The sequence below is a fragment of the Poeciliopsis prolifica genome, unplaced genomic scaffold (assembly GCF_027474105.1).
Source record: "Poeciliopsis prolifica strain line A6 unplaced genomic scaffold, Auburn_PproV2 SCAFFOLD026, whole genome shotgun sequence".
NCBI classification, from domain to species: domain Eukaryota; kingdom Metazoa; phylum Chordata; class Actinopteri; order Cyprinodontiformes; family Poeciliidae; genus Poeciliopsis; species Poeciliopsis prolifica.
This window is the reverse complement of record NW_026562401.1, coordinates 4,317,987-4,374,955: the sequence shown is the minus strand read 5'-3', so window position 1 is coordinate 4,374,955 and position 56,969 is coordinate 4,317,987. Positions and strand designations below refer to the sequence as shown.

General features: G+C 38.2%; 2 protein-coding genes and 1 long non-coding RNA gene across 5 annotated transcripts; 1 reads left to right on the top strand and 2 right to left on the bottom strand.

Moving 5' to 3' along the window:
• Positions 1–1,211: 1,211 nt before the first annotated feature.
• On the bottom strand, positions 1,212–19,709 carry LOC129371332 (ceramide synthase 2-like). Its single transcript, XM_055047892.1, has 11 exons — positions 19,596–19,709; positions 11,081–11,297; positions 9,670–9,787; positions 9,469–9,587; positions 7,533–7,590; positions 7,256–7,306; positions 6,418–6,510; positions 5,002–5,130; positions 4,258–4,364; positions 3,867–4,020; positions 1,212–2,581 (listed from the first exon to the last, which is right to left on the bottom strand). The coding sequence occupies exons 2-11, from the start codon at positions 11,251–11,253 to the stop codon at positions 2,429–2,431; spliced, it is 1,155 nt and encodes a 384-aa protein (XP_054903867.1). The 5' UTR covers positions 11,254–11,297; positions 19,596–19,709; the 3' UTR covers positions 1,212–2,428.
• Positions 19,306–20,504, top strand: LOC129371333 (uncharacterized). Its single transcript, XR_008607141.1, has 2 exons — positions 19,306–19,587; positions 19,679–20,504. It is a non-coding gene; the product is annotated as an uncharacterized LOC129371333 (long non-coding RNA).
• Positions 20,505–22,365: 1,861 nt separating this feature from the next.
• On the bottom strand, positions 22,366–53,347 carry LOC129371241 (CUGBP Elav-like family member 3). Of its 3 annotated transcripts, XR_008607134.1 has the most exons (15): positions 52,735–53,347; positions 51,805–52,063; positions 48,860–48,942; positions 31,994–32,042; positions 31,467–31,595; positions 31,291–31,370; positions 30,290–30,445; positions 29,768–29,912; positions 28,577–28,711; positions 28,423–28,488; positions 27,257–27,361; positions 26,992–27,135; positions 26,625–26,793; positions 26,250–26,348; positions 22,366–23,430 (listed from the first exon to the last, which is right to left on the bottom strand). XR_008607134.1 is itself a non-coding variant. In XM_055047737.1 (14 exons), exons 2-13 carry the CDS (start codon positions 51,947–51,949, stop codon positions 26,666–26,668), a joined length of 1,365 nt encoding a protein of 454 aa, XP_054903712.1. In that variant the 5' UTR covers positions 51,950–52,063; positions 52,735–53,347; the 3' UTR covers positions 22,366–23,430; positions 26,625–26,665. The 3 variants fall into 3 exon arrangements, 2 of the variants coding, with proteins under 2 accessions (XP_054903712.1, XP_054903713.1); XM_055047737.1 differs by lacking the exon at positions 26,250–26,348; XM_055047738.1 differs by lacking the exons at positions 26,250–26,348; positions 48,860–48,942; positions 52,735–53,347 and having other exon boundaries at positions 51,805–51,895.
• Positions 53,348–56,969: the final 3,622 nt, after the last annotated feature.

Genomic DNA, 56,969 nt, shown 5'->3' with positions numbered 1-56,969 from the left:
TTAAAATATCTTGAATTATGTTGTCATTCGAGATTTCTTTAGTTAGAATTATGACTAGTCAAAACTAAACATATCGAGATATGTTGAATTTACTTTTTGAATAGTCATAATTTAATTGTAGATATCTGAAATGTGTATTTCAGATAGTCAGTAATTCATTGCAGACATCTTGAATTGAAGTCTCCTACTTGATGGTAGATCTGATGTCATTTCGACTAGTCAGAATGTAATTAGATATCTCAAACAGGTATTTTGTCAAGTCAAAATATAACTAGAGAGATCTTAAATCGCTAGTCATAAAACAATTTGAGATATCTGGAATGTAAGGGCAGCAAAACCGAATTTATGTTGAAACGGCTTCAGGTTTGGCCTCAAGTTCTGCACGAGACAGTGACTCACGTTGATGTGTCAAGGTGTTAGGTAGTCTGATTTCTATAAAAGTGGGCAAAAATGACTTACCTGTACTGTGTTTTCAGTGATATGACTCAAGAGTTGCTCAGAAAATGTTCTAATGTAGCAGTAGAATTTACGAAAGATCTACAAGAGCAAGTAGAACAACATAATTAGCATGAAATAATTATTTACATTTTATTTATAGAGTAATGCAATCCAGTAATTTTTACCTGTAGGTGAAAATATACATGAAATTGCTGTCATGTAGTACTTTCCTTGAACTTTTTTTTTTATAGCAACTCCAAACTTTATTTATTTTGATTTTATGTGTCAAACCAAAGCAAAATATAACTATGGAGAGGAATAAAAATACAAAATAAAAAAAAACAATCCAGTGTAACATTTCCATTCAGGAGTTCAAACAAGAAGAATCTGTGTTGCAACATGACAAACGTTTAAAAAATAAAAGTGGCTTCAAGATTGAACCTTTCTGCAACAACTACTTTAAGATGGTCTGGTGTGATACAAAGAATGAATATGTTAAAAAGCACCTCAAGCCCACTGTAAGGTATGGTGGAGGATCTGTGATGCTCTGGGTCCAATTCTCTTCCAAAGGCACTGGGATATTGTTTGGGACTTGCCAAGAAATGCAGCTAGCACTGAACATCTCCACTCAATTTTAAATCACTGGATTGCCAAAAGTAAATTAAAGTGTAATGTTGCTAAAATGTTCCTTTAAATGTTATTACGATTTTGTGTCAGTGTGTTGTGTGTAGATTCTTTAAAGACACAATTTAGACACAGATGACTCCAGAACGTTTTCTTTGTGATTTTTTTTTAATCATTATTAACAATATTTAGGCGTCATTAAACAAAAGAAAAGTACAAAATAAAAAATATAACACTGTAATCAGGCCACAGATATGTTTTCCGCATCATGTTTGCTGGTTGGTCGTGGTTAGTAATAGTGGACTGAGAGTTGTGTTTGATGAAGGGAAGTGGTGGATGCAGCAGTGGGAGGATGTGTTTGGGGCTTAGATACGAAGGAGAGAACATGAAGACAGGAGAATTCCTCGTTCATTACAAATAAGGCACTTGACGTACAAATATATGAATGCGTGACGACACAAACGAGACACTTATTTCTAGAACTCTTCTAAAAAAACAAAAACAAATTTCTTTCTAAAAACATTGAAAAACATAATTGTAAACCTTTTCAAACAGAATCATAATCATTGATTTAGATAAACACTTTTCATTTCCTGCAGGTTGATGAATGTGACCTCAAACATCAGCTGTGATTGCTCAATCATGAGCTGAACTAAGCACTCATTTCGGTCTATTGTTTTAAGTTTTCTTAAGTCACTTAACTGTACAAACTGAGCTTTGACGGAACAGAAACCGAAGAACTTCATAAATATTACAAGGCTGCACTGACTGTAAAATATTCCTTCATATCTTTGTGCAAAGACATCATAATACCTAACAGAAATGTTGTTGCATAGACAAAGAAATGCCCCAGTAGCTCACTTTCCTAATAGTAGTTCTCACTTCGTTTTGATCTCTTTGTGATCGCAAAACAAAGCACACACACACACACAAAAAGACATATGTAATAAAGCAGCAGTTTTAAAGCAGAAAGCCATAAAATGGCTTTTTGGCAGCTACCAGCTGGCTCTAAGGCACACCATTAAAACATGAAAGCTAAAGTGGAAGCAGCAGCAGCACCTTCCTGTTTCTCCTCCACACGTGGAACCTCTTCATGTTCTCTCCTGTCTCACTGACAGGCTTGTTGGACAAACATCTAACAAAGATGATGATACGTGATTTCCTTTTTCCTTTGGTGACAAAGCAAAAGCAGTGCCACTTAGTGTAGTGTCAATCTTGATACTTGTGTTCACTAAAAGTTTGACTGCGAATGTGGATGTCTGTGTTAAAGTAACAGTGTTGAATCTCCTAGTTTTAGGGAATGCCACCTCGTCTTGTTTGTCATCCTTTTTTCATACGAGTCCTTTCTTTCCCGCTCTCACACGTTTCACTCTGTCTTGCTGTGGTTGTTGTTGTGGATTGTGTGGCCATTCTGCCTGGGCCCGTTTTTCTGTGCATGCTTTTTATTCCCTGCCTCTTCCTCCTCTTCCTCTGATTCGTCCGTTTCATCTTTGTCGCTTCGGTCATCGTCCACTTTTTCCTGGGAATAAGAAAAACACAGACATGAGGGACTGTTTAGGACAGTCTGAAAGCTGAACTTAGTCTCAAAAAAGAAAACAGTTCAGTCGCTTTAATGTTTGTATGTATTTAAAGGATATATTTGCAAATTACATCAGTAAAATCTTGACATTAAAACCCAGTCAGTTAGGATGTTTATTGACATGTCCTTGCAGTTTTGCAGGCTTCTTAGTCAGTTTCAAACAGTAGATGGTAAACAGAGTAAACATTTTGTGGTATTTAGAATATCTTTAGGCTTTAACAATACTAAATATGCCACAGGATCTGATTTTATTGTTTCTCTCTGCATACTTGGACATAAACTGCATTTGTTTGCATTGTAAAGTGCATTGAGATGGCATTTATTGTAAAACTGATTCTTGACATGCAGTAAATGAACAGCTGATGCATGATACATATCAGCTGTCTTTCCATCCTGAAAAGACATTAAATATGACTTTCAGATACTATTTATCAGCTCTAGATGTGTTTTTAGTCTTACATTTCTTATATTTTAATTTACTTGTCCACATTCCTTTTTTATTAGGAACAAATTCCGCAATAAATTCAAGAGGACAAGACAAATTTGTCTAAAATAAACTTTTAAAGACCGTCAGAAAGCTTGAAGAACAATTGATCAAGACAACTTACAAATAAAACAGCTCCTTAAAAAGTATAAAGAAATTGTGGTGGATTAAGACTTTTGCAGAGAGCTATATAGCATGAAATATGGAACATCACAGGTTAATAGGAAACCCCGCTTTGCAATGAACCAGAGCTGGTTATCCATCTGGGTTTGTCTACTGCATCCAAGTGCAAAAGGCTGCTCCTTTAACAGTGACAGGCCTTCTGCTATGTCACTGTGCACTTTTACTCAGTGCTGCAATAAGTGAGAAGTGACAGCAACACTCTGTGTTCAGCCTCTTCCTCTATGGTGGCTCTATCTTGTGATCCTAATCTGACCACCTCCATCTTAGAAGTGCATCAGCCTTGAAAGCAGCATTTGAACAGAACTGAAAGGCAAAACAGAGAAGTTGAATAAGTGATTTCTGCATATTCCAATCATACGGCAGCTTCACATAGAGCACAGTAAAGCAAGAAGCGGTTTTCTGAAAACGTTTCTCACGCTGATAGTGTGCACTCCAAATTTTAAAAATTATTTCACAATAATGACATCTTTCTTTTTCTCCCAGCAGAACAGGAAGTACAGTAAATCAGAATATTTTTACAAAATAAAAGCTGCGTATCTCTATATATGTTTTCCTTACGTTGTTGGTGAGGAAGCGGATTGCTATGCGGATGATGAGAACGGCCCAGAATATATGGAGACACTGCAGAATCATAAGCAGCCCGTTGAAAAAGTAGTAGCCGAAGAAAGGCGGGTAGACGGTCACTGGGTAAACCCAGGTCCAGTAAATGATCCTGAATCACACAGAGGATCAGGGAGGAGGCAATGAGGCACAGAGGAAAAAAACATTCAGCTCATTAAAATGTGTGAGAACAGTTTTAATCTTTTAGTCTTTTACTTTTCAGTCTTAATGTTGTCTCAATTTTATTTATTAAATACTGTTTTTAGATATAGCCAAAGTCTACATCAATCTAAAAGACATTCTTTGTACATATACTAAAGATAAAAAATGTGTGTGTGTGTGTTTGTACCAGAAGGGGAAAAAAATGAGGCGCGTGACGATAAAGACTGCAGCAAAAACGATGAAGATGTAGTTACAGGCATTTCTCCACCCAGCATAGTTGAACATCTTAGCAGACTGTCAAAGGAAAAAGAAAGATTTACAAACAAATGGATACATATGAGCCGAATGATTATTGCTAATCTCTTTAAAAGCAAAAAAAAAACAAACTTAAATGCACGTTTTCAAACACCAGGTGGCAGTATCGGCTTCTTTGCATCAAATAATCTTCTGTGTGGAAGTGGCACATAAATAAAATTAGCGCATATGATTTTAGTGTTCAGTTTGTCAAAAAATGCATCATCAATACCAAGAGTTTTGTTTACAAGCTTTGTGTTTGTACAACATTATGGGCAGTTAGGTAGAAAACATTTACTAAAGTCATGTTTTACTACTTCTTTGTTCACAAAGTAACAACACGATGCTGTGGTTCACTTCTAATCTGATATTACGGACTATCCTCAATCTTGAAAAAGAAAATCTCATAAACTTCTAGATTCTAGTATCCATCACTATGAAATGATGCTTTAAAGCAAACAGGTAATTTTTTTTTATTTTCATTGTTAAAATTCAAGAAAATGATCAAATCAATCTATGTGTTTCCAGTCAGTGCAGAGCTTTGTCATATATTGAAAATGAAGCCATGGAGTAGTGATGAAACACTGGAGGTAAAATGTTGTTTGACATTCAAAATGATCCAGTGAGGGACATTTACCTCGAGGAAGTAATCGGAGGAGTCGTGAACCAGCATGATTAGAGTTCCAGCACGGATGTAGTTCACACACCAGGAGAAGCTGATGAGGAGGATGGTCGCTACATGATGAACTATCTGCTCTTTAAAGTCCTAACGGGAAAGCAGGAAAATGATTTGCTCAGGCCATGAGAGGAGGAAACATTTTAAAACGTTGTTGGGTTTAGAGCTAAATCCTGTTTAAGATTATCTCAGACTAGACCAGGGATCTGCAGCCTTTACAATACAAAGCACTATTGACTAAAACTCTCTCAGAGTCGCAAATTTTACATTACCTTATGAAAAAGGACAAACGATTCATTTTATTGAAAGAGTAATATTACTAAAAATGATTGTTTTAGTAAAATAAAATAACTTTATATTTTAATTAATAAGCTCATTAATTGAAATACAATAAATACATCAAAATAATAATAAATTAGATGAATCTATTTAATCTAATAGATTACATTTGCAGCCATTTTTAATCCACCATTTTATATCTATTTTTTAATCTAAAATAAATAAAAGTATTAAAGTTCAGCAAAAATCTTAATGCTATGGGATATTAATAGTTGTGAAAAATGATGTAAACAAAAAAAGCACACAGTTTCCAACCTAAAGTGAATAATAATAGATCTAAATATATATTGCTGGTGCTATTGCTGTCGGTCTGTTGTGTAAATCCGATGAAATTATTCCATGCAAAAACAAAACAAAAAACAACAAAAAACACTGCTAAAACCTGAATTTGTATTATATCTACATTTAACAACATGAATTGGTTCTTTGTTGTTTTTAACCAGATTTATTAAAAGTCTCTATGGAGGGTTTAATTAGCCACTGTAATGTCAGAGCCGCAGGTTTCAGAGCCCCGGTTAGACTTGTGGGGTTACAGGAACACGCTGTGCCTCTTTTGCAACACTTTTTTCTCTGCTCTGCCCAGCTGAGCAGGCAGAGCATAGTCCAGTAAAAACACAGAAAAACACACGTGTAACAACAGTCTAATGTCCACCCACAGTCCACAGATGTGTCACAGCTCAGATCATTCAAAGGTTACTGAGGTTTTCTCTGAACATAATGTAATAGCGGCACACAAAAAGAAAACAAATATTACAAGTTATGCTACAAGAACATAGGACATTAATTCTAACTTTAAATGTTTGTGGGACTCCACAGAGGGTTGCAAATCACCAAAAGCAGGATCTTGAGATCATCTCCAGATTTCAAATTGAAATCTTGTTTATTTGAAAAATAGTTCAGGTTGCATGTTTGTGCCACTCTTACATTATGGATCCAGTGCTGAAATGTTTGGGAAATCCTGTGCAAGTAGACAGTTTCTTGCAACGTATTTCATTTGTTCTCAGAAGAGAAAACTGCTGCTGAAATAAATTCACTTACTTTACGTTTGACGTCAGAAGCCACGCTGAACAGCAGAGAGCCGTAGAACCCCAACTCGATCATGTAGTACCAATACTGAGATGGCAGCAGAGTCTGAACAAGAGAGAAGTCTTTAATACCTGAGATCTATGGGCTAATATAAATTCAGACTGTAGGAATTAGATGTTGCTAATAAGGAGGCATTAGCCATTTTTTTCCTGACAGATAACTACTTCATAATTCAAATGTATATTTTTTCTAAGGATTTCAATAGATTAAGGAAAAAAATGTGCTTTCAGGTCCTTTAACAGAGGCAGAAATTTCATCTGAATTTAAATGTAATAATAATTATCCCAATGATGAATCAAAAAATGTGTTCTCCAGCCATCTGTGTTTTTAAATGCTTAAATAGTGAATGAAAATACATGAAAGTAGGACAAAATATCTTCAGAATGATCTAATAAACTTTTCCTCGTTATTGCAAGCAGCTCCTGGAAAGTTATTAGATTAAAGACGCATTTACCGTTTAACATGGTTACAGGTTTGTTTCGATTGTTTTATTCCCTTAATAAATCAAATCATCAATTGAAAATACCTTCTGTGATTTTTTTCAGGCTATTTTGGTGTGACATTGACATTTGTTTAATGATCAAAAATATATAAGTGTCACAAAAAAACAACAAAAACTACAGAAGAAATCTATAAGGAGCAACATAATCTCAATATTTTACCTTTATTCCCAGTTTATGACAATAATTCATCACTACACAACCATTTAATTCCTATTTTGCATTTATGCTGGATAGTTTGAGACAGTAATCTGATGCCTTTGTTATTCTCATCCCTCCCAGAGACGTACCAGCACAGGAAAGCCTTGCCACATCTCCTTCGTGTCGTACAACCAAGGTTTCTGGAAGGAGAAACGGGACGGGGTAATGAGACAGCAGAAATCCGCAGGTGTATTTATATCCACTGACTCAGCACCGGGATGAGTCAGGGCTTCGTCTCTACAGAGAGGCAAAGTTATCAGAGCAAAAAGAGCAGGCAGCTACAGAAATATACAAGTTGCAGCAACGGGAGCATATGATGGAGGAGACTGTGTGTGGGTTTATATGAAGAGAAGAGGCAGTACTCACATCGATGAGGGAGGCCAGGCCAGCAATGAAAGCAAGAAGGTAAAAGGTAAATCTCCAACTGCAAGAGAACAAACACATACACACTTTCTCTTCAGTCAGTCAGGGAGAAAATGTTTAGTAACTCATCACACCAAAACTGCAACTTTTGTCACATTCTCATCTGGTGCGATTTGTTTTCCCAAACCAAACCGTTTGGAAAACCTGTTCACCTGCTCGCCTGTGGGGGGGCTGCACAAAGAACCACTGAAGAGAACAACACAAAAAATTTTGCTTCTCATGTCAAAGAAGACATGAGAGCAACATTCTTTGCAAAAATGTAAAACTAAAATAAAGTGGTATCAGATTGTGTAGGATTTATTGTGTAGGATTTAACTTTTGTTTTAGTAAAAAGACCCCCAAAAAACACAAGTCATTTCTCCTACTGGAGCAAGCTGGCATTTGTTTTAGACTGTATTTACCCAGAATGCCCTGCGCTATAGTTTGAGTACTGCTTTTGAAGTGGACTCCAGGAACATATGCTTTCAAAACCTCACCAGAGTTCATTTTCTTCGAGCCAAAACCTGTTTGCATCAGAGTTTGATTGTGCATTCACCCCTTCCCCAAACATATCAGACTAAGTAGACAAATGAACTGGAGTTTGATTAAAACAGACTAAACAGGTCTGTGTGATTTCATTCTTTGTTTCCACACATGGGAAAAAATATGATGAAATAAATAATTAATGTTCAACAATGACACGCAAACAAACAAAGCTGGACAAATGTTGATCAAACAGCAGAAACACCAGACAAAAGAGGGAGCTGTCAATATCCTGCTTCAGAGATGGAGCGAGGTCACAGCTCCCTTCGCTGAATCACACAGGTGTGGTGAAAAGGCTTCAGACAGAAAGCTGGAGCAGCAAGAGAGCAGCCGAAGCACAGCGAGAAAAGGACAGTGAGAGAGCGAGGGGACACATCAGCGGAGGGGAAGCAGGAAAGACAGAAACCCTGTTGTCCGCACGCACACAATGGGTTGATTGAAAAGAAATAATGTCCTTATGTTGCAAGTAACACAGTGAAAGACACACCATAACCAGGCAGGGACAAACATCCAGTCACGTGCACCCGCCTGCACAAAACCAGACGAATCGTCCGCAGCTTGAATACAGTATAACTCACATGCAAACACAAATACAGCTAAAGCGATGACAGAGTCCCTGACACAGCTGAGGCCGTGTAGTAGATAAGTTTACAGCTGGAAATGCTTGTGGAGAACCGGGCCAGAAAGGCAGACTGGCACGGTTCTGAGTTAAAAATAGGGGACTCGGTCTGTACATGCAGTACGTCAGCTTAAAGTCAATGGTTGTTTTAACCTGCTTCGTGTCACACAGCTGGGCTCCAAAGTTAACCTACTGTTATTAAGGTCATAAAAACTCTCATCAATGACCTCTGACTATCCTCCACCTTTAATATTACAAATACTAAGAGCAATTAGAATATTTAACAAATAAAAAGCTCAAGAACCTAGCGTCCTGAAACAAATTATTTGTTTTCGCACTTTGTCATTTGAAAACAGGATTCAGTTTTCTTTGCCAGGAGGTTATCAGTCAATCACATCATGACATAAAAATGTGGCATCATTAAATAAAAAGAAAAAGTGAACTTTTATGTCGACAGATACCTTTGTACAAATTTGTTCCTGCAAATACAAATAAGAGCTTTACTTCCTCAACTTGTGAATTTTAGTATGTTGAATGCTGGATACGAATCAAAAGTTGCTTCAATATAGTGTTGGTTTGAGGTTGAACACACCTCTGCAACCAGGTTACGCACCTGAATCGCATAAGAGACATGTCACGTCAGATGTGAAAAATGTCGAGGACTAAGGCCTCCATACGTGGGGTTGTGCTAACTTTCTACGCCACCACAGCACGCCCCCCGCATGTTTGTGTTTTTACCTGGCTTCTCGGAACTTCTTGAGCAAACTCGGTCGGTCCTGGTTCCTCCGCCGTCTGAACCATCGCTGCACTTGTCTTTCTGAATAGCCCGTCTGTTTGCAAAGGCTCGCTACTGAAGACTGAACCAACAAGAAGAGGTTTGATTTTTGGCTTTTTCCGGTACTTCACATCCAACAGCGCTCTCAGCGTCATGAGAGTTACCTGTGTTGGGTTTTTGGTCACTCTACAGTAGTAGGACTCGAGGGAGGGAATGTGAGGCGCTTTGAGCCGAACTGTCTCTTTCACACCGAGTAGAAAGGCCAGAGGTGTCGCCACTGTCCTGGGAATAAACCAGGGATTAAAAAAGAAGCACGTCTTTAGAAGAAATAGGTCAAATGAATGGAAATCAAACTAAAATGTAACCCACAGATGATAAATGAAAGTATAATACAGGATGTGTACTGGAGGTTCAGGATGTTTACACAGTATATCTGGAAGCTAATTAATTACATTCAATAAATATCTGGCAACATAACAAAAGATGGAAGTAGAAAAGATTATCTTCCACACCTCACAGATAAAAGTTAATGCTTTATCTAACAATGAGGATTTTTTTTTACCCTTTTCTAAGCAACTGGACAAACATTTCTGCAATAAAATGCTCAAGTTAGAGAAGCCTAAAGATCAAAAATCAAAAGTTAAAAATATATAGAGTAGCTTTTCCAAAGAAGAATTAAAAAAGAAAACTGTTTCCTTTGAGACACATGTTTTTATTTCTATGTTAAATCTCCTCAGAAGTCAATGACGATGTGTTTTTCCCGCTAATATGTACATACTTCTTGAAACAGCTAATTTTTAACATATAAATAGAAAAGTTATATATAGAACCTGAAATCACAAGAAGGTTATGCAGGATCAACAAAAGGCTGACTGGAGCCAACTTTTAAACAATAAGATCATAATTTTCAGACTCCAGGAATCTGAAAATTCCTGGAGTCTAGTTCTCCAGGAATTTTCTTCATAAAAAGAAGAACTAGTTCATACAAATAAATGCTGTTTTTGATTGTCTGCATTTTTATTCTAAACAGGTTTTAATTCATGTTATTTCTGAAAAATTGGGATCTGTGCAAATGGAGGTGGAAAAAATAATCTAGTAGTTGGGCACGAGGGGATGTCTGACAAAAAAAAGCATGTTTTATAATTAAATGAAAAACATTGCACATTTATGAGCAACTGTGAGCAGCGGCTTTTTTGTCACTGTAGGTTTATGCAAATGTTATAACCGTCTTATTTTATGTTTTTCTTATCACATTTCCCAACGTTAGAGAAGGTGACAGGGAAGGTAACAACAGATAAATATAATGAAGAAAATAATAATTAATAGTGACTTGACAAACATAAGCAAGTGAAATATATGACTGCATGGGATATAAACACTGTTTTAAGTTGTAGATAGAAAAAGAGATAGCCAACTAAGAAAGTCAAGGACAAAGCCAGGAGAAGGTAGATGGTAAAAGAACAACAAAAGAGGAAGACAGGGATAAATGTGTGAACTCAGACAAAATAAACGTTTCAATTAAAAACAGCTGAGGGTCACAGGTAAGCCACAGGACAGAGTGAAAAATGGACCGACCTTTCAAAGATTTGCCGGATAATGAGGAATACCAACGCAATGGGAAGTGCCACCCATAAATCATGGCCCTTCGCGTAAATACGTCCATCTCGATCCTCCAGATCAGCCCAGCCCAGACCCTCCGGAAACCACAGCCGCTCCTGCCAGAACCACTCGCTCAGCTCCACCAGCATCCTGAAGCACCAGGACTCTGCTCCACCCTTATGGCTTTATCAGCCTGCAAATATAAATCAATTAAGCTTAGAGACATGCAGTAAATGACAAGTAAAATCTTCATTCAGAGACAAATGGTGAAATATACAGTGGATTAATTTTGGTTTTATTTGATGCTCACTGGGAGCATATAACGGAGCACAGGCGACTCGCAGAAACCTATGAAGATCCACCTCAGGGATGAGCAAATGTTTTTCCTTCACACCTCCACGATGAACTCGGAAATGGAGTCATCTGTGATTGCTGCTTCTTTCTCTGACGTTATGATGAATACTTCTGCTTCTATGTTCAGGGAGTGGCAGAGAGTAAAAGGCTGGCTGCAAAGGGAGACGATACGTCTGTGGGATGTGAGTCATAACTCATCTACAAGAGCAGAGCGAGTGGGGGCACCGTTACGCATGCTATCAGCGGAGTCCCCTTACAGAGCTACAGCAACTTCCACTCCTGCAGCTGCAAATGCCAAAGCCGTGTAACCGCCTGGCTTCCACTCCCATCCCCACCCTGCTGCTGCTGCTGGCAGTAATCAAGGAGGATTCCCCTTTGGCTCAGAGAGGCAGAAACATTTCTACTGCTCTTATTTTCGTAAAACGCCCAATAACACACATAATGTTATTGATAGGACAGGAGTGTCAAACTAGTTTTCTTTTAGGGGCCAAGTCAAGATCACAAATGCTCTCAAAGGGCCGGTTGTGCCAGAATGTGTTGATAAAACCCATCAACAAACTGTTAAAATATTAATAAAGAGCTCTCTGCCTTCGATAAGTACCTCTTAAAATGAAGTAATGTTTTCACAATCATCGGACCCTCTAGGATTTCAATATTGTTTTTATTTGTTGCAGTGAAAATGGCTGATTTTCTGGATCTAATTTAGTAACTTAGAAGAAATTGTAAGTTGTAAATGTGACTTTTTGTTAATCTCTTTAAACACAGACTACAACTTGATATCAAGTAAGGCTGAGGCGGCAGTGTAGCAGTAGTGAGAAAGTTAGCAGCCACATAACTTCAATATTTTCAACCCTTTTTTTTGCAATAACCTCAAAATTATGCAAAATATATAAAACTGCTTTGATATAATTGATGGAATAATATTTGAGCACACAACTGTTATCGTCGTGATTCTACTTATGCGTCTCTCTGGACTCTAGAGGGCCATATAAAAACTATAGCGGGCCCGATTTGGCCCCCAGGCCTTCAGTTTGACATTTAAAATAAGGAAATGCATTAATGGATAACAGGAAAGAAACTTTGACTATGTAAAGACATAAAAGACACAAAACACATGAATGCAATATCAACATATCTGAATGTTTTTGCATTTTAACCACATGTAATAATAATAAAGCTGATTTATCTGATTCGGCTACTGCTGTAGAAGGTGAGTGAGTGTATTATTTTCCACAGAGTCATGTCAGTCCTCACAATCCCTCTATCCTGTTGCAAAAACGCTGGGTTACCTTGTTTTTTTTTCTTTTTGTTTCCCTTCAACACAGCTGGTCAAGAATGGGCATATTTTTACCTATAATTTTGTCAGTTCTTCCACTTCAGAGATTCAACATCTGCCTTTTGGTGATCATGCATAATGCATTTATGTGCAAATATAGCCTCAGGAAAAAGTTCCTCGCAGTCAAACCTAAATAAGACGAGTAAAAATCAGCGGTCCAAAGGGTGTTTGATGTGCGGAAATGTTAGAGACAAAAGACTACAAAGTCCTACAAAGTGTGTTGGATACAATTAAATGCAACAAGCTGGACAAACACACCACAAAGTGAGCAAAAAATAAAGGCAAATATACAATGAAGCCAAGAAAAATGTTTAAAAAGTCACACCACCCGGAAGTAACGCAACATTTTAGCATTTTGCAGACGCCAGGAGAATATTTTTAGGGTTGCTTGTTTAGGTCATCCAGTGAATTCAGCATGTTTAACCAGTTCTCCCCCCACAGCTTCCCAAAATCCTTCTGCCATTGGTCAAACAGATCACATGACCAGACTCTGACCATTTCAAAGGTCCAATAAAACTAAAGAATGCCTCCGACCGAGGAAGGAGCAAAGCGGTTTTCCCTCTCCCCCTCTCTCTGTCAGACAGACTTTCTCTTCCACACTATACATTGCAAGAGTTCAGTCACTGTAAACAGTGATTTCACATGCAGCTGGCTGAATGCCATTCCAGATATTCCCGAATCCTGGGGTTTATACGCCTATAATGCTTATTCTGATAAAAAGCATCAAACAAAAGTTAGGAGAAACCTAAACAGATCCGAGGGGAACGTGGCACAAAGTCCAGGAATATTTAGAGAACGTAAACACGCTGGCACCAAACAGAGGAATCACTCCACTCTGTCCCCATTCACTCCCACTGGTTCATAAAATCATCTGGTGCTTTACAGTCAAATAAGTACTGGAAGGCAGGAAGCTGAGCAGGTCAGGGGAACCATAAGTCATAAGACTAACAATGTGCTCTGACTGTGACTCACTACTACCATACCATCTGTGTTGAACACCTCGCATCCAACCACATTCAGCAGGCTCACTTTGGAGGATGAATCATTCAAAGCACAACATTCGGCAACCATTAGAGGAATAGACAGCAGACAGATTCATGAGAGAGACTTAACACCAATGAGGTTATCAGTCCAAGAACAGAACAACACAGCAGCTGGGAGACTGATGCAAGGAAAGCTTCAAGAGAGCACAACAAAAACATAAACCTATAAATTGCCAATAACTAAACAGATTACAGCAGAGATGTCCAGTGTCATTCAACTGAATGCCATTTCCTGGGTTTATGCCCACCATTAGCCCTTCTCCTGCCCCTCCTATCCCTTGGTACTGGATTCAGGAAGTGGTTCAAATACTCTACAGAGAAACAGGACACTCCTTCAAGAAGCATGATCAGTTCTCACTAATTTCTATTACATAACCACATGTGACTTAATATACCAATATGTGTTGTGAAATGGCTTATCAGGCCACCACAACACATCATTGTTAATGCCTGTAATGGAAGAACAAAAATGTACAGCCAGAAGTACCTTAATGTATCTCAGTTTCCAGTAATGTATTGACAATATGCAGACAAAAAAAAAAAATACTGTGTTTCTAAGTTGTTCTAAAACACAGTAATAACATATAAATGTGAATGAAATGGTACTTTGTAGTCAGGTTCACGTTTTAATTTTGACATTTTAAGCAAATATGTTATTCCAATGTTTCTTGATAAATAACTATTTGTTGAAGGACAATGTGAGGACAGGGACGTTGGTTCCTTCAAGCAGTGGGAAGCTGCAGCTGCAGAGAGAAGAGCTGAGCAGATTTGAGAGTGTGATTTGGTCAGGATAGTTGCTTTATAAAAGCTGTTGTTGAGGTAACACCTCTGATCACTTTGAGCTTTTTGCTGTCAGAAAATATCCCAAAGATATATGTATTCAAGAAATTTGATTAATTTTAATTTTCCTCTTTTTGTGCTGGTTCAATCCTTCACATATGGATCTTTATTGGGTCATAGGAATGTCAAAACTTTAAATATTTAGTGCACTGCCGTTTCACTGAGGTAACATGTCAGAATACATCTATAAATTACAATGCATTTTCTGTTTTTGTTCTTGAAACTATATTTTAAAAAGACGAATATTATGCCTGCTCTTGCAGAGAAACTAAGCATTCTAATACTTTCTAAGTAAAACCAACCCAGAGCTTTATATCTCAAATCCCCTAAGTAAATTAACAGCTGTATTAGTATCAACATGCTGTATAATAGACCATTACACTCTGCATTTCTAATTAGATTTTAATAAGTTGCCAGCGAGAGCTAACTGATGTTTAATAAAGATGTTGAAATATTGAAGACTCAAAGTCCACTCAGTCTCAGACCGCTCAGCCTAACCGACCAGAACCACTCAGATAAGTTTGTAACACAAAAGCTATTTAACAAACTGATGCATTTGTGCATTTGTCTCTCCATTTGTGCACTGGAGAGAACAGTTTCTCTACTATATGGGTGATATTAAATCCTTAATGATCTACTCTCAACATGTTGCTCACACTCAGGTTGACATGAAGCTGTTTTGATTTCCTGTCAGGTTTTCACCGGCATTAAACTGAACCCTGCCTCGGCTGTGTTTAAAGCTGAGTTAAAAAGCCACTACACGTACACAGTGTACACAATGAGAGTGTTTAGTGAAAAATACAAATTCTTTTCAAGAAATTAGATTGAACAGGAGGAATACAGTCTGATTAGACATGTTCAGGTGCAAACAGATGCTACTGCAATAAACTGAACTTAATGAAAATAGATGTAAAAAAAATAAAATAAATAAAAGCTGCATAGAACCTTATTAGTTGCTTCATAAATGGGAACCATAAATAAGAGCACAGATCATTAACTTGCAATGTCTATAAATATTAGGATCATTTTTATAGCTTTGTTTTTAAAGCATGTAGTGATACAGTAATTAGTATCAGTGCAGTTTGAAATTGAGATTTTAGCTTAACAATTGCAGAATCAGGGCACAAACTGTCATTTCAAAGCTTTCAAAATGTGAATATTTAGTATTTCTATGCAGCAAAATGCATTTGTGTAATAGGCGGAGGAAGAAGAGGAGAGGGGAGCCGGGCGTGCTCTCTGCTGCACATGGTTTGTTAGCCCTAACTCAGGTCATGCTTTAAGCATTTTCCAGCAAGGATAAATGATCAACACACATCCCCAACATTTTAGGAATTCTTTGGGAAAGTAACTCAACAAACATGGAGATTATTTCTCTTACAAAAAATACATTCAACAGATAATCTCAGTATGTAAGTAGGAGTCTGTGTTTCATCATCCCAAAGCAGACAGTTTATCGAGTTGTTTCATGACTGTTATCCTTTCTGCTGTGTTATGGGTAAACATCATGAAAAAGTCAGGTTTTAGTGACACTGACTCATGAATTATTGATGTTGGAGGTCAATCAGTCAGCATGCTGCTGTTCAGGAGGCACTGTATGTGGAAATGGTTCACCTCGGTGGAGGCAAGGCAATGATTACATTCACCTTTTGGTGATTAGTTTCACTCATTCAGCGAAGACCAAATTCCACCGTGTTCCTCTAAAGCACCGATTACTCACTGAAAACAGTCAAAAAGGAAGACAGAACAATGTTTAAGTTGCTTTTTAGATCTCAGGTTAAAGTATTTAACTCAAGTTTGTCAAATTCATTTTAATTTTGGGTCATATCAAAAATCTGAATGTACGTAAAGGGGCAGAATGTATTGATAAAACCCACTAAACTGTTAAAATATCAATAAATACCTGTTATTAATGTTTAGTATTGAATAAGCGTTTCTTAAAATTAAATAATATTGAACGTCTTTTCACCCTGATAAGCCCATCCAGGATTTTGTAATGTTTTCGTGTGTTTTGGGGGGTTTTTTGCAATCAAAATTACAGATATTTTGGCGCAAATTTTTTATGACATTTGCGCTAATGTACGGTGTTAAAAGTCACTTTTTATCAATCGCGGTATCAATTGCGGACTACAACTTTGCATCAGGTTAGCCTGAGGCTGCAGTCACTTAAACCCAAAGTTTTTGACCAATTTTAAGACAAAATTGCAGTAAAAATCTGAAAAACACATGGGGATCTGTTGATGTGTGGATTTTGCAAACAAACTGATGTAAATTGGAGTCTAAAGGGCCGCATAAAAAGCTGCAATGGGCCAGATTTGGCCTCCGGGCCTTGAGTTTGACACGTGATTTAACTTGACTGCCTGGTCTTGACTTCAATGCAGAATTGTAGTCAGAATGAGTCATTTACAAACACATTGTTACATATTAGGACAAAGCAAATTAGGTTGCATGAATGACTCACCAACTGCTGAGGCTCATGTAAGGAAACTTAAGACTTTTTTAGACTACTGCTGTTTTCCAGGTCTGTCATTCCCATTCAGATTTTCCTTCAATGAAATATAACAAATGAACGAGTAATAAAATTATTCTTCTTCATGCATCAAAGCACTTGTCCCTCACTGCTATGTGATTTATATGTGACTCGAAGTGGGTCAGAGAAAAATGCCTTTACAAATCAAGAAGGTAATCTGTTGGTCCATCACCTATTTATGTAATCCAACATAACCAGGCTTTTTGTGAGTGATAAAATGCAACACAAGTTTTGAGTAAAAAATAAATTCAGATTTACATTAAGATTTGAGGAAGCTGCTTAAAAATATTCTCTGAGCTCAGAGAATCATTCACAATAGTAATAAAACCTCTGTCTGCGTTGCAGAACAGAAGTGCAGGAGAGCCTGGATTCCTGCTGCAACAAGGCAGCACAACACCTGCTGACTGTGCTGGTTTTGGGGATTTTAGGTGCTACCTGCACATACAAATTCCTCTTGTAGGCATTAATAAAGTATTTATGAATCTATTTTATTAGTGTTTAAAAATGTCCGATTGAAAAATCATTGTTGAGGGTCGGGTTGCTTTTAACCCACATTTTCTTCAGTCACAGCTTAATTTTCTCATTGCAACTTTTGCTTTGACTTTGATTTCCATTTGGGCTTCTTGAATCTACTGAAAAGCGATGGATTAGTAGTCCTAATCAAACCAGTTAGTGTTGGGTTACTTCCTGCTTCCACTGTGAGATATGAACTGAGATTAGCGTCGCTATGAAAGGGCAAATGGGAGAACTGACTGTCACCCCCAGAAAATAAAACACAACTGGTAATAAAGTAAGAATGTTCACTGCAGGATTTAACAAAATGGAATGTTTCCTAGCAGTAGGACCAAAATCCACCTCCTGCTAGTGTGTATTTGGGTCAATTATATCACACGAGGCACAAGAATTGAGCAGATCAGCCAGCGTTGTTGGAGAACATAACAGACAAGCTACAATTACAGATTTCCACTGATTATTGGACAAACATTTTATTTGCAAATCCTTTAGACTCCAAAGTCTTGACTGATGCTGCTGTGGATGGAGAAACTAAACCAGATAGACAACGATTGCTTTAGAAACTTTAACTGAAACTTTAACATATCTATTTATATTCCAACTCAAATTCTTCCATTCCATTAGATGACATGCATTTTGTAAAAATGTTGTATCCTGTAAACATCGATGTTGTTTATAGCTGTTGAAAAAAATTATATTATACAATAGCAACACCCAAAACTGTCTATTTGTTGAGATTGTTGTTTTTGATGCTTTAACTATTATTTCTACTCTTCAAATGTAATTATAATAACTGTGAAAATATGGTAATGTTTGCCACATAGTGCAATTACACTACATATAAAATAATTGGTGTATTGACTATATGTTAATGGGGAAGGTTTTACTTTTATAGCAGAATAATCTACACTAAAAGTTGCAAGTAAACTATATATTGACAATTAAACCAGTGGCACATGGCAATATGCTGTAAAGTATGTTTATAAAATATGTTTATTTTGTGTTTGCATGCATAAAATGAAGACAAATACATCATCTGTCTGTATTGCAAACTGTAGTTAGCTATTCGGCTTAAAATACAATTAAACAGCATTAGTCAAGCTCATACAGTGATAACCTCACATCAGGCCAAGCCTACTGAAGGATGGAAATGCTTTAAAAAAAAGCAATGCAAATACAAAAAAAGATCTGATTGGTGATTAGTCGCCTTATATGATGTCATCAAAGCCATTTGCGAGTGCAAGCTTGTTTTTCCAAAGGGAATCAAGATCTTTTTTTCTTTCAATGCAAAGCACTAAAAGAAAAAAAAACTAACGAAAGATTTTGCTACAAGTGACAAACTATATCCAAAGTGGACTTTGTTGCTTTTTAGATAAGTCTAGGCAGCAGCTTTTTGGTGGCTACTTTGTTGCAGGGATGGTTCACAAACTGTGGCGCTGGAAAATATGTCCCAGTCAAAGTCCATATCACATTATATGCGATATGAAAACTACCACATGGAAAAGTCAACAACAGTACGAGCTATTCTACTAAATTCCAGCTCTGTGTGTGTTAGCTGAGGTAATCTGGTCTGGTTGGCAAACTTTGTTAGCATGGATCAAACACTGAGCCACGCGCCATCATTTCCTTACACTGAACAGCAACGCTTAGAAACTTCACGGCTCCTTTCCAAACGCATTTACACATTAATTGCCATATTTTTTTAAATTATTATTATTATAACTGAAACAAAACTTCTGCTATGTCGCATTAACGGATTCCTACATGAATGCGTAATGACGTCTGAGCAGAAACAGGATGCAGGACGTCGTCTGCCGCAGCGCACACTGAAGCGAACAGCTAACTGCTTCGCCGACATGAAAATGAAACGGTACTCACTTTGGCGTCTTGTTTATTTGAGTGCAGTGAAATTTGGTCTTTTCGGGATAGAAGTGCAGCTTGTTTCCTCTCCTCCTCCGCAGTCCGGGTTCCGGTTATCCGGCTCTGAACCTAGAGGTCCTAAAGGTGTGCGTCCAGCCGGCTGGTGGAGCTCAGAAAGGTGCAACGGCTCAAGATCCGAGCTGGTCTTTTCATGTTTTCATGGAGGATAGAAATCGGTTGTTTGGCTTTCCCCCCCTCCCTCTTCTCTGCGGATTGGGGAAAAACTAGAAACCAGCTCTCATACTGGGAGACACGCGAGGAGCTCCGATGAGAGTGGCCGGATTTTCTTCCAACGGACGTCCAGGCTGTTCTGTCCCTCGTCGTGTCCCCGCTAATTTCATCCCCCTTCTCTCGCGCGCGGTCGGCAGAGTGTGCGTGGGCGTACGGCCGGACAGATGTGCGGGGTCGGGCCTGCTGGAGAGAGAAGGGACTGGGATCCGGGCGAACCGAGGGAGGAGTGAGAGAGGGGGATAACGGGGAGGGAGGGAGGGACGCAGATGACGTCCGAGCACGAGGGAACACTTGGCTGACATGTCCGCGTTTTGTTGCCACACCGAGGAAAGTTTTACCTCACCTCTCCGTACCAGTTACTCACTGGTTCCATTTGACCACTTCTGGGTTTTTAATCTCTACTTTATGAATAATGTCCTAATTAACAATTTGCTATTGTCCACTGTTATAACTTTCATAAATAAACTGACGATATATTTTTTCTTTCATAACTTGTTTCCAGGGATTTTTGAATAAGATTCATTCTTGAGTCAACTTTTAAATGAGCTTTTATTAGTATGAGTTAAATATAGATTTTTTTACGCGTCTTTTGTCTGAGATTTCTCTGTGTATTTATTAAACCGTTTACCTTTTTTATTTTCAGTTTGTCATTTGTTCCCAAAATATTTCAACACTTTCTAATGACATAAGACACATAACTTAGAGTTGTCAAAAAATATATTAGATTCGAAGTCCAGTTTTTAATTAACCTTTATAATTTTAATCAAAATATTTTCTTGTATTCCATAACTATTATACTGACATAATGTACATCGATTTATTTTATATTTTTATTAATTAAATTTTTTGTGTTAATTTAGTTTTCATACCATTAATAAATACATCACCATCAGTTGAAAAATTTATAGCCTTGCTTGTGTTTTTATTAACTTGCACTTTATTTTAAATAAAAAAGTTTGTTTTATTGTTTAAATAAAACATTTTATATGCTATCTTTATCATAAAACATTTCCTTATTCATCTTTTTAAATGAGCTTATTTGATTATAAAATAATTAAAAAATATGCCATTCCTTTTTGCTTTTCAGAAGTAGCATAACGTGAAATGTTTTTGCAACTTCTAGGTAAATAACTTTATTTATTGTCATGGTTTGAACAAATGAATACAATGAATTTTGTTGGCAAAAGTGTGTCAGACAACACTCCCATGAGCAAAATTGCTCAAAGAATGAACATTTTCAGTTAAACATGCAGAAAAAGTTATAATGTAAATTTACATATTAAAGGTAAATTAATTTGTATTAATTCATTATAAATTCCTTTCATAATTCCTTAGCACCTTCAGTTTTATTCATGCTGCACCTATATATATATATATTGTAAGGAAAATCACATTTGATGTGAACATTACTAATAATTTTTGGTCCTGCAGCTTAAATGTGGTGTAAAAGCTTTTAAAACCATGTCTTACGTTACATTTCACTAACTTCGCCGACCCCCCAAAAATTGCTCTTAAGCAATTTTTCTGTTTATGGTCTCCCCCAATAATGAGATTATGTCATAAATAAAATTTATTTTCAATAACCAGTTTTTCTCTTTTCTCATTTTCCATTTCATTCAAGACCACTTTTATTTCGGTGATACTACAGAATTGTGCTGAGACACCCATTTAAACGTTTGCCATTACAGATTAAGAATATTGCAGCTGTTCCTTTTACCAGCTAAGGCTCTTTTTCCTGTGACCTAAAATTGAAGCACACGAAGGGTTGTTCAAAGTGCACAGTGACATAAGGTCTACATACCCTGCAGCTTGTAAATTAGCTTTCCCAGATAGACACATTAGGTTCAGTAGGGCACGCTAAGTTAAGCTGCTGTTGCATCATTTCTGAGCGGTTACTTGATGTTCCTCAGATTGTTTTATTATGCTGTTATTACAAGGAAACAGATAAAACAATCATTCTTGTTGGATTTCTAGTTTGGACTTGGCAGAGTTGTAAACATGAATTGGTCATTAAATGTATGAATTGAGAAAATGCTTTCCTCGCGGACTACAACTGATCTTTTATCCTTTTTAACAAAAAGCAGCTGCACAGAAGTATTTGCATCAAAAATAGATTAAAAAAAATGTGTGCACTGTGATGATGCTACTTAGTTCATCTGCAGCTTTCAGTTAAAATAACATAATTTGGCTTGCACCCAATTATTCAGGTCTTTGTTTTGTAAACTGAGGCAAACTGAGACAAGCTTATCCAGGGAAATAAATAGTAGTTTCTATCTTGGTTAGAGGGTAATCAACTTCAATAGTGTTCTCAGAGATAAAGCAAGTACAGTGTGTAATTTTGCTGATAAACAATTTGTTATACATGAGTTCAGAAGATTAGATGCAAACCTCTTAATTGGTGGACTCCAGATACGCCCCCTACAGGTCACAAACGTCACGTACAGTTTAGAAATTTCCCATGATTCTTGCCAAAAACAGACACGAATGACAGGAGGCCTTTTAGTATGATACCTTTTATTTAAACTTAAAAAGAGTGGATCAAAAAACAGGATTCAATAAATAAGAAATAAATATAATTGCTGTAATAGTTAATAGATACATTATAATTACTCGATTGTAAGAGTCTGACACAAACAGGCTCTCAAAAGTTTTTCTTTAGAAAATCCTAAAACCAAAATATTGCATTGCCACTCAAACATTTTCTCCCAATAAACAAAATAATTGTTAAATTAGTAAATAAATAAATAAAAAATAGCTCAATTATTAAAACCTCCCGAATAAAAGTGCAACCCCGGCCCCCTCCCCTGTGTTTCACCTAAAATCTAAGTAGAAATTTAAAATAGGTTTGTGATTTCCCCATTTTACAATTTGGAATGTAATAGCTTTCTCATGAAGAATGATGATGTCACTAGTTGTATTAATAATAAGAATAATAATGATAATAATAGTTATGTTGCAGTGTTCTGTTCAGTGTTTTATCTAAAGTAGTATTCTTTTTTGCATGTTTTCTTGATTTTTTTTTTAAATGCTGCTCTTCGTAAACTAAACTATATACAGCTCATTAGGATCCTTTCCAAAGTCTTTCTAAGCTAGTCATTTAGCCATCTTTTTTTTTTTGCATTTTCTTTCTTTTTTATTATGAAACAACAATCCCTCTATATTTGTCACGTAATAGACATGGAATAGACGTGTTAAAGTCTATTGAAGTGATATATCATTGTTTTTTTAATCAGTCCCTTTCCTACACATGTGATCTGAGTTCTCTTAGTTGTACTAAATACCCTTTTCCATACAGACTGTGGTCAAACCAAGCTTTTGGCTGTACGGATACCTAATTTGTTTTAACTGTGTGTATGTGTGTGTTTTGAGTCAGTGTCAGCAGGCAGGTGTTTGTCTTGTGCATTTTATATACATTTCAGCTTTGAGTTTCACAATTAAGGGTATCTCTCTGTATGTCAGTGTGTTTGTGTGGCAGCTCTCCGCAGTCGCTCACAGGTAGAAGACAGTCTGAAAGCACAATGAACCCTGGGACTTCACCTTCAGTTGGACTCTGAGAGGTCGCCTGTGAGAGGAGTTGGAGGGTAGAGGGAGTGGTAAATGAACAAGAGGAGAGGAATAGAGAAAAATATAAAAGATTTTGTTAAAATTTGAAGGGAAACTGGAGCTCTGCGTGGGTTTCTGAGCTTCACATTTTGTCAAACATGCCCCATCCATCCAACAAGATTCCTGTCTGGGAATCACTGGAGCTACTGACAAACTTGCTGCTCCCCTTTGTACCTTTGGACGCTCCTAGCTTTTTTACATTTCAATCTTAGAGCATTATTGGTATATGTCAACAGCAGTAAATCATGGTGCTTTTACATATACATATACACTGTCTGATCAGATCATGCAGTTAATTACAGGAAGTCACTGGTATGCATCCTAGTATGACTGCAACTGTGTGTCTCAAAGGAAAGCATGTGTGTGTGTGTGTGTGTGTGTGTGTGTGGTGTGTGTGTGTGTGGTGTGTGTGTGTGTGCACTCATGAAACTCTGCGAACTCGCATTTCTGTGTTTTCAGCATGTGCTGCACTTAAGTGCCCTGGATCATGGCAAGCAAACACTACCAACAACATGCATCACTCGCTGGCATTAGCAGTATAGAAATTCTGGGTGACAATTTCATAAAAAAATGCTCTGGTTTTAATGCTTAAATTATTTTCATTGTTTATATATTCATTTATCAAAGCATTTAAATCATTAAATACATAATGCCTTGCAAAAATACTCACACCCCCGGAACATTGTAAAACAGTCGAAACACTGCGTTCCTTCAAAAGTGAAATACTAAACATTATTTTGATGGGTAATGATAAATGTAATGTAAAAGTGTAATGTTTCAATTGTTGATTTTTGATGATGTAAAACACTTTGAACTGCCTTGTTATTATATTGTACGAAGAAACTTAGGTTTGATTAATTTGATTGTCACATTTTCTGACGTTACAGCGACGAACCGTATTTTTTACTAAAATGTCATGTGGCAGCTCAGCACCAAATTGTTATTTTTCATAAAAAAATTAAAAAAAAACATCTGAAAAAGTGTGGTGAGCACCGCTGTGTTCATACTTATATGCATTAGACATATACTACACTCTGCAATAATTTAGAAGTACGTCTCCAGCAGATTTGTACTTGGTATGGAATTTGTTTGGTAATCCAAACACATGAATATTCACTGATTTAAACCATCATAACTCTGATTGCATTTGCCCCGGTCTCAAGTCTTTTGTTGCCTTTCACTGTTTTTTCCCCTCAGGATTGACCTTTAATTAGCTTCATCCATCTTCCAATAAACACAGACCAGTTTCCCTGCCCCTGCTAAGACATGACGCCGTCCTAGTGATTGCTTAGGATGACGCACAGTGTTAGTTTCTTTTTATGAACCATACCACTGTTAGTTTTAACCATTGCAGCTGTGCAATTTTTAGGGGAATCAGAGTTAAAAGCAGTTTGATACAATTGAAAGTCCCACTTTTCAAGTTTTTATTTGTAAAGATTTTTTTTTTAGAAACTATGTATTCTTTCCCTTCCTCTTCATAATTAAGCACTACATTGTGTTTTGGGTTGCAATATGGTAAATTGCGCAAGACGTCTGAGTGTGTGGTTACTTTTGCAAGGCATTGCATGTTACACAAAATTAAAAAAAACAAACATAAAAGTGAAAATCCTTTTGATGCCTCCACACTCTGATCTGACAGCAGCCTTGTTGAAGTTTTTAATTCTCTCGTATAAATAAAAAAACTCTCCCAGAATTCCTATATTTGAAGGCTGTTCTCCAATGAGCAAGAGGCACTTGTTCTTCCACCATGACACCATCATACCCTTCACCCCAAAACAAGTCAGAAGGAATAGTATAAGGAGGTTGAGATGAAAGAAACAGATCGACACTTGAAGAAGAGAAAAATGTGGAGAAGAAGAGGATAAGAGACAGAAAAAGAGGAGGAGCAGTGATAAAAGATGTGAAGAAAAGAAGCAGGAAAACTAAAGTGCAGCATCACAGTGTAAAAAACTCACAACCCAAGATTATGAACTCAGCCTATCAGAGTACAGCTCAACAAAATGCATGCTTACCCATAAATACAGAGCGCTACAGCCATCAAAAATATAACTTGATCTAATTCTTCTTGTTTATATATATCCCATGCGTTGGATCAGTTTGCAGCCACATTTTGGAGTTTTGCATACCATACACATGTCATATTCTCTTGTCCATCATGGCCTGCCATTTTATGCTGTAACATCCTAAAACATGTATTTTCTTCCCAGCAAAGCATCATTTTTGTTCCCTGTGTTGTTGCTGTGCTTGTCTCCACCACTTTGTTATGGAAAACAATGGAAACCTCAATGCAGAAGGCAATGCAACAAAGATTATTCAGTCCTGCATTACACGCTAACAGTGTAACACAGAAACATATGCACACATAAATGTCCACGCTCACTATTGTACCCAAACCATTTGTTCAAATAATAATAATAATGATAATAATAATGACACCAAACAGAACACTACAGAAACTGATCAAAAACAAAGCTGCAAAAAAATAACAAGCTTTGCTACAGAATTTATCAGATAGATTACTATAAAGTGATTAAGTGTATCAAATATCCAATCAGATCAGTTGAATCAGTTGAGTGCAGTCCTGGCTATAGATAGTTATTGATCAGTATGTGCACAGGTCAATACAAAATAAAGTCACAATGCACCAAACACAGTCTGTGATCACTACAGCAACAGGACATGCAGGTCAACGCATGGCTGGTTGCTCGAGGTGACAGAACCAACACAGGCAATAAAATCGCCACAGCAACCCAAACACAGGCCAACCAATCAACTTACAACAATGCGAGAGGAAGGGGGGATCAGGGCTTTATCGGTCACTAGGCAACCATTGCCATAGCGATGGGGTCCTCGTGAAATATGATTGGACGGGAGGATCTTGGGTGAGGTAAGTTGCCGTTTCGGGAAAAGATCAAAACAGCAGGGAAGAAATAAGATTGTGAAAGAAAATAAAAAAAGGAAAACAATATCTCATCACTTTTACGTTTCTTGACACAGGGTGCTTTCAGGAGCAACCCAATGCAAATTTACTGCAATGTCAAGCTTTTTTCCTGTTAAAAATTTACCAACAGTTAGCTTTTTACTGTCATTATTCTGTTCCTGAAGTATACAGGTCATCTTATTTCACTTTTTATCGCCTCACCACCACCTTACCTCTCCTCTCCATATTTGTTCGTTCTTCTCTCCGCTGTCACTCAATATGGGCGGTTGGCATCTTTGGGCCTTTTGAGCTGCACTTTGAGTCTTTTCATGCCAATCTGAAAGCCATTCATCGCCTGGATAGCAGCCTGAGCGCTGGCAGGGTTGTCAAAACTCACAAATCCTAAAAAAAAAAAAAAAAGAGATAAATAACATTCATGATAGAGCTATTTTTCTCTCACCTTAGTTTAAATGCAGACACTGACAGTATCTTATCCTCCAGAAGGCCAGCCTTTGTGTTTTTTTCACTTGTCCTTCCCTCGCTCTAGTAAACATGCTCTCCCCCTTCCCTCTGTCCTCCCCCACCCTGTGTGTGTCTCACCAAAACATTTGCTCTGGTTGGTGGCTCGGTCCACGAACACTTTAGCCGATATGACATTGCCAAAGGGCAGGAACATCTGCAGCATCTCAGAGTCACTGAACTCCTGTGGCAGGTGGTAGATGAAGATGTTACACCCCTCTGGACCTGACACAGACACACACGTAGGACGAAGACTCATAAATTACCCCACGCTTTCAGAAAACAACCCTAAACACCCTCAGTATCAAAAGGGGTGTGGCCCCAGCAAGACAGGAAGTCACATCACCTTCTCTTTGCTGCTGTTGCTGGGGCTGCTGGTGTTGCTGAGCAACCAGTGTCGGCTGCTGGGGAAACGGCTGCCCAACCAATCCGTAGGCAGCAGGGTACGCCGCTATTGGAAGAGAGACAGGAGCATTAACGTCTTATTGGGTAATAACAACAGGTGGCAACATGAGAGTGCCCAATAGAGACATTTCCTTTGAACTGAGGGGTTCCCTGTTGAAGGTGAAATCTATTAACTACAGAGCGGAGCAAGTCTACAGAACAAAGACACTGTTGATCCCAATCTGGTTTGCACACATTGCATCATCGCTGCAATCCCTGGTTATAAACATCATCTATAAATCGAGTCTTTGTGAACTCAGATAAATCATAAAATCAATTACCCTTGAAGATGTTTTGCCCTGGACAGCAAGACTAAGGAGACATTGCTTGAATGTTCTTCATTTAATCTACTGTATGAACCACTGCTTTGAGCAGATGGGTGCATTACTACATGTGCATGACTAGATTCCCAAATGTATATGTAATATCCATTCATGCTTATCCTTGTAAGGTCACAGGAGTTGGTGCCTATCTCCAGTGGTTACTGGGCGATAGGATGATTATCACAGGGCATCGCAGATAGGATAGGAGAAGCACTCATACATGAACAGTCATTCAAAAAGGCAATTTAGAATAACCAATACACCCATTTTGGGAGGAAGTAAGAGTACCTGGAAACAACACATTCATGAATCTCTCCAGGTTATTGGTTTCTTCCCACAGTCCAAAAATCTGCATTTATAATTGGTTAATTGGTGTTTCTAAACCTGAACCTTAGGTATGAGTGTGAGCATGCATGGTTGTTTGTTCTATCGGCAAAATCAATTATCAAATCAATTTACCACTCAGCCCTACACTGAATTGAATGAGATGAATTTGGACTCAATCTGATTGAATGAAATAAACAAGGAATTAACCAAATTGAATGAAAAGAGTTGGTATAAAAAGAATGGACTTAGGATGGGTCAGTTTGAATGCAAAAACTTTGAGGTAAACTGACCTGAAATAATGAATTTGGGATCAACTGGGTTGAATTAATTAATTTGGATTGTGTGTAATTGGACATGACCTTTTTTCCTTTATAAAGTACTTTGAGAAAGAATTTTACAAATCTATGCTAATGCAAACCTGTGTAGTGCTGCATGCCTGCGTAGGCTTGCTGAAGAGGGTCCAAAGCTGCAGCTGGACTCTGGGCTGGAATAAAAACAAGAAGAGCAGCGGAGATTAACAATCTGACCAACGTGATAATCTACAAATCTGTACTGTTCCTTTATCAAGCTACCTTGGTATGGGTGAACTCCATTGGTGTACAGCGTTTCTGTTTGCTGTCCATTGGTGGGAGCTGGCACGCTGCTGTAACCATTCACTCCTAATGCTGACACAGGTGTTGCTGCGATAGTTGGTGGAGTGTTTGTACCTGCAGATATAGATTACACCAAAACAATTACTTCCTAGTTAAGTGAAACATGTACAATGTTTTGGTATTTACAGGGTTTGTACACTTTTCCCATAGCAAAATTCATTTCATTTCAAGCATTTTCAAGTTTACAAACTTTTCAACACCACACTTTGAAGATAAAAACAAAGTGAACTGAACAAAAAAGAAAATGTTTTAATTCACTGTTATCTATGACTTATCACTTATTAATAATGTGATCTGCTGTATTCAAAATTCTACAGCAGGGACAAGGTAAACTAAAATATAGCAAAATTTTATGTTTCTCTCACACATTTTTGCACCTTACTCATCTGAGCCCAAAACACAAATTTCACAAAAAACCCTCAATTTCACTACCATTGTTCAGTGTATAAAATATAAGATTATAAATTAATCATTAAGTCAAAAGGAATAATAATAATAATTTTTTACATTAAAACAATCAAAACAAATTGTTTCAAGGTCCTACTTAAATTAAATGCTTAAGCACAATATACAAAGTAAAAAAAAATCTCTACAAAATGTTCTTGCTAAGTTTTCTGGCTTTTAGCAAATATAAATAATTTAGGAAAATGTCTAGACAAGAGAAATTTAGTCTGATTTATCTTCAGAAAAAAAATATCTTGTTCTTAGGTCTATGAAAATATCTGATTTCATCTGCACATATAGTTTTACAAATTTATGCTTTTAATCAAGTAACTTTATTACAAAACTGTGCAGTTTAAGTATAAAGCACTTTCAAGGAATTTAAAATCACTTTCCAAACCTTCAAAACACCTAGTTGAAATTCAAGAATTTTCAAGGATTTCAAGGATATCTATTCTGTTGAACCTCTGCAGGATGGGAAGATTGGAGACTTTAAATCTTTACAAGCAGCAACACTGACTTTCCTTGGAATAGGATGAAGAGTTCACATCCTCCAATCCATAATCTAAATGTTTCTTTGTAGTTTGGTTCAATAAAAACATACTGCAGCCTCTCTACCTTAATTTCAGGTATTTACAGAGAATGAAGAGAGTGCATGAGGGGAATTACCCGAAGACGGTGTGATGGGTGTAATGGGTGTTGCAATGATTCCGTTGGCATTGAGTGCCGCCATCTGCTGCATCTGTACAGCAGCAACTGTTGCGACAGGAGACAAGTACGCTGACTGGGCAACCAGGGCCTGCTGTTGGACAAGCTGTAGACGAGGGAGAAAGAGGATGAAGGAGAGCAAGGGGGTTAAATTGATATGAGAAAAAGAGAAAGAGAGAGAAAAGAAGATGAAAAATGGGAGGAAGGGCCAAGGAGAGGGAGTGATGGAGGAACAGATGAATAGAGATCTAATTACAAGGCCATTATGTCCCAAGTCAGTGGGTTAATGGTTGTGTGTTGCGGGAAGGCTAATGCCAGATGACGTATGTTCTGTTGTCTGTGTAATAACATTAGCTCCAATTAGACCACTGATAGCCTCTTCAAACTTATTACATCCTTTCATAAGCACAGCACTGCCCTTGAAAACTTGGTGTCTAGCAAATGTGAGAGCCATACAGTTGGCTTTTGTGTGTCTGTGCTTGCCTGTGCGTTGACCGCCTGCGTGTAGGCATTGTAGGCAGGAAAGTTGAGGGTCATGGGGCTGAAGATGCCGAGTTGGGAGGCCACCTGCTGCATCCTCCTCAGCCCCCGCTCCTTCTCCGTGTCAGCAAACTTCACCACCAGACTGGACGACGCTCCCTGTGGACGGGGAGATACACTTTACAATGCTCTCTAAAAGTAGTCATTCACATTTTCTCATTGGACCACTGAAAATTTCAGTGTGTTATAATGAACTTTATGTGACAGATTAACTTGTGGGGGCTGATGTAACACTGAAGGAAACATCATGGTTCTCACATGGTGCTCAAGAATATTTACAAATAAAAATGTGGAAAATGTACTAAGTATTTGTTACCAGTCCTCTTTATTCTAAATTGCTATATAAAAACATTGTTTTCACCAAGAAAATCGTCTCTATGTGTGTAATTTTATGTCAGTTTAAACGCAGCTGTTCTGTTAACCTTTCTGTTCTATGACCAGAAAGGTCAGGGATAAAGTTCACCACTGTGAAACATGGAGGTGGCAACATCATGCTGTTGTGATATTTCTTCAGCAAGTACAGGGAAGCTGAAGGTAAAAACGTGTTATGGATATTTGTAGCTTGATTTACAGATCATTTCCATCCAACCTGACCGAGTTTGAGCTATTTTGTAAAGAAAAACATTTTGTTTCCAGCTGTTCAAAGCTAATTGAGACATTCCTCATAAAGAGTTGCAGATGTAATTGCAGTGGCAATTGCCATTGCATTTTCTGTAAAATCGATCTAATCTGTGGAAATCCAAACACAATTATGTGCTGCTTTTAATACATTTATCACTTAAAATGCATAAAATACAACAAGGTTTAATGTATCAACATGTTAAAAGGGTATTAAAACGTTTTCAAAAACAGAATCCAAATCTTTACTCAAATTAATCACATAGATATAAATGTTGAATGTCTTTATGTTTTAGATCATTAGTCGTCGTATGCGTGGAGCTTACAGGCATTGTGCGGCTCCCATGCAGGCTGCTGATTGCAGCTTGGGCTTCGGCATGACCCTGGAATTTCACAAAGGCGCACCCTGCACAGCAAAAACAAACACAGTTATCAAATTAGTAATCAATGCTACAGCAAATAAAGTTGATTTCCTTGAGCAGTTCAACCTTATGAAATTTACCTTTGCTTGTGCCATCTGGTCCTCTCAAAACAGTGCATTCCTCTATGCTGCCAAAGGGCTCAAACAGCCTTCTGACATCCTCATCACTCTGCTGCTTTCCCAACATGCCCACAAACAACTTCCTGTCCTCTGGGACACCAGGGATGTGCAGAAGAAAGGAAAACAAAAAGACATAAAATCAATTTATTTGCCCCCAAACTGATAACATATCTTCTTATAACATGAAGGTTGAAGCTATAGAGGAAAATATGCTATTTTCGTCCACCAGGGAGCAGTATTGACCAGAGACTTGTTTTTGGAAAAGTGAGGAGCTCTTGTGAATGTTTGTGTAAAAATATATGGGTATATAGTAAAATCATGCACAGCATGAAACCTTCTAACATCTATTAAAGATGATCTGAGGTTAATGTCTTTAACACACCTCAAAATTGACAAAAAATAAAATATACAACTCATTGAGATGGCTGAGTTTATAGTTAGGGAAGACATTTTGAAAATGTCCTCACAAAAGGAGAAAGATGACTCACCTCCTCGGCCTTCACTGTCAGCTGGTTTAACTTGGATCGGCCGATTCATCTATAGGACAAACAAAAGAAAAGCAAAGCAAGGCAGGTCAACATTAAGTGCCTTTCAGTCACATTCAATTCAAGTCCACGAAAGATATTTAACTGCCTGGTGAGATGTATGCTATCCTTTAATCAATAAATTTACTCCAATGATTGATTTATGATGGTTGGTTTTTGGTGAGAAGTTCAGTAATCATAAAAACTGTCACTAAATTAGGAACATCTTGAAAACTATCAACAGAACCAAAACTAGAGACCTTAAGCATCAGACTTAATTTTAAAATGAAATGAGGTGCCTTAATGTTACAAAAGATAGGCCAGGCCCATTTTTTAAAGTTATTTGTATACTATGGTTAGGTTAGGAGTAGAAATGCACTCTAAAAGCTTTTCTTCTCCAATACTGATTTCCAGTCTATTTTGAGGTCTGACGTGCATAGCTGTGATTTAAACTTTTATTAAAACACATCAATCAGACAGAAACTCTGCTATATGTTCTTGAAAAAAGTCAGTCATTTTAAATATAACAGGAAATGTAGGAATTACAAGACGATTTCCAGTTATGTCACTATCTTTCATCTGTTTTTTATTTATTAAACTCCTTCAGAAGAAATGCTATTAGTTGATGTATTTTAAACAGAGGGGGTTCTTCTTCTTGATGCATTTAATTACTAGGAAAAATATGTTTTTATCATTTGATCTGCCAATTAGTAGTCAGACCTTATCAAAGAAAAAAAAAATACAGCGGAATCCAATTTTTTTAATGGCATAATTTCAACCTCAGTAAAAATGCAGTCTAAAGAAATATATTCTTTGAGAAACTTTTATTTTTTAAAGAAAACCTTTTCTCAGATTAAAGAAAATATTTTCTTAATATTACAAAAGATAGGCCAGACCCATTTTTTAGTTATTTGTATACCATGGTTGTAATATTCTAGGTGACCTAGAAAACCACCGTAAAATATCAACCCTAATGAAAATTTTCAGACGTGTAAAATAATTCTTTCATTTCTAAAAAACAAACAAACAAACAAAAAACTAATGAAGGTAATGACAACAGTCAGGGTCTATTCATGTATTTTTGTTGCTCAAGTATCAAGATTATGGTTAGTTAAGTAATCAAACAGCTGCAGTTGATCCAGAATGCTGCTGCTCGCGTTCTCACTAAAACCAGGAAGACAGAGCACATAACACCAGTTTTAAAGTCCCTCCACTGGCTCCCTGTAGCTCAAAGAATAGATTTTAAAATACTGTTGTTAGTTTACAAATCACTGAACGGTTTGGCACCACAATACATCAAAGATCTGCTGTTGTCATATCAACCTCCCAGACCTCTGAGGTCTTCTGGTTCTGGTCTGATCTGCATCCCCAGAACCAGAACCAAGCGAGGAGAAGCAGCTTTCAGCATCTATGCACCAAAAATTTGGAACAAACTTCCAGAAAACTGTAAAACAGCAGAAACCCTGACTTCCTTTAAATCTCAACTGCAAACACACCTGTTTAGAATTGTATTTGAAATGTAATATGTAACAATGTATTGTTTATTCCATGATGCATGACTTTGTGTTTTGCGTTTATGATGTAAAGCATTTTGAAATGCCTTGCTGCTGGAATGTGCTATACAAATAAAATTTTATTTGATTTAAGTAGAAATTAACCTTTTTATGACTGAGATAGATTCCCAGTTTTCCTTCTGCATTGATCTGGCAACTCAAATTTAGAAAGAAACCATTTTTTCATTTTAAGAATTGTAACAAGATTATCCTCATTTATGCATCAAAAATATGTTCCTGACCTTTATGTGGTTTTTAATCAAGTCAAAAGGGTGCTTTGAAGTAGATGCTGTTAGGTGATGCTTATCTGGATTTAAAATGGTGGGAGTCATTAGTTTTGATATGTTTAATAAATTGTTTTAAAAAATGTTTTTTTTTCCCAGTATTTGATCTTTGGATTGAGAGAAACTAGGTCAATTGGCCGACTGAACTGGTGCTTCTCCAGTTAGCAGGTGACATTTGCTTCAAGACTCAAACATAAACAGTCTTTGATTTGTCCCACATACACACACTCAAAGACTAGGGGATTGAGAAGTGGCGAGATTAAGAATGCAGGCAAGCTGATCTGGATTACCTAAAAAGTAGGGATTAGATGAGGGACAAGAGAAGGCAGAGACACAGGCAAGAGGAGAAATGAGACAGGGCAGGCGTGGGAGAGAGGGGGAGATAATGTTGTTCAGTGAAATGACAAGTGTGTAAAGGGAACGGGCACAGTCAACTGAAAATAAAAGGATAGGAAAAAAACAACTCAGAGTGAGAAGCCTGGGGGACCCCGATTCACATCGACCGCTAGAAAGGGCAGGTGGAAGGCTAAAAGGAACCCCGGGGAGTAAATGGAAAAAGAAGTATTACATGGAAAGTGCGAAAGCGAAAGGCTGAGAGTGGAGGGATGAAAGCAGAGCCTGCCCCAGAGAGAGGATTCAAAAAGAATAGAAAGGGAAAGAGGAGCAGGCAGGCGGACGGGCGTGATTCAGTCGTGACTCGCTCTGTCTAAAAAAATCTCATGACTACCAAGATCCTCTGCCAAGAGTGCTGATGCATTATCCCAAACCCACGTTGCAAACATCCCTCCCATTCATATCTTCTGTACCTTTGGCTAATACAAACAAAAAGACAGAAAAAAAAAAAACTACCTATGACTAAGCACACAGTGAAAGAGAAATGGGCTGGAGGAGCAGAGAAGTAGAATGATGGTGACAAAAAGAGGAGAGACATGGAACGACGAAGAAGAAGCAAGGTGTTCTTGTGTTTGTGATGTAAAGCACTTTGAAATGCCTTGCTGAAATGTGCTATACAAATAAAATTTGATTGATTGATAGGTCCTGAGGAGGAGCGGAGGAGAGACAGGACTCAACAAAGAACTGTGGAGTCAACTCTACAGGAGCGATGACATAACTTCTTTTTATTTGAATTCTTACAAATGTTGCTAGAGTTTGAGCGAATGTGTGGACTCGTAGAAAAGGACGAAATATGTAGACAGAAGGGATGAGAAGGAGGAAGAATAGCTCAGCGTCCCAGTGGGGTGTTAAGGCAATGTAATGATGCTGGTAATTGAGGAGAGGGCAGAGAAGAAAGACAGATCCATGCATTTGATTAATCAGCTCTTAGCTGTCACCACAAAACTATCGATCTAGGGCAAGGCCATCCCACACACAAACACACACACACACATGCCAAGGCATCATCACACGCCGATGAAAACACACCTCTTCGCATCTGTTCATAACACACACTCAAAAATTAGGAACAAATATTTTTTTTAACTAGCACCTTTACTGGAGAAATCCATCCATCCATCCATCCATCCATCCATCCATCCATCCATCCATCCATCCATCCATCCATCCATCCATCCATCCATCCATCCATCCATCCATCCATCCATCCATCATCCATCCATCCATCCATCCATCCATCCATCCCATCCATCCATCCATCCATCCATCCATCCATCCATCCATCCATCCATCCATCCATCCATCCATCCATCCATCCCATCCCAGTCCTATGTTATTGCTGTCCATCTCAGTTGCCATCCATCAGCTCATTGATCAGTCCCGTCTTGTACATTGATTTGGGCTTCCTTTGTAGAGAGGCCTGATCGTTGCAAGATTTGTGTCCACCAACCTTCTCTCTAACCTTGGATCAATCCATCACCTCTTCAATTTCTTCCTCCATTAAGCCTTGTCCTTGTGCACATAAACAGAAAACCCCCAGCACTTCCAGTGGAATCACAGCTTATTGATTAGTGTATATACACAGATATTCAGATCCCCTTTCCTAAAAAGCATCCCCACAGCTTAATTCTGCCACCATCAAACATTGGGTTACGGCTTTCTAATCAACTCTGCTTCAACCTTCTCCACAACTCCCTCCCTGTCCTCCCTCCTGGTGTTTGTTTCTGAATGTCCCCTAAAAAATCTCAGAGGAATTCACAGAAAAATTAGATTAGAACTAAGATTAAATTACACACAAGTGGGCTCTATTTACTAAGTTGGTGACTTCTGAAGGCAATTGATTTGACTGGATTTTACTGACAGTATTAAAGAAAGCTGAATTTCAATGTAAGCCACATTTTTCACATTTTTACTTGGGAAAACATTCTGGAAGCAATGTATAATTTTTTTCCCCACTTCACTATTATGTGCAATGTTGTGCAGGTTCATCACAGAAAATCCCAACAAAATACACTGTTGTATGAAGTGTGTGGTTGTAACATGACAAATTACTACAGGGTTGAGTGGGTGGATTAATACTTTTGCAAGGCTCTGGACATGAGCGTTATGACATTACAATCTTAAGCAAATAATATGCGTTTCAGTGATAAAAGTGCTTGAAAAAAATGAGCAGGAGAAACTAAAGACATGAAGAGAAGCAGCAGGTGAGACAAGCAGACTGTCTCTTCAGAGACATCACAATGGGATCGGAAAATTCGCATGGCAACCAGCTTGTTGTCATGGCAATCATATGACGGCACACTGAGTAGGTAAACAAGGATGCTGGTTGCCAAGGGCGACTGCTGTGCTCTTTGGGTAAACAAAGAATTAGTGCCAGAGGATGCTTTAGTGGCTTTGTACTGCCCTCTAAATTGTCTCTACAACGATTTTAGTCTCTGGATTCTAGCATGAAAACCAGGAATATGAGCACCAAATATGAGTAAAAACGTTAGAGAAGAAAGAAATGTACATTGAAGAGAATGATGAAGAAGGTGGCAGGGGCCAGATATGGAAATAAGTATGTGGCAAATCTATACTGTGCTGATTAAAATTCCCTTGAGCCTGGTTAGGCAGTCAAACTGTACTCCAGTTTGTCTTTGTCTCTCTCCTTTACACAAGAACAGCAGCACACTCTTTTCATGTCAAATTATCCTCTAATTACTCACGTTCCAAAGAAGACTTAATTAACAGCAACCATCTGCAAACGTGTACATGTAAAGAGGAGCCAGGACACGCGCTGAAGTGCAGTTTGATCTATCCTGCTGCATACTAAGAAGCTTTCCAAGTTCCTGTGTCTCAGAGGAAAGTGAACTTGCATCTGAGTTCACAAATGTGGGCATAAATGTGATGCTGCATGAGCACACACACATTGAGTGAAAGCCCAGCTTCCACTCATGTGTACTCCTGACCAAAACTTGCATGCAAACACATGCCCATTTACACGCTGTGGTGTCAACAGAAATACTATAGACACACAGTGTCAATGCAAACACACACACACACTGAAACAGTTTTACGGTACTCCTTTCCAATGTCTCACAGCACCCGACCTTTTGCTCACACAGAAACAAACACACACTACACACTTACAGTTAATCTTACTCCCTGCAGTAATGTGGAGAGGATTGTACCAGGATTAAAGGATATTAAATCCTTGGATTATCCAATCAAATCGTATTTTGCCCCCTCCCCCACCCACGCAAAAAATCAGTGGAACAAACCATCCACCGTGATGAGAGGGGAAGTGGTTGGAAAAAGAAACTGTACAGAGATAAAGCTACAGCTTTATTTTGTATTTGCTTCTCTTTTGCCATCAAAAGTATTTCTGCGTAACAGGAAGGAATTATTCATGCAACACTTAAAATTCAAGACAACATACATTCATGTGAGTACGCATCCATGTGAAATGCTCTCTTGAATCCTCTGTAAACTCATATGTTCACACCTCCTCATTCCCCTTTTACTCTCCCTCGGGACACTTCAACCTAACAATTTCAGAAGTCCATTTTCCAAAATGCCCAAGGAATGAAAACTATTTTTATCCCCACTCCAGAATCTCGCATTATTTCTGCCTCTCCTTGACTCCTTGGTTCCTTGCTTTCCGCATCGAGATTCATAATCCTCCATGTTCTGCTTTTGATGGCAGTATCAGCTTTCTTTTCCGGGAACATCTCTTTTTTAATCTTCAATGTTTGTCTAATTATTCCAAGAAATTTACCAACAGCGTGTTGCAATGATGATAAAACAGTAAAAACTAAAAAATTTTTTTTACCAGTTTTAAGTTTATCCTTAGATACAAACAGAGGCCCACAAAAAAAAAAAAAATTATTCAGCAAATCTTGAAACATAAATGCAGCTTTTATTGATGGTGAGTCTGCACACTTACAGCTGTCGCAGAACCAAATAATTAGCAGCTCATGCACACAATCAGCATTTTAATCAGAATTATTGAATAACATACAAATATTTATCAGAGAAAAAAAAAACATTTAGCACAGGCCTGAAGGTATATAGCTCCAAATTACAAAAATGTCATGGCAACACACACTACAATTTGTCCAATTCATATTTAGCTATAAAGACCTTTAGATCCAGTCACACATATTTCATTTTGAAGATCTCTACTTCATCCAACAAAACAAATATATAACATACAACAACTACCAGAACTGGACACGATATAAAATATAGATCAGGGTCATATTTTGCACTGCGTGAGTCAAACTCTATGAAAAGTTAACATGTCTGTAAGAACCCAATATTCATGACGATCAAACTAAATTTGTCCCTCTCATTTAGCGCACCATGAAAACATTAAAAGAGAAACAGGGAGTGAAGGTGGAACAGAAGCACAGCTCCACCCCTCCATGCTATCATCCCTATTTAGAACCACGTTGGGCTTTGCATCCCTCAGGTTTCCTAGCAACCTAGCATCTGGCTCAACTCCGTTGCCTAGTGACACAGGCTCCTGGTGCCCCGTCCTCCTCTCCCCCTTCAACTGTCTCTAATTCCTTTCTTCACACCTGAGAGGGCTGCCCTCCATCTCCTCCGTTCAGTAAGCTATCTGGCAGAAATCCTTCACCAGCCTCTCTGCTGGAGCAGCAACCCATTCCCTTTCCTCTCACTGTGTTTTTCTCCTCATTTGCCTGCATAATAATAACAACATGCATAAAGCAGCACTAGCCACTGTGTTGATCCCCAGAATATTACACTGTTTTTGTCAAGCCCAACGAGAACATTCAGCATGCAGCAGCGGAGCACTCACTGAAATTTGATCCTGTGGATTTAGTTCAACATAATCCAACAGCACTATAGCGGATAACTGTTAGACCTATGCACTTGGACCTTCTTTCTATTTTCGGGAGTGTAAGTCCTTTGGGAAATGAGCTGGTGAATTAAAAAGGCCGTTCAAAGCCGTACAGATTCATGGCTCCAGAAATCTCACATTCACTGAGATTACGTCCAATCCGGAGCCTGACACATTTATGAAAGAAAGCTCAGTGAGTTATGGTGTAGGCAAGAATCCAGAAAATAAAAGACTGCCATCCAAATGGATTTATGCTCTTACATGGTCACATTCAAACACACTGGTTTTTAACTCTACCATTTCATGAATGGGTACATAGAAATGTGTATTTGTGTCATAAAATGAGGTCAGTTCAACCTCAAGTGGACAGAAAAATTGGATACATTACATTGTGCCTTTTTTTCACTAATCATAGCAGATTACAGGATAAATGCCTTCCTGCATAAGGTAGGCATTAAAAGTAGAATAAATCAAGTCAATTTTTAGGAATAAATACAAAGTTTCTTATTAATTTAATTGCAAATGTGATATTGGGAACATGATATCAAAATGGATTCAGTTTTTATAAAATGGGGTGAATAATACAATCTGAAAATCAAATACTTTTCCACACCATAAAATATATGAGAGTTGATTATTGTTCTTAATCTAAAATAATAAGACAGTCTATACAATGAGAAATATTACATGGAAAAACTGGATGGTTACTAATCATCCAAGCAGGGGAAGTCCTAAACAAGTTTAATGAGTTTGTAAAAAGCTCCATTTCTCTGTGGTCAGGGTGAAAGAGTTCAGTGTTTAGACAGCCAGTTATGGTTTGATAAGAGTCACATCCCAGGTGCAGATAAAGTCCTGGCATCCCATTTCTCTGCCTAATCACACACACACTCAGACTGCAGGCATACACTCCCCTTTGACAGATGTCTCTCTTTAAATTGACAGAAGTCCGCCTGACTCCCTCCCACCCCTTCTAGTATTCAGAGAAAAGCCTTTCTTCTTCTATTGCACCACCCGCCTGTCCCTTCCTCCACACTCATTACAGAAAACTTTTGTCCTGTTTCCTCCTTCTTTCTGCCCCGACCTCCTCTACTCCGCCCCTGTCTCACCCTGCCCCCTCCCTGTCTGTATGTCCCTATTCATAAAGAACCTCTTCAGGGCCCTCCTCTACATCTCCTAGTCCCCATTTCATTCATGCAAATTCACACGTTCATTCAGGCGCCTCGTATGGATCTGTTCTATATGTCCACATAATGAAATACGGGCCATATAACCTGCAGACGGTTTATGCCATGGACATTATATTTGAGATTTTCGGAGAAAGCGGTAAAGTTTATACTCGTAATCAGCAATTAGAATAAAACAGAACTGCCCCACAACTTATGAGAAAGAAAGAGTGGTGGTTGTTCAGAAAAAATTTTGGTTGAGAAAACTGAAAGAGTAGCATTTAAAAAAAAATAATAATAATAATAAGCATTTTTATTTTAAAATAAAAAGAAATAATTTTTCCAAATTAAATTTTTCAATTTAATTTTTATTAAATTTCAAATTAATTGTCATGTTTTTTAGGACTACAGATGCCCAGCTGGATGCAGTATGTTTTTTATGCAGATTGCTTGAGCATAACGCAGAAAATCATCTTAGTTTGCTTTTTTTATTGAATAAAAAGCAGAGTGTTTCCTAGGTTCATCTAATGACTATGCATCTCAGTCAAATGCTAACAACATCAATCATCATCATTAGTTGGAATGATTATTGCTTTTCTATTCTGAACAGAAATATTTACATCAATTTCTGTGTGAATGGTTTTCTGATAAGATGAAACCAGGGCGTTGCCCCTTAAGGTTGTTTTATTTTGAGAACTGTATACCAGCCTCCGCCTAGTGATCAAAGCCTCATCTCTATGCAAATATCAAAGGAAACTGGTCGAGTTTACCGGTGTTAATTTAGTTCCTCATAAACATAAAAAAATACTTAGATAAAGGAGGCTGGTTTTCACTTTCAGCAGTAGCTCTGTGTGAGATATTTGTTATTTTACACAAGCAAATCCAACATCTGAAAAACACAAACTACGCTCTTTGTGTTTTCACTATTCCACATAGTGTCAAAAATAAGACAAAATGAAGAATGTTAGCTTCATCTGAGGAGCATCTTTTTTCTCTCTATGTAGATGGAAAACAGAGCCTGCAGAAGCGGCTGCCTTTGTAAAGCAGACGGTGTTGGAAATGAAGACAGTTCAGTTTAAGGCTACTTTAGAGCTCAGTTTATAAGACACACAGAACATTCAGGGTAACTTGCGAGTCATGTGTCCAAACAAACATAATTATCAAAGCAGCTAATCGCTTACATTTTCCAATAGGTGTGTGTTTCTGTTTTCTTATTTGCTGGCTCATTTGGACCATTTTCTGGTATGATCACTGATCTTGATCTGCAAGCGAGTGTGTGTGTGTTTGCGTGTGTGTCGGAGGCCTTAAAGAGGCAGGCTCTCTCCAGGGTCAGGCTTTTATGAGGCTATGATTAGATTCTGCCTCAATTTTGTGGTGAAATATGAGGCAGGCGCTCTTTCTCTCCGCATGTTGCATGCATAAATGTACCCACATAAGGACCCACACACGTACAGTGTTCTGCTAAACCATCCATATCATATTTTGTCATGATGAACCCCCAACATCCAATGTATTTAAATAGGATTTTATGTGACAGACAAACACAAAGTGGCACCTAATTTCAGAAATTTTACATGTTTGTAACAAATGAAAATCTGAAAAGTGCAGAACCATAAGTGCAGCTCCACTGAGTTTATCTAAAATTGCCAGGTTGAAAGTATCAGCGGTGACCAAATTTTGTGTTTTGTAAGAAGTGTATTTTTTTCATCACAAACCCCATCAGGAGAATTTTTATTTTCCTGCTCAACATTACATTAATCTCACAATACTTTAATTGATCAAACAAAGTCAAAATAATAAAGACGCCTTTAACATTTGCTTAACTGGAAAAAGATTTTTAAAAAAAGTTTGGCATTCAGAAGATAGTAGGTTTTTAATTTTCTTAGTATACATTTTTAAAATAAATTTCTAGCAAAAAGGAAAATGCTTCCTTTATTTAGCCAGGTAAATTGGATGGGTGTGCATAAGTCAGCTTTTTAACAAGGCACTGGATGTTAGTGGCCTTTTTTACTGTAAAATGGAAAACACTATAAAAGAAAAGTTATATCTTGTATTTTGTTTTTTTAAACACCATCATTTGGAAATTATCCTAACGATAATTCAAAATTCTTATGATAAGAAATGTATCACGATAAATGATAAGTGATACAATAAATGTCCAACTCCAGTGACAAATTTTATTCGTAAACCATGAATCCTAGTAATTCCATTTGACATTTATGTGATACTCTGTACTGGTTTATCGCCTAAAATACCAATAAGATAAACTGACGAGTGTATTTGTAAGAAAATGTAATAGAGTTCTGCATATCCTCAAATCAAAGATTGATAGAAAGCACATCCACATTGATATTTAAGCCTGATCGCAGACAAACAGACATTTGCCTTAAAACAAATACCCTCAGCACTTTAAACCCCCCTCGGTTCGTCTCCTCCCCCTGTCTACCTCTTTCACACACACACACACCCCCACACACACACGCACACACACACACCCACACACACACACACACACACACACACACACATAGAGCCAAATCTACACCTGTCCCTTTACTGCCATCTCGTCCCACACACAGTGAGGATAAAAATAGAGAAGCAGCCTGAGGGATGGGGGGAGCGATACACATCACAAACCCCATCAGGAGAAGAGAGATAGAGGCAGTGGAGGAAGAGATGGAGAGAATATAAAGACAGAGAGAGGGAAAGCGAGAAAGAAAACTGGGGTCTGCTCTAATTTGAAAATGCAGCAGTAAGCAGCGAAGGGGAATAGTAAACAATGGTGCTGACCACATAAATATGCAAAATTAGCCTACAAACTCGCCCTAGTGGATAATTGCTCATCATAGCTTTGCCCCACAGGGAGGTTGTCTGGCAGGCTTCTCAGATTCCACGTAGAAACTCAAACACTGATCACACACCACACGAACAAACCCGAAGCGGATCTGATAAACATTTATCACACATACGTAATCATGGACACATGCAAACATGCCGTCTATTGTTGCAGGCTTAGAGCACAGAAAATACACCAATTCTAAGTGCTACAGCTAGTAATTACATTTTCTCTCACTGTGTGCAAAGTGATGTAACAGAAGTGAAAGAAGGAGCAACAGTAATTCTGAGCTGCTGTTTCTGCCCCGTTCATGCTGCATGCATAAAAAGTTCGGCCTTTTTGGCCAGGGACATCCATAAATTCATGCGTCCTCCTTCGGAGAGGACACGAGCTCAATAAAGGGAGAATAAAACAGCTCCCGTCATGTTTACAGCTGCAACTGTGATACTACGGTGATTCAATTTATCGGCTCCAGCGCGCCATCGGGGCTGTATGTGTTCAATCAATATGAAAAAACTACAAACTGTTATTATTTTTTAATAAGAGTATTGATCCTCTGCTGTATCACTTATTGCTAACTGCTTGTCTTTTGGCACTGCTACCTTTTTAATCATTTAGAAGCACCAAGAATGTCATGGGAAACACAAGGTGTGAATTTCCATGTGTGTGGTGTGTGTATGGGCTGTTTTGGCTCTAATCAAAAAACAGGGAGCACAATGCTGCCTGGAGAGCAGTAAAGCATGACAACACACACCTGGTAAGCTGCTTATCACACTTTAATTTCACCTACACTCAGATCTGCGGATGCCAGTGTGATTAAACAGATGCGTGCGTGTGTCAGATGTAGACGCGTGTGTGAGTGTGTAGAAACAGTCGTATGTGAAGTAGCACAGCAGATGAAGGCAGAGATAAACACAAAGAGGCTGCAGATTAAATGGGGAAAGAGAGATATCAACAGCAGAGAACAAAAGAACAGATAAGAGGAAAGATATGTGGGGAAATACAGCAACAGTAAGCCATGGAGGGATAAAGAGTGTAGGGAGATATGAGGTGAAAACCTAACCAGGACGGAAGGGAGAAAAAAAAAGAGGGATAGATGGATTGACAGAGATATAAAGAGTCTCTTATGAATTAATGCTGTCTTAAAAAACATTTGAATGATGGCAAATTAAACATGTTTTTGACAAAGTGCGCAAACAGCCTTGTAAAAATTTTTTTATAAATATTGACTTTTTGTAAAATTTCCACCACAAACTTCTATGCACAGTTACATCTGGATTTTAAGTGACAGGCCGACACGAGGTGGAACAAACTGAGAAACTGAAGGAGATTCCTACTGTTTTCAGCGCCTCTGAGGAAACACGGCACATTTGGCCTCATTTACTTTGCTGGGCCTTTTTCTACCAGCTTTGCATATATACAGATCTCATGCCTCAACACTCTGGACTGTCTTTGACAGGAGTAAATGTATAAAATCCTTTTAAAGACAAATTAAGACATTTTTATGTTCTGTTTTAGAAACATAAAACAAAACAGAAAAGCAGTGACTACCGTTCCATCTATTATACTGCGGCAGAGTATGTAGGACCTTATATTTACGGCGGATGTCATGATCGCCTGGAAGGAATGCGTTACTGCTCTGACAGCAGCCTCCGCAACAGACTCCCAACCCTCGACCAAACCTTGACCTCTGACCTTGCATATTGCCAGCATCTCTTCAAACTAACAGTGCATAAAAATCAGACTCAGGCAGAACAAAATATATAGAGCAGCAATGGAGCCAAAACTGTAACATATATACATTTTGTATTTAAGATTAAAAAAAACACCATTGTCTGCCTTTGTTCAACACGAAACTTCATTCAGTTCAAATTCCTTATGAAGAAAAAAATGTATTACGCACTTTTTGATATTCAATTATTAATGAGTTAATCCAAAAAATAGTGTTAGTTCCAAATGTTCATGGTTCAAGTTGCTCTTAAACAACTTCACATGTGTACACTTGTGATTGTCAGACAGAAAATGCTGGTACACTTTATAAAAAAAACAATTGTCACATATATTAATAATAATGTCACATTCCTTTTAGGGAGATTTGATGAGCCGCTGGCAATGTACTATTGGTTTTAAATTAAACATCAACATATTAAGTCAAAGATACATTCCTGGGAGTAACATTTATGCCTCTGGTAGTAATGCCAATGGCTTTTAGTGAGCTTATGTAAACACCTCCCAGAGGAAAACTCTGGACCATTTCTAACAAAACATCTGCAAGCTACAAAATAACTTCATTTAATAACTTATATTAATTTATTTTACTTTAATAAATACTGTGTAACTGTTGCTTTTCCCATGATATGCTTCCTTTTTCCTCCTTCTGAGTGCAAGCTAAACAAAAGACGCAGGGCTCCCTGATAAGGCCATCTGTTCATCTCACTCTCAATCTCTCTGTATTTTTTCTCAGTTTACAATCGGAAAATCTCTTGCTCTGCAGAGGCTGGCAAGGGAATATGAGACAGAGCATTCTTCTTTTGTTTTCTATTGCATTACTTTAACTATTGGACATTAATTAATCTACATAGGTAAACTGGAAAACATTGTGTCAAACACCTTTTAATTGCTTTGGATTACTGTACAAGACAAAAACACATCTATACAGGAGGGATGGTTCTCTTCCATTAAACATTCATGATGAGACTGATGTTGCACAGATATAAGCTGAATCTGGAAATGGAGAAAAGTTTGCAGGAAACTCATCTAAGAGCCGTACAAACAGAGCAGGGGAGGACGAGCAGAAAGGGGGAGGAGATGGAAACGGTCAGAGGGGTCAACTAATCAAGAGAAAGGGAAATGAGATGAGGGCCAGACGAGCTGTGGGGGAGAGGAGAGTAGAGGAGAAATACTGAGCAAGACTGGTGTAGAGAGGAGGACTAAAGAGGGGTAACCATAAATGACTGTGAAATGAGAATCTGAGCAGAAACTGCGAGTGTGCAGCGAGAGGAAAAATGTGAGCAGAAGACAACGGGGAAGGGAAAAGAGATGGGGAGGGGAGGGTCGTGAGTAGGAGTACCATGAAATGAATGGATTGGGGGAAGTGGGAAGAACATCCTGTAATATCCTACTGGTGCACGGAGACTGGAAGACAGGAGGGGAGGAGCTGAACATGGGACAGAGGGGATTTGAGAGAAGGAAAAAGAGATATAATGGAATGAGGCAAAGGATATTGAGGGTCGGGGGACAGTAAAGGAAAAGCATGTCACAGGAAAAGAAAAGGATAGGACGATGTCCAGAAGTGTGAAAGAAAGTGAAAGTTATTTCCAAATCCTGTCAGAGAAAGTGACACAGACGGGCAGGTGGAGCCAAGGAGAGCAAGGAAGGAAAAAAAAAAAAAAAAAAAAGACACATTCGGTGGAAAGTTAAAGCACAATCAAACCTCAGAATAGGTCAGAATTCAAATCCATGTTTCAAAGAAAGGATGCACAAACAAAAAGCGAGTGATTGGACCCATCTGATTATTAGTTTCTTAAGAGGAATAATCATATTCAAGCACAACTGGGTTGAACTAATACCACTATTCAGTGTAGGTGCTTTTACTAATTGAAGAAACATGTAATTTTTAGTATCATTTTAAGAGTCATCATTTAGTATTAGTCATGTTTCAGAATGGAGGAAGCATAAAAGATGGAAATTGTAAATAGGTCACAATTCTCTGAAAGGTGCATTTATATGAATATATATATATATATATATATATATATATATATATATATATATATAGCCTTAAAAAATGTCACACTCAGACTGAGTCGAAACAGTAAGGACAAACAAAATGTAAATAACTGAATAACTATGACATATGTATGGAGAGAGTTATTTGATGATCTGTAAGCGCCACAATAGTATGTCAGTCAAATATATTTCCACATCGTGATATGCACCTGACTTGAATATAAAATGCTAACATTTTCAGATATTTTCATTATATCTCTTTTTCCTTCTCTCAACCTCAAAAGGTTAAACAAACTGAGGACATTTAAAGAAGGTTTTCTCATTAATACTTTAGGGTTACTAAAAATCCAACACATGATAGCCATTTTTAGCACAAAAGGCAGTGGGGTTTGTGATTGTTAAATAAGTATCCACCCTGCAAATCATTCATACTTGTGTTCAGAACAATTCCTTCAGTTTATCTGGAAATATGCTGCAACTTTCAATCTGTGAAATTTGTCTCCATACAACTCGTACTGATGTCACAAGCAGAAAAGGATAAGATAAAACACAGTTGGGTTAACTCCTAAAATAAAGGGCGGCACGGGAAAAAATAAGAACCAAACAACAGACTGCAGAGAAGTGTTCTAAATGCAGAGAGGTCAAACGTCTTAGCAGCCTCTAATTGGATTAATGTCATTATGAACACACTGCTAGTGCAGGTGAGTGTGTATGTGTTCTCCAGGTACATGAAAGGGCATGCATGATATGCTAAGTATGTATGTATGCAAGGATTTGTGCTCATATGTGTGCGAACATTTCCCTTCCCCCACGTTTTCTCTTCAGGCTCTTCGTCAACTATTTTCTCACATAGATCTTATCAACACTCCAGCTTGCAGAGAAGGTGCAGGAACTGAAACTGTGATCGGCTGCAAGGCAACACAGACAAAATGAGATGGAAAGACTTGCAGTAACGGCTGAGGCACACTGACTATTCTGTTGTAATTGCTGTGAATCCAAACGAAGATAAGAAAGTGGCGTTTTTTTCTAAATGACTTGCATTTTTATATCTCGCCCTCTAGTAGTCAATTTTGCTTATAATCCTTTGTGTGAAAAAGCATTTCCAGTAAAGATGCATCACTAAATTGTCAAGATGTTTACATAGGTTAATGTTCCTTTGATCTGTTCAATAAATTGTTGTTTGTATGTAGCACAAATCACTGTATTTCCAATTCATGAAATGTATCAAAACTCAGAGCTTCTCTATTTTGAGTCCACAAACCCAGGAAATGTATTAATTTTTTCATTTTTTTGTGATGGATCAAACATTTCTATTCTCTTATGTGTTCCAGTCCAAAGAACAAAATATTGGAAACAATCACACATCAAAGACGCATGTAATTATATCAGTCACAAAATGCCTCATCTAAATATCCCAAACAAGACACCTGGAAACCAGGTCAGAGGGAAAAAAAAAGAAGGGAAAAGCTAAAGATAGAGAGCTGCAGCCTATGAGACAGACGCTCTTCTTGCACAGTGCCCCCTCCATAATGAACAGTGTCCTACCCCTGCACAGTCATTGCTCACAATCCCTCAGCAGAGACTGTAGGGAGCCTGGGATGAGACAAAGGGGAATGGTCACATTAATTACACACACTCTCTAGACGGCAGCTATCACCGGAGGCTGACGGAGGGAACGACGGTGAGATGGAGTGACAGCAAAAGATAGAGAAATGGAGATGATAATGCTCACGGAGTACCCTATATGTCTCCAGCGAGAGGGGGAGTGTTTGTCCTTAGCAGCAAGACGCCTGCCGGCTGCTGGGTTATGTCACTGTGTTACTAATGGGAGCTGAACCTCCAAACACACACACACACACACACACTGAAGTGTGTATTTGCCTGCATGCTAAATGTCTATGTATTTAGGTGAGGGGGTGGGATCTCTAATACATATATGCAAGGTTGTGTGTATTGTTGCATAAGTAAGCGGTGCCAAGTGTCATGGGAAGTGTGTGTTTATGGCTGTTTGTTTTTGAGCACGTACCCCTGGTAGCGTTTTCTGCTCATGGAGAGCGCTCTGGGCTTTCAGGGCCGACTCTCGTGCACAATACGTCAGAAACGCGCATCCTGTCAGAAAGAAGGAGGCAAACAGAAGGAAAAAGAGGGCGAAGGGCAAAGGGGAGGGAGGGGGAGCAGGTGTATTGGTACAAAAGGTCAGTAAGTGGATCTTTTTCTGCATTATCCTCCAGCAAACAATTTAAATATTTTTATTATTGCTAGGTACATCACTTTATGGGATAAATTGAACCATGAGTTAGTAAGATAAACAATAATGTTGTTTTGAGGCTATTTTACAGTAATATGATGGTAATGACATTATACAGGCTTGTCCTCTGAAAGATCAATAATGTTTCACTTCTAACAAATATTTCACACTGGAACTTGGAAGAGATTTTAAATATCCAAAGTAAATCAACAAAAAACCTGGAACAACAAATAAATAAATGAAACTGCCATTCAAAACAATGGGCAAGTTGAGATCATTGCAATAAACTGAAGCTTTTTGCCATCCAGTGTTTGATAGAAATAGAAAGACAGAGACACGTGAAAAACAAACAATTGTGCAAATGGAAATAATCGAGCTTGATTTAATTTATCATGCGACTAATTGGTTTATTGCTTATTGTGACAGGCTTAACTGGTGGAATTTTCTGACTCATCGATGTTTTGAAAGATAATAAAAATGTCAACATAAAGCTTACTAGTGAGGATATTTTTCGCAAAGACTCCACGACATGAGTCAGAGCACTTGACAACAGCACAGACGTGTGTCTAGCTATGCCAGCATCCTGCCCTTTATCAACCACTATGCATAGTTTTCTATCACTCGCCTATGCTCCTATATGTTATACCTGTGTCTGAGTGTGAGGGGGCGTGGGTAGTAGAGCTGGCCGGGCAGAGCTGTTTACTACACCTGTCACCAGCACGTCAGACAACAAGATTAGCAGCAGGTTAGCATCCGCTGTGACATCTCACACAAACTTGCATAGAATCAGATTAAAGAGTTTAATTCACACAGAGTGTAAATCTGTGTGAATTCATTGTGACTCACCAAAACAAGAGCGAACAAAAAACAGAATAACTAAGATGCACTGGCACACGTGCCACGCACACATAAAGACACACATGAATCTTCTTGTCCATCTCATTGCTTTTAAGAGGGGCTTATTGTGGCTGTGGGGATTCTCGAAACAACAAATTCTTTCCCTTGTGTCACCCAGGCTTACAGTCCCATTACACTGATTGGAGCACACAGCCTAATCTGGTTCATGTAACCGAAAGAACCCCTGGTCACTGTTTGTGCAAGGCTGTGTGTTTGTGTATAAGAGAGAGATGGCATTATATAGAGTTGCAACGAGAAAATGACTGATGGCCGGAGTTGGCAGATTTTTTGTTTTAGCCTAACCAGTGACTGACTGGTTGGAAACCGATGAATTCAATCTCCTTTGATCAGTTTGTTCACACAATTTAAGTGGAACCAGATCTACACTAACACTCTTCAGTGTGGAAGTTGTTACTGCAAGAAGAAGGCTCTCAATTAGCTATTTTTAAATGTTTAAAAATAAGGTAAGAACAAGAAAAAACCCAGTAAGGAGCCATTTCAAAGGAAACTGTCATTTATGAAGCAAGCTAGATTTTGGCAGGTGCAAGTTATTTTGCTCTTTAACCATTATTTTTTTGGGTTGATTAATACTTGACTTTAAAGGGCAAAAAAATGACCGGAATGGACTATAATTGGTACCTTCCTCTGATTATGTTTCTTTGGATTTTCAAAGGATGACTTCACCAGATAAAACTGCACATATTATAGGAAAGTTGCTCTGCGTTAGTATGTTGGGATTTCACATCCAGCTGTCATGAAACGTGCTGGATTTGGAAATGCTGGCACTCCACACTAAATCTCTTGAGAATACAAAGAGAGACTGATGTCTTCAGTTAATAATGTTGCTGCGTTAATCACTAGTAGGATATTAAATCATGTTAAAAAGTCGACTCAAACTCTGTTTTAAAACAGTATAATTCAGTTTTGCAGTGAGTGGCCCCAGGAAGTTGCCCCTACTGCCAAACTATATTTTATATTAATTAATGACCGCTAGAAGTAATCAGACTGTGTATAATTTTTTCTTGGAGAAATGGGTATTCTTCTTATGTTATAGTTCTTATAAAAGAGCAAACATAAATTAATCAAAGATTTAAATCTGAACGTCTGCCCGGAAAGAAAATTTTAAATTGGTATTGGCTAAGAAAAGCCAGATCAGTGCATCTCGAGTAGCCAGGTCCAGTTAATTCAGGGAAGCTCCATGTAGGGATGAGAGATATCAATTTTAATCAATTTATATCAAATTTTGACATAATAATTTGAGGCATTTGTTGTGATTACAATAAAAGTGATGATAAAATGGTCTTCAAAAGTAAATCTCATTCATCGTGGTGAATTTCACAACTAAACAGAACATTACAATTGCCTCAAATCATATTTAAAAATGTATTATTTTAAATTACCCTCCTATGCAGGAAAACAGCTGAACTATTAATCTCAACCATCCTAACAGTTTGCAGGGTTTGCAAACTTCATCAATTAGAGTTTAACAATGTCACAATATCTATGAATTTCTAACATTTGTTTTTTCCACGATAATGGTACAGTTTACGATAATTGTTCATTCGTAACTGTGCACTAAGTGAGGTTTCCTGGCTGTCTTCAGGATTTCACACCTCTGCGATAACAGAAGACGAATCCATGAGGTGCTGTGACAGTTTCCATGGATACATGTGACAGCTGCCTCAGAAAAATCCACCCATCCAACTCCCTCACTGTCATACTGTCTATCTATTCAGCGGTGCCTGTCCATCCCCCTGCTTCTTTCTTACTCGTGTCATTTTGTCTGTCTCTCTGCTTACTGTCTACAGTAAGTGGGTGAAACCTACCCTTGTGCATCCCGGTGTATTTATCCTTAATCACCGTCAGTTCGTAGATCTTGCCAAATTGCTCAAAAATGGGCTTGAGGTCCTTCTCCTCCAGATTCCGAGGAATCTGCCCCACAAACAACTTGATGGCGTCGGCCTCCTTCATCGGTACGAAGTGGAGGTGATGGCTGCAGGACCTGCCGGTGGTGGTGGTGGGGGGGGAGGTGAACAGATCAGGAGCAGGTATTTCTGGAGAAAACCAGCTGTTGCTGGATAAGTCCTGATTGAAAAGGAAGAGAAAGACATAAAAAACTAAATTAATTTAAAATCTGGATTTTAAGTAAAAAAAAAAAAAAAAACAAGAAAAAGAAAAAAGCTGCAAAACTGTAACATCTATTACAATAGTTTTTAATAAGCCATTTTTTTTATTTAAAAAGGCATCATCGTGTTTTCTATTAACATATTTGTTGGTAAAAATGCATAATTTAGAAAAGATGTAAATCTGCTCCCCAATTATCAAAAATAAATACATTTGAGCAGTCATTTTGAGTATTTATTGCTCTGTTTGATGACAAAGGGCTCTAGTACCTTCTGGGAAAACAATTATGCAAATGTTAATTAGCCAATCAACCAAACAATAATGGCACCTTTCCTTCCAATTAAATATATATTTAAAAGAAAGTATCTGTGAGGGGGAGAAATGACCTTTTTGGTCGATTAACGGTGTTGGGGATTCCTGTTGATGGAAAACCAGAGAAACAGAATGAGAATGGATGGAAATCATTGCACTGGAGCAGTTTCTTTGTTTAGGCAGCTGTAGGTTAGTGCACACACTCGGATGTCATGGGGCTCCGCTGCTCTTTGTCCGATCCACTCTCAATGTACACACGCATGCATATACAGAACAAAACAACACACGGAAACGTAAGGACTGCACACGGAAGCACTTACCGCTAATTAAGATCACGCACGGAGCTCGCGTGGGTCAGAAATGACTGAACGACACTCTCGGTCGGGTCCCCGTTGTTGTCCTCGCCGCTGCGCTGCGCTGCGCTCCGCTCCGTCCCGTCCGCCAGCCTCCTCTCCGGGTGCTCACCGCTCTTTGTACCCAGCCGTGATCTACCCTCCTCCTCGGCGTACACAGATACTACTACAACTGGCTCGGCTGTTTACGTGCGCGCGCGCGCGTGTGTGTTCTTTTTAAAAAACAAATAAATAAGTAAAAAAAAAAAAAAAAAAAACTCAAATTGAGCTCCTGGAGGAGAAGGAGGAAAAAGTCCTGGCAGCTGACAGCTTCTCACCGGCGCTGACGGAGCCAAAACGTCACCAAAAAAGTGGACGACCGTTATCACTTTTAATTCCTGATTTGCAACCGAACTGGCTTTTTAAATTCAAACTAAGTCGCGGCTGTTTGAACTCGGTTTGGCCTCACCGTCAGCCGTGACCGGTATTGTTCCCCCTGTGATGAGCGGACAGTTATCTCGAGCTTAGTTTCTGTCCAACCGTTGCGTATATTCTCTCGTCCTCCCGAAGCCGGTGTCTCTCCGCTCTCTAGGCCCCACCCACTTCATGGCTTGCTTGTGACGTAACGTCAAGGGAGCGTCAATAAACACGTTTACGTTGAAAACACGAAAACTCGCGTGAACCCCAAGAGTTGTTGGACATCCTGTTGATAAATCACAGGACTGGTCCGAGCCTTGTCAGATGTTTATTTTGGAGCCCCCCCTACACCAGTAAATCAACACTTTATCATTCCAAAGTTAGCTAAAGTTAGATACAAATCTAAATGGTTATTATTTCATTTAACCTTACAGGAGCAATATACTACTCATTATTTGGATTTTTGAAATGCAGAGTGCTATTTAAATGTACCATATTAGTTAAACTATTGAACATAATATTAGCTAACTATTAGCTAATATTAGCTAAAGTCCAGTCCTCCTAAATCCAGGGAAGATGCTTCCAACATATCTGATTCAGGAGGGCCATAAATCCATGATTTTGCTGAACTACAATCATCAGAATAAATTGTGGTAAATCATAGCATCTAAAACAGGGGTCTCAGCCTCCAGCCCCGAAAAGATTGTGTCTTTATACGTTTCCCTGCTTCTGCACATCTGGTTCCATATTAACTCATTAGCAGAACTTCACTGCATTCTCCTGAGGCAGTCTCAACATTTAATTAAAGTATTTAGGACAAGGGAGACTAAAAGATGAAGAATGTCGTTTGAGACTGCTGATCTAAAATATGCAGGGCAGTATGCCTTGAAGACAGACGTTGAGACATATGAAGCTTTGCTTTACAGTCCTCTCAAAACTTAATTTTCTTTATTGATCTCACTTTGAGACCATTAACTGATGCTTACTTGAAATAAACTCTGTACATAGTGAATCCATGTCAAACGCGAATCTACTTTTGTATTGGAGTTACTATAATAATAAGCCGCGTGTACTTTCTATATTTGTAACATTTTAAAGATTTTTGTCAGACTCTCAAATTTTAGCGCCTGCTTCATGGGCTGAACTTGGAGGACGGTCCCTGGGCGACGCGGCGCGCGAGCCGCCTATTGTTCTCGCCGCGAGCCCTGGCCTTGGTGCTGAAACGCCGCTCCGGCGCGCCGCCGACAACGATCACGCAGTCACGACTGCTTCACAGCTGTTCACGGCCGAGCCCCGAAATCACGTTCACACCCTCACTGAGCGAAGAGTGTGACAGAGGGTAGAGAGATAGCTCGGGGACGGAGTTGGCCTACTTTACGCGCCGCACTTTGGAAAAAAAAAAAAAAAAAAAAGAAGAAGAAAAAAAAAGCAGACATTGAGCTACAGCAATGCTTCATGTACTGCGGGGCTGCCAGCCATCCTTCGAGATAAAGAATTGTTCTAATTGAGACTTCAATGATGTTTCTTAATAAATTCCAATTAAATATATTTACTGACAGTAAAAGCCAATAAACAGATAAAGGTGCAGATGGGCGCTGTGAACACAAAATTAAGTGCATAGAAAACTGAATAAAGAATAACATGGCAAGAGTTAATATGCTCTGAATTACATACATATAATTCAACTTCTGCTCCTGCATTTTCTCAGAACCACAGTGGTATTTATACAAGATGTAGGTAAAACCTTGAAATGACGATAAACATATAAAATATTCATCAACAAAACAAGTCGAAACAGAGCAACTCACAAATACTCAAAAATTCAAATTTGATCCCATCATTTTTTTTTATTTTAAAAATTTTTTATACAAAGGTCTGTATAAGAGTCAAATTTTAAAAACTTTTACTTGTAGAACCTAAAAAATCTGCAATTTGAAACATTCTCTGTTTCAGTTTCTTGAAGCTTGCAACCCAGCTTTTTCAGAAGTCAAACCAACAGCACATCCAGCTTTCCTGTCTTCGATGTGTGTGTGCACCCAGAGCGCATAAAGAGAGACAGAAGGAGAGAGAAAGGGAGAGAGAGACAGAGAGAGAGGCTTGCAAAGGGTTCACTGGGTTCATGTTAATGTATTGCTAAAGGTCACCATCTGCTGGCCTCCCCTCCTTCCCTCTGTGAGTCTCTGTCCTCCAACATATAGCCCTAACTCTACACATGCAGCCTTTCATGTATAAATCCCATCACAAGGGGGTTCCCATGAACCCATCGCCCAGCAGGGCAGGGCGCTATATGCCCGCTGAGCCCAGAGGACCGCGGCGGCTTGCACCGGCAGCAGGCTGCACGCAACCAGACCTGTTAAGCCTCCCTGCGTGATGAGAAACAGGAAATGACAACTCACGCAGGTCTGTGACACGAAGAAAGGGGAGGAAATCGAAAAACAGCTTCTTCTTCTTTGTATTTCTTTCTTTTTGCCAATATTCAGACTGCAGGGTTTAAAGCTAACCAAGAGTTCCACAGAAGATTTATGGGAAACATTATAACCAGAAATTATTTATATGCTTAAAGGAATTGCAAAATCTGATGCATGTTGAAAACAATTTAATTATAATAAAAAAGTCATGCAAATAATCTGCTCCTTTACAAAGTTTGTTTGTATTTTGACTTATCAAATGAGTTTTAATATCAGTCAAGGAGACAAAATTATTGACATAATTTAGAGAAAAAATAGTGTTCAAAGCATTCTTACCCTGAAAGGAAAAATATAAACTTAGGACTAATTACAGACATGAAAAATTAAAAAAATTCCTTAAAAATAAAATTTGACCGCATAGAGTATAGATTGCCTACCTTTTGGAGATCTTTGTTTTGTTCACATTTGACAGAAAGCAACTTACCAATCCCCAAAAATGTTGGTAAAATATTGTGTTTGCGCCTCTGTGTGCATTCGGTGAAGCTGCCAGACACGGTGGTGGAAGTATGATGTACGGAGCTACTTTGCTGCTTCCAGCAATTATTGAAAGGATTGATCCTGCTCTCTGAAGGAGCATTGACAAACTTATGCTCAGTTGCACTTGGGTTATGCAACAGAACAACAATCCAAAAAATAAAGGGTTTGGAGATCCTGTGACAGAAAATTAAATTTGCTGTTGATACTTGAAAACCCTCCAAAGTTTCTGAATTAAATTAATTCTGCAAAGAAGAACATTTCTCCACAGTGAAGAAAAAGACTCATTAACGTTGTCACTGCCATCCAAGCCAACATCGAATCAGGTTAGTTTAATAATTTTTCTATGAATGAAATCATCATTTGAAAACTGCATTTTGTTGTTACTCAGGTTATCTTTGTGTGATTTTAAAAACTGTCTAATTTATCTGAAATATTTAAGTGTAATTTAAAAAGTAAAAAATAGAAAAAATCTGCAATGGGGCAAATATTTTTTACTGGAGTGTTCAAGAGGCATTTATTTTAAATGCTTTTTTCTACAACTTTTGCATAATTAATATGCCATTTGATTTTTGTCATATAAAGGAATTTGAGGTGCAAACATTTGCAAAATAATTTTAATCAAAGTGAAAAGTGTTTTTCTTCTCAACTGAAAGCAGGGAAAAGGAAATGGGAAAGTTGTTTGAACGTTGATAGATAATATAATTTTGTACATTTAACGATTTTATTAGAATATTGAAAATAAGCAGCCAGTCTGCAGGCGAAATGGGAGTAATTTACAGACTCAATGGTGCCACCATTTGGACAAACGAGGTACTCCCCCTTCACGGCACAGGAATAATTGTCACACACACCTCTTTTTTT

Bases quoted from the DNA above. Each gene is read 5' to 3' on its own strand.
- LOC129371332 (XM_055047892.1), bottom strand. From the start codon at position 11,253: ATGCTGGTGGAGCTGAGCGAGTGGTTCTGGCAGGAGCGGCTGTGGTTT. The intron at 7,591-9,468 runs GTAAAAACACAA...GTTCTCTTGCAG, and splicing joins AAGAAGTTCCGAGAAGCCAG to TTGGAGATTTACCTTTTACC. The intron at 4,365-5,001 runs GTAAATGTCCCT...TTCCTTTGACAG, and splicing joins CCTCCGATTACTTCCTCGAG to TCTGCTAAGATGTTCAACTA.
- LOC129371241 (XM_055047737.1), bottom strand. From the start codon at position 51,949: ATGAAGGAGGCCGACGCCATCAAGTTGTTTGTGGGGCAGATTCCTCGG. The intron at 29,913-30,289 runs GCAAGCACAGAC...CCTCGTCTACAG, and splicing joins CGCAGGCGGTCAACGCACAG to CTTGTCCAACAGCAGGCCCT. The intron at 26,794-26,991 runs GTGAGACACACA...TTTTTTTTTTAG, and splicing joins CAACCAGAGCAAATGTTTTG to GATTTGTGAGTTTTGACAAC.